We start from the raw sequence: 60,979 nt of genomic DNA on the forward strand, positions 1-60,979 counted from the left end.
CTGAAAGGACCGGCTTTTTCCTCCACTGGCCTTGCTTCAGGCCTTCCCTTGCGGGGCTTGGGCGGGTGGCAAGCTCACCTGACTGGGGTCTGGGGAGGGTGATATGGTCATGGGGTTTGGGGTGCATAAGAACAAAAGGCAGTTCCACGGAGACATCCCTGGGGAGAGAGAGAGGCACGGTGATGAGATGACACTGCAGCGCCAGAGGAAAGCCCTGCGCCACCGCCCCACCCCAGCACTCACCCGCCTCGAGACACCACCAGCTTCACCTTGACCCTGTAGGACACCAGGATTCCCAGCACCTCCTTGTTGGCACCCTCCTTAACGCTGCAAGTGGGAGGAGGAGTTGGACCAGAGCGCATTGCCCTGCGCCCTAGGCTGGTCTTGTGTAAGGTACCCGGCTGCATCCTTCCTCTCATCTTCTCAGTTCTCTCCAGTAAAAGCCCAAGTCCTTGTGACCCAGCAGCCCTGCACTGTCTTGCTCTCCATTAGCCCTCTGACCTCACTTCCTGCTCCCACGCTGGCCTCAAGGCCTGCTGTGTGTGGTCGTGTACAGAGGTGCCAGTGTGGGTGAAATCCAGCCCACCCTTGGCGGAGCTGTTCCGAGAGGCACGGGGCCCGCAGAAGCCAGCAGTGGCTCTGCAGCCCCTCCTGCCGCCTCAGACACACGGGGCCGTCTGCCTCCGCGTCTTTGTGCCTGTAGTACCCTCTGCCCGGAGCACTCTTCCCCTGCGCATCCACAGTACCTACTTCCTTTATATCTTTCCTCAGAATTCACCTCTGGATTACGTGCCCGCCCCCCCGCGCCCCCACCGCGGCTTTATATCTCCTTTCTCTGCCTTGCTTTTTCTCCTCAACACCTATGACTAAACATGCCTTATATTTTGCCATTTATCTGATCTGTCTGGCCTCCGTCTCCGAGAACGTAAGAGATGTTTGGGGTCTGTTCTGTTCATCGATAGAGCCTGGCACACACCTGGCGTGGAACGAGTGTCTGTCTCCTGTGCTGCAGGACTCCCCTCCCCCAGCCCCCCCTCACATGGTGCTGGATGCCAGGTTGGTGTCCTCGTGCTTGAGCTTCCCGTCCAGGGCGAGACCGCGCTTCTCCCGGTTGTTGCTGAGCAGGGGGGTTATGGTGTACACCTTACAGAACGTGGAACTGGGCGACACCTGGTCACTGGGGGATGGGGACAAGAGAGCGAGACTCTGGGGGCGCAGATGGGGTGAGGGGGCAGCTCCCACCCCCAGCAGCTTCTCCCCGGTCACTAGCCCCTGCCCTCTTTGGGCACACGTCACAGGGAGGAGGTTTTGGCTCGACCTGCTCAATAAAATGAGCAGCTCGGAGCCACTCAGCTGGAGGGAATGCCCTTGTAAGTGGACAGTTCGGGAAGAATTGCCCCCCAACTTCACGTTCCCTGGGCCTACTCTTCTCCCCTGAGGTTGGGACCCAGGGCTGTTGTGCTACTCACTCTTGTTCGATCTGAGCCACAGGACACTTGTACTGGGCGGTGCTGAAGAGGCAGATGTCGGCGTACTGTCTCACTGTGGGGTGGGGTAGGGCCAAGCAGCTCCACATGGAGTGCCGGCAGCCCCCGCCCCCCAACTCCAGACCCAGGCAAGGGCCCTGGCCCCAGCGCATCACCGCCCCTGCCCCTCTGATGACCCGCACCCTCCCCCTAGCAGTAAACCCCACCCCCATCTCATCCTGGGACAGACAGCCTGAGTCCTTTGAGCCCCTCGGGTCTCCCCACTGGGCTATGTCCTGGGGCTGAGCTGATGCCTGAGGCCACATTTGCAGCAACTCCCTCCCCTAAGACACTTTTCCAACCCCCATGTCCTACCAGAGACTTTGATCTTCTTGACAGTCTTGGTGGAGTTGTTGGTGACGTGGACATTGACATTGAGGGGCTCCCCATGGTAGTACAGCTTTTGAGTGGGGGGGTCAGGTTAATCGGATCTTTTTTCACTGGTCCCATTATTAGTGTGCCCCCTGACACACACACACACGCACACACACACACACACACACACACACACGTTGCTAGGCCTCCTCCCTCTAAACCCAAGCCCACCCCCAGCTAAGGTGGCCTCCTTTAAAAACACCATCCTGACATGTGGCTTCACCCCTCCCCCCCGGGTCTGCAGCAGCTGGGTCCCCACCCCACCTCCTTGTCCAGGGAAGCCTCAAGGTGGAGGGACCGGTCAGACATGAGGAAGTGGCGTGTGGTTTCAGCCGAAGGCTGGGGGCCGGGTTTCTCTGGGGCAAACTGCACCTTTCGGATCACCAGACGCACGGAGTTCCTGGGGGCAGAGATGAGGGGTGAGAGGGTCAGTCCTCAGATGCCCAGACACTGGCTCTCGCCTCCCACAGGGGCCTGGGGCTCCTGGGACCCAGAGGGAATGGTCAGACCTGAGGGGAGGTTGCTTCTCTCACCTTTTGTGGCTTTTCTCTTCTAGTGATTTGGCACAGAAGGCTCGAATCTCAAAGTCTACCCCACAGGCCTTGGGAGGGGGAGAAAAGGTCACATCTTACACAAGGCCTCTGCCACTGCCGCCACTCCCTTCCTTCCCACTTCCCTGTCTTGGCCATGGACTCTTGCCCATCATGGTCTGAGGAGCGTAGGGCCTGGGTCTTCCGCCTCTGCCTCCCCGAGGCCCGGCCCGGCAGAGGCTCGGTCCTCGCTGCACAAGGTGAGCCCCTCTACTCAGGGCCGTGCAGGTCAAGAGCAGGAGGCGTCGCAACTGAACAGTGACCATTCCATACACCCACTGCCATGGGGGACATTTCCCTATCCTTAGTCCCACCCTGATGCCTCCTCCCGCCCCCCGGTGTGTCCCCTGGCTCTTGCTGGACCCTGTTCCTCCCGTACCTTCCCTGTGTCCTCTGGGCCTGGTTGCAGGGTGACGGAGCAGGGCAGGTTCTGGGGTATCTGTGGCAGAAGAAAAGAGTTCAATTCTTCCAGAAAGCCCCAGAATCTTCCTCCCAATCTCAACTTAAGAGGTTGGAGGACTCCTGGAGAAGAGAAAGGAAAAAGGAAGGGGCCCCGGGGGGAGGCAAAGAGGCAAGGGCTTCCTGAGTGCAGGGTGACCCTGAAGCGGGGGTTCTAGGGTCCCTCCTCACTGTTTCTCCCAGACCTGCCCTTAACAGGTGCCTCACCGCCCCCCCCACACCACCCCCAACACAGTCCCAGACGCCTTGCTCTGCAGAGGGTGGGGGTGTCCTCACTGTGAAAAAAAAGGGGTGGGCATGCTTGCCCAGCTTCCTCAGCAGCCGGTCCTGCAGGCGGGTGGGGGGCCGGGGCGGGTTGGGCGTTGGGGGGAAGGCCTGGTAGTTGGCGATGAACAGGTCCTTGCGGAAGGACAGGCCCAGCACATCCAGGTCTTCGCGGCCATAGCGGAAGGCACAGGTGAGGGTCACAAACACTGGCAAAGGTGGGCAAGGTAGGGTGGTCAGGAGCCCCCCTCCCACAGTCCCCTCACCTCCTAGCAGCAGCTGCTCCTTCCTCAGCAGCATAAAACCTGCCTGAATCCTACTCCTGGCTTCCGCCTCGGCCCTCCATCTCCCCAGGGCCCCTCTCAATGCCAGCCCATTTCATTTCCCCACCTCCCTCTTTCCCTCCCTCCCCTGGGGCCCCTGGACTCAGGGCCAGTACCTTTGCGGTCCTTCAAGTAGTCAGGGTCCACTAGCACCACGCCATCTGGGAAGGGGACACATGAGCTCAGTTCCTGTCAGGGCCTCTCCTCCATTCCTGGGCCCAGGAACTTCCTCCCCTCTTGGGGCACACGGTGCCACTTTCTGGGCACACTTACCTACAGGATCCACTTTGTCCAGGTGATCTACAAAGTCCCGCTTGCCCAGGTACACGGTGAGCTGAGGATGCAGAGGGGTCACAGGGAAGATTGGGTAGGCGGGTGGCAGGGCTTCAGAGCCCTCAGAAGTGGCTGCCCTGACCCTGGTCTTCCCAGGCTGGGGTATCTGAAGGAGTTTCTCCTGGTTTCCTCCCAGTGGGGTTGGAAGAGGAGAGTGGTGGGCTTTGCCGGACTAGCCAATCTTGAGGCTTTTTAACTGCTCCCTAATATCTTTTCGCACTTCTGAACACCAGTCGGGTATATGTGTGTGCGTGGGTCCAGGAGGACCTGGCGCTCGGCAGGCAGTTAGAGAGCCTCACTGCATGTCCTCAAGGACTTCTGGGATAAACAGGCCATAGCCTGGGGGGATGTTCTCTGTTCCCAGCCCCAGGCACCCGTGGGTTGGCTCCTAAGTGAGCTTCCGGCCCCTCCCCCTTGGTCTCACTTAGGGACCCAAACTGAACTGAGCCTGTCCCCACCCAGCCCTGTTGCTGGCTCAGGCCTTTGCGGCAAGGGGCTTCAGGAGGGAAGGAAGTTGGCTCTTAGCTGTCACAGGAAGTGGGGAGCTTGGGGTTGAGGACTGTCTAGGGGCAGGCTGGGCCTTGTGAGGGCCCAGGGAGGGTTGGGAGAAGCACTGTGGGAGACTCACCTTGCAGTTGGGACTCGACTTCTTGAAGACCCTAACAAAACAGAAAGGGAAACCTCACTGCCTCCCTCAGACTCAGCAGGGACCCCAGTGCCAGGACCTTGTCCCTCCCAGCCTGAGAAGCAGAGGTCACCCGAGATTCCTGCCTGGAGGCTTTGGGGCCTTACCTAGCCCTACCTGTTCCCACTTCTTCCCAGAAGGAAAGGTAACCAGAGGTCCTTAATACTCCCAGCATGGCAGCCCCTCAAAGCTGGTTGCCATGTCAACGCCCCCCCCCACCCCCCCGTAGTTCCCCTCCTCCCAATGGTTGCCAGAGGAACCACTCAGGCTCTTCCTAGAGGACCTCCCCCAGGGGAACCTGAATGGACAGGTTGCAGTAGTGTCTGTGTAAGGCCTAACTCTCTTTCCATCTCTGGTCTCCACCTCCCACAAGAGCTGGAGTACTTGAAAGAGCAATGGCTCTAAAATGGTTTCTATTATGGGCAGTACCTAAGTGTGACCCTACTCTCCATTAACCTCCAACTGTCCCCGTCTCTGATCTCAGCAGCTTAAAAGCGTATTTGTCTTTCAAGGCCCAGCTCAGATATCACCTCCTTTAGAAAGCAGATCCAGCCCAGACTCTGGTCACTCCCTTTTTTGGGATTCCTGTCACACGTTGTTTATGCTTTACCTATGGTGTGATAGCGTGCAAGGGCAGTTAGCTGTGTATCATCTATCTCACCAGATAGACCGTGAACAGCAGAGGCCTTATTAATTTGGGTGTCCCCAGCACAGCACCAGCCATGAGACAAACACGGTGATGCTGGCTAACGTTTATTGGATGAATGGTCTATGCTCAGTACTGTTGCAAGTATTTCACGTGTGTTATCTCAGTTAACACTCTTAGCAACCCAATGATGGGAGATCCTAATGTTCCTATTTTACAGGTGAGGAGACTGAGGCACAGGAGAGGTCAAATATTTTACCTAAGGTCACAGAGAGTAAATGGTGGAATTTGGGTGCAAACAGGTATTCTGGCTCTTCATCACTAAACTATTGTACTATCCTGCCTCTGTTATTGGCATTAGGTTTGTTGGAGTGAAGGAGATTCACTTTCCAGTTGCTGAAACAATCGAAGCCTGGACTCCACCCATTGCTGGGAGGGTAGGGAGGTGTCTGGCAGCCCCTGTGTCCTGGCCACTGTGGGCCTATTCTTTGCTGCACCATCTTGCTCCTCCCAATCCACTCTGCCTCCGTAGTGATATCTGTGAAGGGTCCCCAGGTAGCAGAAATTGAAATCCTGCCAAGTGGCCCATCCCTCCCCTAACTCCACCACCCCAGTTTTTGCTATAACAACTTCACATGCCCCTTCTTCCCAGAAGGCCAAGCTATCCAAAGACTATAAGGCATAGGGTATGGAGGCCCCCAGGTATCCCCATCTGATAAAGAAGAGCAAACATTGGTAAGGTGGCAGCTAGGATAACCACCCTATCTCCTGTCCCCACTTGGGGGCTGACTGCTGTGGCATCCTCCAGCTCTCCCTCCCCTTTGCTTCTGGTTTTCCTCTTTGTCCTAGTGTTTCCTCCTATTAGGAGTACTGGCAGAGGGTTGGGACAGCCACAATCCGTTGGACAACTGGAGTGTGGCTCTGGGGTAATTGCCCTGAAGTAGCTGCAGGGCACCTGCCCTTTAGATTCTAACCCAGACAGCCTCCTGCGGGCTAGGGAGGAGCAGTGTGTATACTGAGGTTGGCATGACCAGAGAGGTACCCAGTGAGGGGGCAGGGGGCAGCAGAAGCAGATGCCCCTTCACACTTCCTGCTATTCTCTCCATTTCCTGTGGCCCAGAATTTGATGGGGGTGGGAGGAATTGTGCCAAGTCAGCAGTCCCCCTTTGGTCCATCCGTCCCCCTCCCTGAACCACATAACGGAAATCTGGGGCCTCCCTCAAGTCAGCAACTTCCCCTTTCTCTGTGTTTAACCCCTAATCCAGGACACCAATCCTCCCTCCGATCATCTCTCCAATATCAGTTGACTTGGTGCTCACAAACCTATGCTTTCCTACTCTACGGGTCGGGGGGTGGTAGGGCTGGTAAAATTTTTTTGCGGAACAAGTGACAAACCAGAACCAGGCCCCCATTCCTGATCCTCTCCGGAGAGAAGCAAATAGCCCCAGTTTTTTTCCTCTTTTGCTCCTGCTCTCCAGGGATTCAGGCGTTCACCCACTGCCCCCTTGGGGGTGTTGGGTCACAACAGGAAGTGGATTTTGCTAGAGACCAAAAAACAGAACTCGGGGTGTCAGTGGAAGGAAGGAGCCTCGATTGCACAGAAAACATCCGGGGAGTGGATGGCGTGCCCAGGGCAGATACAGCTTCCCCTCACCCCCGGGAAGAGGGGTAAGGCCCAGAATCGGGGAGGGTCGCCAAGCACTCTGCTCCACCAAGATGAAGCTGTTGCTCCTAGCAACCCGGGGGAAGGCAGAAGTTTGGAAGCGGAGCCACCCGGCCCTTGGGACAGGTTGGGGCAGCCCGACTGCCTGTGGGTTACTGGACAGGAGGCTTTCCAGTGGCTCGGAACGAGTCTAGGGGGGGGATCCCGTCCTGGCATCCAGCCTGCCCATACCCGTCCCCTCGGGGCCGGCCACCTGCTCCGCCCTCCTCCGCCCCTGCATCGTAGCCTGTACTGGAGTCGTCCGGCCCCCACATGTCTGCGAGAACCCAGATGCAGGTTTCCTGATCCCCTTCAGCCCTCGCTTTCTGCATGGGCTGTGGCATGCGTTCCCCTCATCATCCCCGATGACCTAGGCGTGCGGCCCCGGATGGCTGTCCCCTAGGGACCCAGGAGTCCGACCCCCGGATTCTCTCCCCCGGGTTCCTGTCTGGGGACCGTCCCGGCACCCGCCCCGAGCCGCCGCCCACGTCCCGCTGCGTGGCCCCACCTCTCTTACCTGGTCCCGGGTTTCTCCCCCATGGTGCGCGCGCCCGCCGCCCGCCCGGTTCGCGGCTAGCTCGCAGCCTCCTAGCCCGCTGCCAGGTCCCTGCTCCTCCCCGCGCCACTGCGCACGCGCGCCCCCGCTCTTTCTCCACTCCCCCCTCCCCTCCTTTCCCCCCCGCCTCGGATCCTGGGGAACTGGGGCCAGATGCGTCAGCCCGGATCGCGCGCGCCACGGCGCTGCCCGCCCTCTCTTCACAGACACGCGCGGTGATTGGCTCCACCCGCTCCCTCAGCACTCCAGCCCCACCCTTCCCGAAGGATCCCTAGCTGGCGCGCGCTGTCCCTACACCCTGCTCTTCCCGCCCATCTCTCCGCCCCTCCGCACCCGCTTAGGAACTGATTTGGCCTCCTCAAACGAAGGCGCCCGCCTTCCAAGAGATTAAAGCCCTCTGATTGGTTCCCTGCATCCAGGACCTTGCAGGGGTCCCCTCCCCTTTGTTTGCTTTCTCAGTGGCGGTGGAGGAGAAGGCGGTGGTGGGGGCGGTGCAGGAGCTCAAGCACAGTCTAGGAAGGAGGATGAGGGGAGGCACACGTGGGTGAACGGTTCCAGTTGCGTGATGCTCGCCTATGGCGCGCCTCTCACCCTCTCACCCCAGAGCTTGTAGCCGTCTTTGGCCCGCCCTCCCGCTTCTTTATTGTGGTGTGTCAGCTCCCCCTGGTGTCTGTCTTTGATCTTTGCAGGGTTACTTTTCCTAATTTCTCTTAACCACCCTTCTCCATCCGTTCATCAAAGCTAACATCCATTCATGCACGCCTGCATCCATCCATGCCTATTTTGTGCTAATCACTATGCTAGGAGATGGGGACCCAGACATGAAGTTACATGGCCCCTGCCTTCCTCGTATGGTTGAGGAGACATAGAAAGAGGTATTATGATTCTAGGAATGCTATAATAGAGGTATGACTCAGAAGACAAAGTGACTCCCAGCGCTTGACTGGGGGAGGGATGGAGGCAGTGCAGGCTGTCCAGAGGAGGGGACATTTGAGGACAATCTTTCTGAAGGGTGGGCAGAAGTTGAGAAAGGGTTTTCCAAAGAGAGAGAAAGGCAAGGGGCACATCCTGTTCTGAGGTGTCTGTGGGGTTAGAGGGCAGGAGAGATAAGGCTGAGGAGGATGGCTGGAACAGGAGTGTGAAGGATATTGTATAGCAGGTAAAGGAGTGAGACAGGGGCCTCTCGTGGAGGAGGACACATGGATCCAGTAGTGGTTTTTTTTAAGCCAAGGGGTGGCTTAAAATCTTCCTAAAGGATGAGATTTCTCCTTTAGGAAGATAATTCTGGGCAGTGTGGAGGGTGGAGGGTGGAGGGAGTGGGGCACGGCTGTTGTAGATGAAAACTAGTCAAGGAGAGATGATGAACAATAGAGTGGAAGGGAGAAAGGGGGCCAGGCTGAAGAGTCATTTTTAGGGCAAAATTGAGCGGACTGGGGGAGGATGATGGATGATGGACATTCCTAGACTTAAGGAGCTAACGTATTCTCTTTCTTCCATCTCTTTCCCCATACTCCCCTGTCTCCCCCAAATGAACTAATTTCACCCTTCTCCCTCCACTTTTCTGTGCAACAAAAAGTAATGTACACAACAAGTTTCTGAAATCATCTTTAAGGTTCAAATACAGGCTTACTAACCAGCTGCTACTTCCCCACCCCCAGTTCTCCCACCACCTTCTAAGCTCGCTCTTCACACCTTTCGAGCTTTAGCTCATGCATTTCTTTTAAACTCATGAATCACTTTTGTCAAAGGGTCATGACCAGTAGGTAATGAGATCTATATTGCTACATATCTAAAGTGATTTTGGAGCTGAAAGGTAGTGGTCTGCATGGCATTAAAGCTACTGTATTTAAAAAAAATACTAATATAAAGACAACTGTAGAATATTAAAGAAGGCTGGAAAGAATGAAAGAGATACACCATATAATCATAGTGGGAAAGACCATCATTATAAAGACATCATTTCTCATATTGCCTATACATTTAATGCTGTATCAAAATAATAATGAGACTTTATTGAGGGGGGAACCGGATTCTAAACATTATCAAAAGAATCAACTTTCACATATAGTCAGGAAAATTCTGAAAAATTGGAGTGAAGCAGGCATTTGTCTTACCAGATAATTTGTTATGTTATGATAATTAAAATAGTGTTATTGGGGCAATCATACTAAATGTGGCGATGAACAGAATAGGGTGTCCAGATACACACCCACATGGTAGTATTTCAAGTCCATGGAGAAATAATGGCAGATCCACTGGATAGGGTTGGGACAATTGGCTATCCATTTGGGGAAAAAAGTTGTATCTCTCACACCTTAAACAAAATGAATTCTAAATGGTTTAAGATCTAAATGCACAGAATAAAACTATAAAACGATTAGGAGAAAATACATGAGAATATTTTTATAACCTTGGAGGTTAGGGAAAGCCTCACAAGATATCAGACCCCAGGGCTTGAAATAATAACAGCTTACACTTTATGTACGGTATCTACCATGTGCCAAACATTGTTCCAAGCATTTTACAAATATCAACTCATTTAATCCTCACAAGCCTATGAGTGAATGTTCTACAATATCCCCACTTCATAGATAAAGAAGGGGAGGCACAGTTAAGTAACTTGCAGACTCACACAACTTGCAAGAAGCAAAGCTGGTGTTTAAACCCTGCAGTCTAGCTCCAGAGTCTGTGCCCTTAATCATAACACCTTACTTGAAAAAGGCTAAGAAATTTAAAAATAACAAAATAAAAAGGCAAATTGGAAAAAATCCCTTGCAACCTTGCAACACAGATAACAGTCAAGAATACGTTCCCTCATCTACAAAGAGTCCCTACAAATTAATAAGATAAACAACCCAATAGAAAAAGGGGTAAAAGTTATGGAAAGATAATTAATAAAGAAGGAACACAAGTGTCTACTAAACATATGAAGTTACTCCATTTCACTAATGAAACAAAAGAAATTGAAAGAAGGAGATATTCTTCTTCATTATTCAGTAGACAAAATTAAAAAATAAACCTAGTTTTGGGATGATGTATTAACTAGAGAACACTGTTCTACATGGTTGGCAGGGGCGTTAATCGATGCAAACTTTCTAGAGGGCATTTTGCTTAGTTCTTGCCAAAATTTAAAAAGGCATTTTCTTACATCCAAAACTCATTCATTTATTCACTCAACAAATATTTACTGAGCACTTTTTATGTGCCAGGTACTACTGTTCTAGGGGATGAGGATAAAATAGTGAAGATGACAAGACCCTTCTCATGGGGTCTGTATTTTAGACAGAAGAAACAGTCAGTGAGGACTTCCCTGGAGGTGCAGTGGTTAAGAATCCGCCTGCCAATGCAGGGGACATGGGTTCGAGCCCTGGTCTGGGAAGATCCCACATGCCACGGAGCAACTAGGCCTGTGCGTCACAACTTCTGAGCCTGCGCTCTAGAGCCCGCGAGCCAAAACTACTGAAGCCTGTGTGCCTAGAGCCCGTGCTCTGCAACAAGAGAAGCCACCGCAGTGAGAAGCACATGCACCACAACGAAGAGTAGGCCCCGCTCACCGCAATTAGAGAAAGCCCACGCGCAGCAATGAAGACCCAACGCAGCCAAAAAAACAAAAAAACACAACAGTCAGTGAATAAGTAAGAAAATAAATTTTGGATAGTGCGATGAGCTGTAAAAAAAATTAAATAGGGTAATGTGATAGAGGGTGATCGGGGTGAGAGTGGGAACTTCTTAAAAAGGAGCCCTTTCTGAGGATGGCCAGATGGCGTCAGTCATACAGAGTCAAAGGAACGTTTCTCCAGGCATGTGCCAAGGCACTGAGGTGGGAATGGGCTTGCCAGAGGACAGAAAGTAGGCTACTGTGGCTCAAGGATAGGGAAAGAGAGGGAGAGTGACTTATGTGGTATGTGTTGAGGTCACAGGTGGGTATGGGTCGGATCGTGGGGATTCTAGTAGGCCAAGGTGAAAAGATGGGATTTCATTCACATGATATTTGGAAGCCACTGAAGGGCTTTAAGCAGGGAGTGACAAGGACTGACTTCCATCTGAAAAGACAACTCTGGTTGCTGCGTGGAGAAGGGAGTACAAAGGGCCAAAAGGGGAGCAGGGAGAGCAATGAAGAGGCCACTGCAGGAGGCTAGCATAAGAGGCCAGGTGAGAGAGAATGGTTACTTGGCCCAGAGTGTCACTGGAGATGGAGAAATAGAGAAAAATGAACCCTACTGGGTAGTATATTTTGGAGGCAGAATGCCAGGACTTGAAGAAGGATTAGATAAAGTGCAATAAAAGAGGAAAAAAGATCACCCTTGCATTTGAATCTGGGATTTGAATTTTATTAGATTCAAATTATGAAGATTTTGTGTACAAAAAAATGCACAGAAGTATCAGGATGTTCATTAAAGTGTTTATATTAAAAAAAAAGTGTATTAGTGAAAAAACTGGAGCAGTTGGAAGTACTCAGCAAAAGAATTGTGAACTCGTGGTGCGCCCATTTCATTGTACCGCGCCGCTTAAAAAACGGCGTAAAGTTGCCCACAATATATATCGAGTGACAAAAGCCAAGTACAGGGCTTCCCTGGTGGCGCAGTGGTTGGGCGTCCGCCTGCCGATGTGGGGGAGGCGGGTTCTTACCCCGGTCCGGGAGGATCCCACGTGCCACGGAGCGGCTGGGCCCGTGGGCCGTGGCCGCTGAGCCTGGGTGTCCGGAGCCTGTGCTCCGCGGCGGGAGAGGCCACAGCAGTGAGAGGCCCACGTACCGCAAAAAAAAAAAAGCCAAGTACAGACCCCGCTCTTGTAAAATATACTCTGTATTTATGTGTTTGTGCATAGACTAATATTAGGAAAGTATACACATTACTGGGGGAAGGACTTGGGGGGGAGGGAAGTTTCTCTTTTTATTTTATGCCCTCTTTATTGTTTGAATTTGCATTTGCAAGGCACGTGTATTGTATCATTTCTGTCGTTGTAAATGTAGTTAACAATATCTATGATTTCAGACAACGAGGCCAGGCCGGTGATGCCTAGATCGAAAGTGTCCTGAGATTACGCTACGTTAAAGGCTAGCTTTTGGACTACGGCGCCTGTAGTCCTGACCACGTGTTCTTTAACCGCCACTGGTCCGGCCTCCCGCCCTCGACCCAGCCCACCGACCAGGCCTTGACACCCTGGGAACTACACACCCACAGCTGGGTCGCCCCGGCCCTTCCACGCCGCGCATGCTCCCTCCCAGCCGGCGAGCGGACTGCAAAGCGCAGGACCAAGGCCCCCTCCTCACGCCCCTCCCCTCGAGGCGTCCGTCGCGGGGTATTTGCGTCATCGCGCCACGCCACCTCTAGAGCCCGGGGGAAGATGGCGGCAGCTGTTCTTAGCGGGCCGTCTGCGGGCTCCGCGGCTGGGGTTCCCGGCGGGACCGGGGGTCTCTCGGCGGTGAACTCGGGCCCGCGTCTCCGCCTGCTTCTGCTGGAGAGCGTGTCGGGGTTGCTACAGCCGCGAGCTGGGTCCACCGTTTCTCCTGTGCACCACCCAACCCGCTCGGTCCCACATTTGCCGGGGCTCATGTGCCTATTGCGGCTACATGGGACGGTGGGCGGGGCCCAGGTGAGTCTGTAGCCCGCAGGCCCGCGGCCCTGTTGGAAGGTTGGCGCAGCTTTTGTGCACCGGGGTCTTGATGCACTGCAGCTGCAGTGGAGAGGTGGAGGGAAGGAAAGCTGGGGGCAGAAAGCGGATCCAGGTATCATTCTGGACGAGACTCACGCATTTCTCCTTTATCAGCCGTGAATCGAAGAAACTCGGAAGAGAAAGGGCCTCCTTTTCTCTACTGCTAGGCTATCGGTAGACACGCATGAATGGGTTCGATCCCAGGCCTCGTCATTCACTAGATGTATGATCTTTAGCTTCTTTTTCATCTGGAAGTATCTGTTTTGGGGATTGTTTCGACTGAGTGAATGGATGTATTCAACAAATATTTACTGAACTCTTACTGAGGGCTAAATGCTGGGCGCTCCAGTTATAGATGCGATGGCGATGAACAAAATGTTACAAAACACTACGAGAATTGTATAGTAGGGATCTCTAACCTAATCTGGAAAATTGCAGAAATTTTCTTGAGGTACTGGAGTTTAAGTTGAGATCCCCAAAGATAATCATAGGAGTTGGGTAGGGGAAGAAAATAGGAGGGGCGGTTCAGTCAGCGAAAAGCTCATGTGGGAAGGTCCTCTGGTAGGAACTGAAAAGAAGGGCATTGTGCTTGAGGTTCAGAGATGGAGGGGAAGAGCGTGGGCGCTATGAGGTGAGTAGGCAGTGAACAGATCATGCAGCGCTTTGTAGACTGGTTTAGAAGAGTCCTTTGGATTATACACAGAATAGAATCTAACTTCCATTCAGTCCTACAAGCTAGAAACCCAGATGTCATTCTGAACACTTTCTTTTTGCTCACACACCTCCATATACAGTCTGTTAAGTCCTTTTGATTTTATTCTCTAAGTAGCTTTCAGATCTGTCCACTTCTTTCCATATCTTTCCCATTGCCCCCATCCTGGCTTTAACCCCCATCATCTTACCCAGATTCTAAGAAGACATAACTGTCTAACCTACAGTAGGTTCACCTTTAATATTATCTCCCGTGCTCCATCTTCTCCCGCTAACCCTCCCCCAAATTCTATTCATCCTTCAAGACCCGTGTACATGAGTTCTTCCTTGTCCAACATTTGTTACCGGGATCTTCCTAGCTCTATGCTTCCTTCCAGGAAGAGGGTTATCACAACCTGCTGGGTGGTTCAGTAATCTTAGCCTCAAATTTATTAGAGATGACCTCATTTATTTATTAGTCCTCATTCAGGGTGACAAAACTGTGCCTCTGATATCTCAGCCCAGTTCCCCTCCTGTGATTCATGTGGTTCCTAAGTATTTCTGAAATATTATCTATTCTGTTTATAAATGTGTGATTTCCGTCATCATCTCTTTCAAGTCTTCCCCTCCTCCCTCAAGGCGAGCTACATGAACTTAATGTCTTGCTTAATTTCTCTTAAGTGTCTAAAAGCATTTTTTTAAAATTGAAGTATAATTGATTTACAGTGTTGTGTTAATTTCTGCTGTACAGCAAAGCGACTCAGTTATACACATATATACATTCTTTTTTATATTCTTTTCCATTATAGTTTATCCCAGGATATTCAGTGCAGTTCCCTGTGCTATACAGTAGGACCTTGTTTATCCATTCTATATGTTTTGATATAGTTTATATCTACTAACCCCAAACTCCCAGTTCATCCCTTGCCCACCCTCCCTTCCCTTAGAAGAATTTTGAGTAAAGAATCTAAGGGTGATGTGGGAAACACCTTTAAATTGCCTGTACTATATTTTTTGGGTATATCTTGCCTTGAGTTTTTTTCTACTTGTCTGTGTTGTATTGAGTTCTCAGAACGTGGACCTGTGTGGTGGGTTTCCTTCACTTCCTTGTAGATTTTCATTCAACAAAGATTTTTTGAGTATCTCTTATGTGTTACCTACTATTCCTCATCTCTAGGTAGATAAGTAAGACATCATCCTTTTCCTCGGAGAATTTCTAGCTTAGCTGAGTTGAGAAATGAAGGTAAGTAAATAGGCCTGGAGCTTGAGAGAAAAAGAGATCCATTGATTGGCCCATCCATCTACGCTTAATCACCAACTTTGTTTTCCCACAGGTACTGCAAACTCAGTAGTTCCAAAATGGAACTACCTGAGCACAGTTCACAGTTTCTGGCTTGCATTATGGCAGCTGGTCTCCTTGCTGTCAGTCTTGCTCTTTTTAATTCATTTCCCACATAACAGCTGATCCTGTTTGTAAAATCCTTAACCTGTTTGCTGCCTTTTAAAATCCTTAAGCACCTGAACTTTCCTGCCTCAGGGCCTTTGCACTTGTGCTTGGAATCTCTCCCTGTGCCGCCTCTCCATACCTGCCCCCCCCACTCCCCCCCCACAATCCCCCAAATCTTTTCAACTCAATGTTTGTCTGTCACTGCCTTTGGGAAACCTTTCCAAACCACCTATGATTAGCTGTTCTTTATTACACCATATGGAAATTATTTATTCATTGTACATATACACTCAACCTCCTTCCCCCATACCCACACAACTGGGCTTTGATTTGTTTTCATGTGTAGTTAAAAAAAAAAAAAAAAAACTTCTGGAAAATTTCAGATGACACAAAAGTAGAGAAAATAGTATTTTGAACCACCCCCACCCCGCCCCGTGCTGTCTCTATCACCCAGATTTAAGAGTGAACATTTTGCCAGTCTTGTTTCATTCCCACTTTCCCAACTTTGCCTCCAACCTCCCCTGCCCCCAGAGCACTTTATTTTTCTTTATTTATTTATGGCTGCATCGGGTCATAGTTGCGGCGCAGGGGATCTTTCGTTGTGGTACGCAGGCTTCTCTCTAGTTGTGGCACGTGGGCTCTCTGTTTGTGGCACGTGGGTTCCAGAGCGCATGGGCTCTGTAGTTGTGGCATGCGGGCTTAGTTGCCCCGCGGCGTGTGGGATCTTAGTTCCCCTACCAGGGATCGAATCTGCGTCCCCTGCATTGGAAGGTGGATTCTTAACCACTTGAACCAGGGAAGTCCCTCCCACCCCGGAGCATTTTAAAACAAATCCTGTATCTCATTTCCCTTATAATTGCACATACTTTGAAGGACAGAGTGTCTTGTTCTGCCTTGTGTCCCTAGGGCTTTGTACTGTCCCATTCTCTAGCCAGTACCCAGTGATCTTCTTAAAAATATCAGTAAGATTAGAGCATTGTCCTGCTTAAAACCGTACACTAACTTATTGCACCAGGCCTTACATAGTGTGGCCTATGCTGGCCTCTTGACCTCCCCTCACACAACTCCTGGCCTGTCTTCACTGTGCTCCAGCCACCCAGGCTGATCTCATTTCTGCAGCAGCTGAGGCCACTGCTCATCAGTTCTTTCACTCTTTGCTGGGAAACTCCTGGGGAGGTGAGCTGCTTGTTTAGATCCCAGCTTCCATGCCACCATTTCAGAGGAGCCTTTCCTGAGCACGCTGTTTTAAAATACAGTGGTCCTTCCCATTTCAGTCATTTTCTGTCAGATTATTCTGTTTTGGTTCTTTCCTAGCGTTTATTTGAAATAAATTAACTTATTTATCTGTCTTATATTATCTGTCATGTTCTCTCTTCTCACCTTGTTTAAATTCCATTATAATCACTTCCTCACCCTTCTGCCTTCATTGTACTTGCCCAGCAGCACCCCGTCTGTGCTAAATCCAACTCTTGTTTATTTGGTGCCTGTACCTGTTACAGCTCAGTATGGCTGGAGATACATGTATCCTGGCTGGCTGGTCTCACTTTAAATTCATGACTGTCATCTTCTCAAGTGGACTCTTAGTGTTGCCTAGCAATCCTGTTACATTTCCACTTTCCTAGACAACCTCTGATTCTCTCCATCCTCACTCTTAACTGATGACGTCACTTCCCATTTCAGTGAGAAAATAGAAACTGGGGGATGGGAATTCCCATAGGCTGCCGTCACCACATCTGCCAGCTCACCTGTGTCTGTGCTCGTATGCTCTGCCTTCCCTCCCATTACTAGGGGTGAGCTGGTCCATGCCCCTACTAAGGCCAGCCCTCTGCTTGTACATGACGTCTGTCCCCTCTGCATGTACACAAGTCCTTTGCTTCTCCACTTGTTCATCATCAGCTTTTCCCGCTTTGTTAGGTCATTTTCATCAGCATATAGCTCAAAACCACTTTTAAAAAAGTCCCCCTTCCAGCTCCTGCCCCATTTCTGTGCTTCTCTTTATGGCAAAACTCCTCAAAAGAGTTGTTTGCACTTTCTCCCGTTCTTCTTTTTAAAAAAATAATATTACTTTGAAATGATTTACAATTTATAGAAAATTTGAAAGAATATACCCTTCACCCAGATTCCCTGAATGTCAACATTTTAAATGCATATTTGTTTGATCATTCTCTGTGCATATTTTTTCTGGGTCCGTGAAGGAGGAAGTTGCAGACATGATGCCCTTTTGCCTGTAAATTCTTCAGCGTGCATTTCCTTAAAAACGACATTCTCTTACATAACTGCATTCCATCATCAAACTCAAAATCAATATCAGTACCATAAGTGATTTAATCTATAGATCTATTCCAATTTTGTCAGTTGTGCTAAAAGTGTCCTTGACGGCAAAAGAAAGATTTCTTACGATCTTGACATTTTTGAAGAGTGCAGGATAGTTATTTTATAGGATGTCCCTGAGCTTGGTTTGTCTGCCGTTTTCTGATGATTAGGTTCAGGATGTGCAGTTTTGGCAGGAACACTGCAGAAATGATGTGCGATGTTCTTGTCGCGTTGTATCAGGGGGCACATAATGTCTCTTTGTCCCATTACTGGTGATGTTAACTTTGATCATGGGTTAAAGTGATGTCTGCCGGTTTTCTTCATTATAAAGTTTTGGTTTTTTCCTGTGGGGAGATTATGTAATTTTGTGTCTTGTTACCCTTTCACCCGTTTTTTTTAGTGTCCATTAAAGATTCTTCCCTGAACGAATCATTACCCTGATGGTTGTCCCTTAGAACTCATCCCATTTAGGCTTTTAGCCTAACTACTTCACCAAAATACTGCTTTACCAGGTGACTTGGTAAGTCTTGAGGATCAGCAATGACCACTGAAGATATCAAGTTCAAAGGTCAAATTTTGGTCCGCCTATTACTTGACTTGTCTGTAGTATTTGTTACAGCTGATGACTCCTTTCTTGCAAAATTTTCTTCACTTGGCTTCTTGGATACCACTCTCTCTTGATTCTCCTCTTACCATACTGGTCACTCCTTCGCAGCCTTCTTTACTGGCTCCTCCTCTCTAACCTCTCAGTGTTTGAGTGCCCAAGAACCCAGTCCTTGTACTGCTTTCTTCCTCTATTTACACTCACTGCCACGGTGAGCTGATCCAGTCTGATGACTGACAACTTCCCAAATCCATACTCTGACCAGGATTTCTCCTAACTCTGGACTTAGCTACCCAGTGCCTATTTGGCATTAAATAGACATCCCAGACTTAACACCTGAAACTGAACTCCTGATTCTCACCCCCAAACCTGCTCCTCCTGCGGTATTCTGCTGCCTAGTAAGTGACAACTCCATCTTTCTAGTTGCTTAGGCAAAAAACTTTGGAATTAGCTTTGCCTCTTTTCTTTATCTCCCACCCATATCCAGTGTGTTATCAAATCCTGTGGGCTCTACCTTCAGAGTATAACCACAGCTTGAGGCTTGAATCCCCACTCTTACCATGCTCTTTACACTGCCTCGTCTCTCTCCTGGATCCTTAAAATAGCCTCCTACTTGCGTCTGCTTCTGCCTTCTGGACAAGGCAACTCAGGTGTTTTGGATGTGTTTTAAAAAATAAATTATGTCAAGTAATATCCCTTCTCTGCCTAATTCTCCTCTACCCAATGGCTTTTATCTTATTCAGAGTGAAAGTCAGCGGTTGCCTATATGACTCCAAAAGGTCCCACCCTGCTCCCGGGGCCTCGTCTCTCCCACTCAGTCTCCTCTAGTGACAGTTCACCTCCTTGCTGCTCCTCAGATACGCCTAGTGTGCTGTCATCTCACAACCTTTGCTCTTGTTCTCTGCTTTGCCTGGAACAACAAAAAGTTACCAGCATGCCTTTTTTTTTTAAACAGTTTTATTGAGATGTAATTCACATACTTACAATTCACCCATTTAAAGTGTACAATTCCATGGTTTTTAGTATTTGCAGAGCTGTGCAACCATCACCATGATCAATTTTAGAGCATTTTCATCACTCCCAAAGGAAACCCTATACCCATTGGTAGTCACTCCCCATTTCCCCCCAACCCCTCTCTGCTCTTCAGCCTGAGGCAACCACTAAGCTACTTTTTGTCTCCATAGGTTTGCCTGCTCTGACGATTTCATAGAAGTGAATCATACAATATGTGGCTTTTGGGGTCTGTCTTCCTTCCCTTAGCATAATGTTTTCAAGGTTCATCCATGTCTCAGAACTTCATTCCTTTTTATGGCCAAGTAATATTCCATTGTATAGATATACTACGTTTTGTTTATCCATTCATGGTTCATGGACATCTGGGTTGTTTCCAGTTTCTGGCTGTTATGAGTAATGCTGCTATGAATGTTCGTATACGATTTCTTACGAGAACGTGTGTTTTCATTTTTCTTGGGCATATACTTAGGAGTGGTGTTGCTAGGTCCTATGGTTAACTCTAACCTTTTGAGGAACTGCTGGGCTGTTTTCCCAAGTGGCCACACCGTTTTATATCCACAGTGCATGTGAGCGTATCAGGACGCGTCGCTCTCACTTTCCTCTGCTCGACTAGCTTCTTAGAGAGGGCCCTGTGTCCACTCCACATAGAGTGCTGTCTCCCTTCCCTACTCCAGCCTCTCCTTTCCTTCCTCAGTTTATTTTTCCCCTTAGCACCTAGCACCCTCCAACATGCTATTTCTTATTTGGTCATTTGTTTATTTTCTGTCTCCTCTAACTAGAATGTAAGCTCCCTAGCACCTCAAACAATGTCTCACGTAAAGTAGGTAAGTAAATGTTTATTAGGTGAATCAGCATTTCCCTTCATGAGGACAGGGACCTTACTTATTTTATTCAGCTCTGTATTCCTTCATCTGACTCAGTGCCTAAGATGTGTTTGTTGAAAGAATGAATGATCAGTACAGTTAGGGAGATACGGGGGCCACCAGAGGACTCTGGCCATTTAAGCATGGAGAGTTTACTCGTGGGAGGGCTGAGGAGGAGACCTCTTTCAGGGCTGCCAGAATGTTCAGGAAGGAAGCTCTGGTTGACTTGGTTTATGTTGGCATTAGCAGCTCGAAGGGAGCCAGGAACAGGAGGAGGGGGATTTGGGGTGAAGGAAGAAGGGGCCAGATGAGTTTAGTGTCCAGTCAGCAAGCATTTAGGGATGTCCCTCTGCGCTAGGTGCTGTCTAGGGAAACGGAAGGAGCCTGTCTTTGAAGTCTGGTAGCTGGGATGAGTCGGGCGGTCTAGCCTTCTGGGTAACACTAGTTCGTTGGGTGGGAAGTTGGGGAGGGGACAGGTGGGATGTAACTTGAGGAAAGCCCACGGGACAGGACAGGCTGCTGTGTGTGTCACCTACTGAAAATAGGGAAAAGGTTGTCGGCCTCTAGAGGAACGGCCTTTTGGCCTCAAAGGAGGTGTTACTTCAGAAAAGGCTTCGGAAACACTGGGGCAGGGAAGCGCTTGGAGAAATCCTGTGTGTTTAGCATCCTATTCCCAACTCACTTCCTTGTCTTCTTTCCTCCAGAACCTTTCAGCTGTTGGCGCGTTGGTGGGTCTCAGTAATGCACGTCTTGGTTCTATCAAAACTCGGTAAGTCTTTAACCCTGTTTTTTCTCCAGGGGGATGTTTCTTTAGGAAGAGGGCTGTATATCTGTCCATCCACTGTCACCACCACACGGATTCCTGAGATTTCTCCATTCCCCAAGAAGGCGGAGAGTTTGATTCTTTTCATGAGTTCACTTGGCTTTGAACCCCACCTATTCCAGCTTCCAGGTTTCTGTGCCCCACCGTCTGTTCCCTTCTTTCCTTGTTGCCCGCACCTCACTCCAAGTCCTCCAAGGATTTCAGGAGTTAGAAGCCGCCGTGGATCTGGAGGCGATGTGTTTCTCCAGCTAGTGAGCGTTAAAGGGCGATGAATTGCTTTCTCTGCAGTCCAGCCACCACCCACTTGTCACTCACCTTTCTTACAAGGTTTGAGGGCCTGTGTCTGCTGTCCCTGCTAGTGGGGGAGAGCCCCACAGAGATGTTCCAGCAGCACTGTGTGTCCTGGCTTCGGAGCATTCAGCAGGTCTTGCAGGTAAGGATTCAGCCGCCGCCCTGCCTCCCTCCCTCCCTCCCTCAGCCATGCCGTATTCTCCATTCTGGATGTGGTACATCTTTGTGGCTTAGACATTTAGTTCTGAGGACAGAATAATTAGAAGCAGTTTTTTTCTAGTAGGGAGGATGAGCTTCAAATAGAAACATCCTTTTAAACGTTTTGAATTTTTTTTTTTTTTTTTTTTTTGGATTGATATTTTTATCTACTGGGTTATTTTAATTCATCTGACCTTTCATACTCTGTAACAGCTGTTTCACATCCTTATTAGCTTTTCTAATGAGTGACATCTCTAAAGCTGCTTTTCCTAGATGTTTGATTTTTTTAAATAATTAGTTTACTAATTTTTTTTTTTTTTTTTGTCTGCATTGAGTCTTTGTTGCTGTGTGTGGGCTTTTCTCTAGTTGAGGCGAGCGGGGGCTACTCTTAGTTGCGGTGCACGTGCCTCTCACTGTGGTGGCTTCTCTTGTTGCGGAGCATGGGCCCCAGGGCCATGGGCATCAGTAGTTGCAGCATGCGGGCTCAGTAGTTGTGGCTGTCAGGCTCAGTAGTTGTGGTGCACGGGCCTAGTCGCTCCATGACATGTGGGATCTTTCCAGGCCAGGGTTTGAACCCGTGTCCCCTGCATTGGCAGGCGGATTCTTAACCACTCTGTGTCACCAGGGAAGTCCCCCCAAATTTTTTTTTAATTTTTTTTTTTTGGCCACGCCGTGTGGCTTGTGGGATCTTAGTTCCCCAACCCGGGATTGAACTCGTGCCTTCAGCAGTGAAAGCGCAGGATACTAACCACTGGACCGCCAGGGAATTCCCCAGGGGTTTTTTTTTTCCTACTTCTCTCTTCCTCTTTTAACATTTAAATTTTTTTCTGCTTTTACATCCTTTGATGACATCCCCACTTAGTTCTTCCACAAGCATGTTCTGGGCACACATGGCAGGTTGTGTGCTAAGCTCTGGTGGAGAGATGTACTTGGACCCTGCTTTCAGGTGTTTAGAGTCTCTTGCAGGGGTTGGGAAACTTTCTTGGTGTCTATAGATAGTAAAATGTTTTAGGTTTTACGAACCCCATATGGTTTCTGTTTTTTATTGGCTGTGCCTCACACGCATGGGATCTTAGTTCCCCAACCAGGGATCAAACTCGTGCCCCCTGCAGTGGAAGTGTGGAGTCCTAACCACTGGACCACCAGGGAATTCCCATGGTTTCTATTGCATAGTGTTTCTTTGTTGGTTTGTTTTCCAACCCTTTAAAAATTTAAAAACCATTCTTAGCTTGTGGGCTGTGCAAAAACAGGCACCAACAGACCATGCTTTGCTGATCTGTGTTCTAGTGGAAGAGAATAATATTTATTTTTTAAGTGCTTTTTATTTTATTTTAAAAATCTATTCATTTACTTTATTTATTTATTTATTTATTTGGTTGCGCCTGGTCTTAGTTGCAGCTCGCCAGCTCCTTAGTTGTGGCACGTGGGCTCCTTAGTCGCGGCATGTGAACTCTTCGTTGCGGCGTGCCCGTGGGATCTAGTTCCCTGACCAGGGATTGGACCCGGGCCCCCTTCATTGGGAGTGCAGAGTCTTAACCAAGGAAGTCCTGAAAGAGAATAATTATACAATGAGTGTGAAAAGATAAACTTCAGTAGGTGCTCTGGAGGTAAAGAATGTAGTTCTCTGAGAGCATGTAACGAGAGAACCTGACCCAGACTGGGGTGGTGATCAGGGTCAGTGGTTCAGGGAGGGCTGTTCTGATGAGTAGGAGTGAACTGGGCTGAGAGTTTTCTAAGTGTTCTAAGCCTGCAAAGGTCCTGAGAGAAAAGGAGTTTGACTCATTTGTGAAGAATTATAAGCAGGCTGGTGTGGCTGAGGTTAATGAGATGCGACCGGGGAGGTATGTGCATGGGGACCAGGCTGTGTGTGGTGTTGTAGGCATATTAGGGAGTTTGGTTTTTATTCTCAGAACAGTGGGAATTCATGGAAGGTTTTGAGTAGGGGGAAGGAGGTGGTGGTAGTGGTGACGTGATCAAACTTTCTTTTGGAAATACCACTCTGGCTGCTGTGTGGAGACAGGATTAGAAAGGAGCCAGAATGGCAGCAGAAGGACCACGAGGAAGGTACTAAGGGTAACCTAGGAGAGCATTCATGGTAGCCTGGACTAGGGCGGCAGCTGGAGACATGATGAGAAGTAGGTGAGAGATTTGGAGGCAAAGAGGGATTTCAAGAGAGATTTAGAGGCAAAATAGACAACAGGTCCTGATGATGGAATAGTGTCAGGGAAAGGATGTGTCCAGGATGACTCCCGGGTATCAGAACATTGGAAGACAGCCAGGTTCCAAGGGGAGTGGTGAAAATAACATGAGTATGGTCTTGGGTATTCAGTAGAGGCCCCCAGGAAGCATACCCTTGACCTAGTGTGCGTGGAAGTGACCAGATATCTCAGAGGGTAACCCTGAGGGTTCAGTGGTGGGGGCTTCAGTCAATATGTTTTACAAAGAGGAAGAGTCCTCAGCATTTAGATTGCAGCTGAGGATGAGGCTCAGATGATCAAGCTGAATACTTCTACAGACTGGATCTTGAGGCGCTCCACAGTCAGTGGTCAGGTAGAGGAGGATGAGCTTACAAAGCAGACAAGACAGGGCTTCCCTGGTGGCGCAGTGGTTGAGAGTCCGCCTGCCGATGCAGGGGACATGGGTTCGTGCCCTGGTCCGTGAAGATCACACATGCCGCGGAGCGGCTGGGCCCGTGAGCCTTGGCCGCTGAGCCTGCACGTCTGGAGCCTGTGCTCCGCAATGGGAGAGGCCCCAACAGTGAGAGGCCCGTGAACCGCAAAAAAAAAAAAAGCAGACAAGACAGAGCAGCAGAAAGGACATAACCAGGATGGTGGGTTGAATGGAATCCAAATACTTCAGGGAAGACGGAGGAGTCATTTCTCTTTATGCCCTTCTGAGCTGGAATAAGACAAGGACTGAAAATTTTTTATCAGATTTAGCAACTCAAGGGTAATGAGACTGTGAAAGTGTTTTTGGTGGAGCAGTGGACACGGAAGCCAAGTTGCCCTGGGATGAGCAGTGAGTGGGAGAAGGAGTGGAAGTGGAGAAGGTAGGCAGTCCTGTCAAGATGTCTGGCTCTGCTGGTAAGAGGGAGAAACTGGGCAACAGCTGAGATTGGGCAAGTGGAGTATGGGCTCAGGAGAAGGACTTTTAGGATGGGAGAGACTGGAGCATGCACAAATGTCAGTAGAAAGAATCCTTTTGAAAGGGATTGGAGAGAGGGGGCCAGTTAACAGGGTTAGGTTCTGAGAAGAAGGGAGGGGGGACTATCTAAAGCACCGAGGAGGGATTGTCCTCGGATGGGAGGAGCATCTCCTCTAGTGGGACAGGAGGAAGGAGAGTGGGGATGAGGATGGAGATGGAGTTTTCAGTTTGGTGGTGGGAAGCTGAGGGAGTGCCCATCTTTGGGCTTCAGCTTTCTCTGAAGTTGCAGGTTAGGTTATTCGGAGGTGACAGGTGACGGTGGTGGGAGAGGGGCTGAGTAGCAGAGGGAGTTAACGAGCGAGAGGTGCAGGAGGATTGCTAGACAGTGTTGAGGCCTGCTTGTGGTTGGTAGGCCCACTGAGTTGGACTTCCTAACAATCATTCTTGTTTGTTTCATTGACACGTGGCGTCTGGTCTAGCAGGGGGTAATGTGCTGAAGGCTTTTCCCTTAGATACATGTTAATTTTCTAGAGAAGTCCTTCTTTATAAATTTAAGCCATTTTTCCTCCGTGAATTCCACAGTAGGTCTGAGACAGCCAGAAGCAAGCTTGGCGAGATGGGGCGGTTTTGTTTTGGCTGAGACTTTTCTTGTGGTCTGAGAAGTGCTCCTCTCCGTTCCTAACAGGGAAATGTAGTATGGGAGCAGCAAGAAACTCTTGAGATGGTCTAGTCAGGCAGATCTTTAAAGTATGGCTTTGTTACCTTTTTTTTCCCCAAATTCCTCGGACCCCCAGACGCGCGTAGTACTAAAGTGTGAACACACGTCCTGTCTGTAGATGAATGTGTTACTTCGGATGCTCCATATCTCTAATACACTCTGTCCCTAGTGGATTTTTTTTTTTTTAATCTATTTATCTTTGGCTGCATTGGATCTTTGTTGCTGTGCACTGGCTTTCTCTAGTTGCGGCGAGCAGGGTCTGCTCTTCGTCGCAGTGCGCGGGCTTCTCACTGCGGTGGCTTCTCTTGCTGTGGAGCACTGGCTCTAGGTGCACGGGCTTCCGTAGTTGTGGTGCGCGGGCTCTAGAGCGCAGTCCTAGTAGTTGCGGCGCACAGGCTTAGTTGCTCCGCAGCATGTGGGATCATCCCGGACCAGGGCTTGAACCCACGTCCCCTGCATTGGCAGGCGGATTCTTAACCACTGCGCCACCAGGGAAGCCCCCGTCCCTAGTAGATTTGATGGTAATGTTGACGTTAACTGTGGTGTTTGTCGAAAGCCCCATGTTGTCATACCTCTCATTCCTCCTTTCGGTGACCGTGAAGGTGAGGTTGGGAGCATGGGGTGTTGTTGCTCTTTAGTCCCAGGACCCGCCCCCCACGATGGAGCTGGCCGTGGCTGTGCTGGGGGACCTGCTCCGCTACGCGGCCCAGCTCCCCACACTCTTCCGGGACATCTCCATGAACCACCTTCCTGGCCTTCTCACCTCCCTGCTGGGCCTCAGACCGGAGGTGAGACGCCTGCCCGGGTCCCCCTCCCCTGGGCCCCTTGCATTGCTTGCCCTCACTGATACCCATTGGGTTAAAGAATGTGATGGGAAGTGATTGGGGAATAGGACTGAAGAAGTGAGAAGGGGTCTGGGCCAAGAAAAAGTATAAGGAGAAGGGACCCTGAGGGGCGCGTGGTGGGGTGGAGACAGGGTCTGGGGCGTTGGGCCCTCGGCCTCTTCCTTACTTTCTGTTTCCCCACAGAGTGAGCTCTCAGCACTGGAAGGAATGAAGGCTTGTATGACCTATTTTCCTCGGGCGTGTGGGTCTCTCAAAGTAAGTGTTCATGGGAACTCCTCTTCCCGCAAACATACACCTTGATAGCCGTCTTACCTCAGATTCCCGTGCTGAGATTTCTAAGCTCCTGTCTCCACAGCTCTAATTGTGCCACCTCGTAGCTTTAAATGCATTCTCATTTAATCCTCACAGATAAAGAAATCGAAATTAAGTAACTTGCCTAAGAACTGATGCCAAAGCTCAGGCTCTTACCCCTGGACTCTTTCCTCTCTCTGCCCTGCTTTCTCTGTACCTCTAGAATGCCCTGCCCATTTTTCTACCATCTCGTTTTACTTTGTTCCTAAAGCTCTTATGATTTCCTCTGGGAAGCCTTCCTGACTTACTGCTTCCCTATATCAGCTTCCCCAGCGCTTCTCTCTCCTTATTTTCCTGACTCATCTCTCACCCTGTCCCCCGAACTGTCACGGCTGTACAAAGGTGGCTGCACAGCAGAGCCTTATTAGGGCAAACAGGCAGGGTGGACGTGGATCAGGTGAGGGAGGAAGGAGGTCAGTGGAAGAATTCGTTTTATTTTCAAGGAGATAAAATAACAAATATGAACGGTTATCAAATTCTGCCAAAGCAGTAACAGTTAAAGGGCCTTTGGAATTGGTACATTGGTTGTTTGCAGAATAATTCAATGCCAAGAAGTACCTAAGAACAAACAGGTGTTCTCCTGTCGATTAAATGTTCTCTCTTGTTTTGATACACTCATCATTGCTTGACAAACCGTTGGGCACCCCTTCTCAGATGGAAGCACAAACCTATGGAGAACTGGAATTAGCAGCAAATTAATATTTTTTTTTTGTATAACTCATGTGGTTAATCACAGTAATTGGTAATACTATACTCAGTATTACCAATTAAGGGGGAGTTTGCCATACAAGTTATCTTGAAAGTAAGCTCACATGGTTCTGTGACCAAGTTAAGAAAGTAAAAGGGAAAGGGAACTGGTACTTAGTAGAACTGCTACTCACTATGTGCCAGGCACTCCGCTGTGTGTCTTCTCAGTTCACAGTAGTTCTGTAGAGCTGGTGTCACCGAATTAAACAGGAGGAAGCGGGTCCAGAAGGGTTTGACTAACACAAGCCTGTGTATCTGGTAGTTGTAGAACCAGGGTGAGAGTGAGAACTATTTGTCCTTCATGCCCATGTTTTTTCCACCAAACCAAACTCCCCAGGCACTTTTAAGAACGTGGACAGGATTGACAGACAGGCTTCCACACTGATGCTGGCTCTGATCAGTTGTTAGTGGCTTGGGAAGGATCGTGAGCCTGACGCGGAGCTCTGGGGGCACGTGCGCTGTGGTCTGGGAGTGGTACTTACGGAGACTTTGGTAACTGGTTACGTGCAGTATTTGAAAAGCCCTGGAGCAGGTGATATTTCTCAGTGAACGTGGGTCCCGTCCTTGCTGATGCTTTGCTTTCATATGACTGCCACTAATGGCAGGTAGTAGAATCTTTGGGTAGCAGGGCAGGACTTTGTCAAGAAGGCATTTGGAGTAACTTGGGGATTTTATTAAAGTTTTTTTTTTTTTTTAACTAAAGTTTACTAAGTTTAGTTTATTAAGCTAAACTTTCTTCTAGAATGCTCTGTAAGTTAACTTCTCAGATTGCACAGGCTAGACCTTTGTCTCTGACCCCTCATTGGTCAAAGTATGTGAGGTTTTACTGCATACGCCTGCTTTGATTCAGCTTGGTTTGGGGTTATCTATACCTACCTGCATCCTCCCAGGAAAGTGCAGGGAGAATTGAGCGTTATCTATGGGGGTCAAGATTTGAGTAGTCAGACTAGCCTGCCCGTGAGTCCTCTGCTAGTGCTCCTTAATTTTCGTTGTGAGTGGTGGTCAGGAGAATTCATCTTTAACTCACAGCCTTTTGTCAGACGTGTAGTTTTTGAAGTTACGGCCTGCATTTTAAGTACCCTCTCCAAACCAAACAACAAAACTCTGATATGTTGTTACGGGGTGCATACGCCTTTATCTCTCTAAGAATACAGTGTCATCTGGAGAACTTCCCTCTGTTGAGGAGTCTGGCTTTGTCTCTTGCCTACATGGCAGATAAGACTGTCTTGTGTGGAGGCCCCCGGGGGCAGTTTGTACTTGAAATGTCTTGCAGACCAGTACTTAGGAACTGATCATTGGAGTGTTTATCTGTTCTCTATTCCATCCCCCAGAAGTTCCCAGGGCAATTGCAGTCTCCAAGCTCAGGATCACCCCTCCCAAATGAGGTATCTCAAGCATTCTGGGTCCATGACGTCAGTCCTGTCGAGGCTTTGCCTTTCCTCCTCGACAGATTATTTGTTCCCTGGAATGAGTGGGAAGACTCACCCCACTCGTAAGAGACACCCAGGACGTACTGTGTGTGCACGCGTGCTTGCGTTTCCAGTGAAATGCTCCAAGTGAGCCATTACTTTGGTTGGCTTTGCAGGTCACTTGGGGTAGACCTGTGGTCAGAGCCATGTCCCTGTACTTTGCTTGACTGCAGTCACGTAAGCAGACTTTTGGTGGCCTCAGCGTCTCAGGGAAAGCATGAGCAGTAAGTTGGCCAAAAGGGCTGAGTGCCGCTATAGATAAGGCTTTGGCGACTCTCTGTCATCCTTGGAGAAGCCGGTGTCAGGAGACCTGTGGGCAGTTGCTGGTTTTGGTTTGAAGTGTGCAGAACCCTAGCACACCGGACCTGAAAGTGCTTTCCTAGTCCCAAGGGAAACGGTTCTAGGCCTTCTGTAACAGTGCTTGTCTCATGGTGAGAATCCTGCAGTGGAACGTGGGAAACCAGATGTGGTTCCTGCCACAGGGCGATGGCAGGGAGCCCTTGGAGGGCTGCTTTCTGAACCACACGCTGCTAGACCTCCGTGCCTGCTTCCTCCCATAAGTCCCCTGCTGCGTGCCTGGTGCCACTGTTGATTTGTCTTGTCTTCTGGAAGTTTACCTTTGTGCATGTGATGCCCCCATCCCCTGATGAAGTCCATACACACTAGCCTAGGATTTAAGGCCCGGCCTGCTTCTCCGTGGGCCTCTTGTGAGCCTGGAGCTCTCCTCATGGTGTCCCTCCCTCTGTCTCCTTATCCGGGTCCTCCCTTTTCTCCCAAACCCAGCTCAGTCCTGCCTCTCAGCATCAGTCCCTCCTGACCCTCCCTCTTTGTTTTCCACGCATTTGTCTTCCGGACTGTTACACCCACTGAAGGTGGAAATCCTGTTAATACTTCAGTGTTCTCACCCTTTTTGTGCCATAGACCTCTTCGAATGTTTTTAAATCCATAAAGTACATGGAGTTGCAAGGGACACTGATTCTGTTGAAATGTATACTTTAAAAAATTGTGATAGAGTAGGATGTGCTTCTTTACTAACGTGTCAAATAACAGGATCCAGCAGCAGGTCTGGTAACTACCTGAGTTTCAAATTAGTGATGCACGTGAATGATAATTCAAGATCACTGTTTACAACTGTGTAACGTGAAAGGAAAGTGAGTGATTTCTGATGGTGACAGGGGCACTGCTGATACCACTGTGGCTTTTTGTCTACATCTGCAGTAAAAAAAAATTATACTTCATTTACAGGTTAGTGAAAATGATTTAAAAATTTCCCTTCCATGTTCACAGGCCCCTTTGATTCTACCTCCAGCTAAATGGGGCCCCAGTTAAACACTCCCGTGCCGGCGCCTTCACATAGCAGGCGGAGTGCTGTTGTTGGCTAACTGACAGGTCGCTGCTCTGAGATGTGCTACCTCAGTCCTGCTGGGCAGCCTTTCCTTCTCTCTCCACCTTGTCCTGCCCTCGCACCTCTGGTTAGTGCCGCAGCTCCCAGCTTGGACCCTTGCTTCTTGTCTGAGCTGGCAGGGAGTTGGGGCGTGGAGGTAGCTGCTTTTCAGTGCTGTGTCTTTGGCTTGAGGGAGATGACTGTCATTTTGCAAAGATTGGCAGGAGGGGGCCCAGTCGTCTGTGGGACACAGGCCTCAAACAGGGAGGCTAAGGACAAGAGGCGACATTCAGGGTGTCTTTCTACCACGAGAGCATGTCTGCACCCAGGCATGATGCCCCTTAGAGTGTGGTGCTTCCTTGTCTGCAGGAAAGAAAAAGGCCTTAGATCCTGGGCCTCGATTCTGCTGCTGGGAATGGGCGGGGTCTACGTCTCTGGCCCTTGGAGCTGACTCACCAGTGTCTCCCTTTCTTTCCCTCTAATCCAGGGCAAGCTGGCCTCATTTTTCCTGTCTCGGGTGGATGCCTTGAGCCCTCAGCTCCAGCAGGTAAAGGGAAAGGAGGGAGATGGAGAGCCTGGGGTCTGAGCTGGAGCTTCTTTTCTCTATTTTTCTGTCTGTTACTGCTTTTCGACCACAGTCTCACTCCCCTCCCTGGGAACATACGCAGTAAACACAAGTCGTGACTTCTGCCTCCGTCTGTCTCCATCTGTGTATTTCTGCCCCGTAGTCCCTTCCGTTTTCCCTCAGAGCTCTCTTTGATCTCCGTCTTCCTGGGCATTGGTGGGGTTGGGATTCCGTGGCTGGGCTGGATTCCCATCTGACCAGGGTTCCAACCTGTCTTCTGCAGTTGGCCTGTGAGTGTTACTCCCGGCTGCCCTCTCTAGGGGCTGGCTTCTCCCAGGGCCTGAAGCACACGGACAGCTGGGAGCAGGAGCTGCACAGCCTGCTGGCCTCTCTGCACAGCCTGCTTGGGGCCCTGTATGCGGGGGCAGACACGGGTAGGGACTGTGGCTGCTGTGGTCGGTGGCACGGTGGTGAGGGGAGCAGGGGGCTGGTCTGGAGAGGCGGGGCCTTTGAGTTCTAGGCAAAAGGGAGTAGAATATGGGTGGGTCCTCCACCAGAATGGAGGAGGAGGGGATGGAAGACAGACCTGGCGTGTGAAGGTGGTTGTGTTTCTGTCCAGCTCCTATGCAGTATGAAGGCCCTGGCGTGGAGACGCTGCTCTCCCCCTCAGAAGACGGCGATGCCCATGTCCTTCTCCGGCTTTGGCAGAGGTTTTCCGGGCTGGCCCGCTGCCTGGGGCTCATGCTCAGGTGTGTGAGTGTCGGAGGGAGCGAGGGCCTGGAGCAGGAGGGGCCAAGATGGGTGTCGTCTTCATCATGAGGAGGGAGGTTGAGGGTGGGTGTGGAGTCGCCCTGGGCCCCCGCGCTGAGGATCTCCCTGCTCTGATTCTCGTTAGCTCCGAGTTCGGGGCTCCCGTGTCCGTCCCTGTGCAGGAAATCCTGGATCTTATCTGCCGGACCCTCAGCGTCAGTGCCAAGAACATCGTAAGTGGAGTTTGTGCCCTGTTCACAGCGCTTGCCCAGGATGCAGGGCAGCCGGGCAAGCAGTGTGGGCTGTGGCTCCCGAAGTGATGTCGCCTGAGGGTGCCCTGGCCAGCTCCTTACCTTTCCAGATGCCGTTATTCCCGTGCTCCCGGCACACGCACATCAGTGCCGATTCGCTCCCGTGTTGCCGGGAGCACTTGTAGCAGATGCTTCCTCAGGGGAGGGTGAGCTGGGGGCCAGCTGCGTCACTGCCGCGAGGTTCCGCCGTCCCTCCCTCGTCCTCCTTCCAGGGTCTGCTGAGGAGGATGGCAGTTTGATCTTGTTGGGGGAGTTGGGTTCGGGTGTGGGTTCCTTACCTGCGTGCACATGTGTATTCAGTCACATGCATGTACCCTGCCCTCCATTTCTCTTTCTTTGCCTCACTTTCTTCCCCCACTCTTTACTCTGCTAATTTTTTCTGCAGAGTTTGCTTGGGGACGGTCCCCTGCGGTTGCTGCTGCTGCCCTCTCTCCACCTGGAAGCCTTGGACCTGCTCTCTGCACTCATCCTCGCGTGAGTGGGGTCGGGAGGATGCGGTGCAGGGGCTGGGATGTGCTGGGAGCGGGGGTCACTGTTCTGTCTTCACCCCCAGGTGTAGAGGCCGGCTCTTGCGCTTTGGGGCCCTGATCAGCCGCCTGCTTCCCCAGGTTCTCAATGCCTGGAGCATTGGGAGGGACAGCCTCTCTCCAGGCCAGGAGAGGCCTTACAGGTGACCATCTAGGAATAGAATAAAGAGGAGAGGGTGGGTGAGGGGGTGTCGGTAGACCGGGGGTGCCAGCGGCTGGGACATCGACCCCCTTTCACAAGCTGCCCTCTGCTCCTCCCACAGCACTATGCGGACCAAGGTGTACGCTGTCCTGGAGCTGTGGGTGCAGGTGTGTGGGGCCTCGGCAGGAGTGCTTCAGGGGGGAGCCTCGGGTGAGGCTCTGCTCACCCACCTGCTCAGTGACATCTCCCCACCGGCTGATGCCCTCAAAGTGAGTGAGGCCTCTGCCCCTGTCCCGGGACCCCATCCTGCACCCCTTGTCCTCACCAGCCTCGTCACCAGACACTGCCTTCTGACTGTCCTGCCTTCCTGTTGGCCGGTGTGTGTGATTTATGTTCCCCTCCCCCTCCAGCTGCGCAGTCCCCGGGGTAGCCCTGATGGGGGTTTGCAGACCGGGAAGCCCAGCGCCCCCAAGAAGCTAAAGCTGGATATGGGGGAGGCTCTGGCTCCGCCCAGCCACCGGAAAGGGGACAGCAATGCCAACAGTGACGTGTGTGCAGCTGCGCTGAGAGGTGGGTGAGGCCTGTGCCCTGCACCTCGGCACACTGGGATGGCCTGGGGTGATAGCCCCAAACCAGTCGTTGAGGTGGAGGGTGTAGAAAAAATGCAGACCCAGCTAAGAGCCTGTGGAGAAGCTATGCCACCCCCAGGGCTGCAGGTGGAATCTTGGGTCCTGCTGTTAGATGGAGTGCTGGTGTTGACACCGCCCCTCCAGGGTCTCAGCTATCTTTGTGCGTGCATCCTGTGTACGTGCCAAGTGCTGTTCTAGTACGAGAGGGCGGGGCCAGGAAGAGGACGAAATCCCTGGGCTGTGGAGCTCACACTCCCCAGGTGGGCTGCTCAGTGGGGCTTCCTGCTTCTGACACAGTTGCTAATCTGGACGCAGAAGTGACTTTCTTTTGGGTCCCGTGTATTTCACTGCCCTCCAACCCCCCTCCCCGCCCCCCCCGTGTGAAGGGAAGTGCCAGCTCTCCCCAAATACGTAAATGCACATTTATAATGTTGTACCTCCATCATCTATCTCATTTACATAATGTTGTCAACAGCCTTAGGTAGTAGGGATACGTTTAGGATCCCCATTTTATAGTTGAGAAAACAAACTTAAAGGAGTTACGTGACTTGCCTGAGGTGGGCCGCGGCAGAGTGGGGTGCTCAGCTGGGGCCATGTGCTTCAGAAGCCCTGGCTCGTCATCGTGTTAGCTGCCCGCCTCTGACATACTGGTCTCCTTGCCCAGGCCTCAGCCGGACTGTCCTCATGTGCGGGCCTCTCATCAAGGAGGAGACTCACAGGGTGAGTGGAGCCTGGTCCCCACAGAGGTGGGGAGGAGCCACTGCTCTGTACCTGTCGGGGGCTCATTCACACCAGGGAGTAGGCCCCGGAGAAGGGTTGGCTCATCGTGGTGTCATCTCAAGGTGTGCTCTCTGTCCTTTTCAGAGACTGCATGATCTGGTCCTCCCACTGGTCATGGGCGTCCAGCAGGGCGAGGTCCTAGGCAGCTCCCCGTATACCAGCTCGCGCTGCCGCCGGGAACTCTACCGCCTGCTGCTGGCTCTGCTGCTGGCGCCTTCTCCTCGCTGCCCGCCTCCTCTCGCCTGTGCCCTGCAGGCCTTCTCCCTGGGCCAGAGAGAAGACAGCCTTGAGGTAACTGCGGAGTGTGGCCAAATCTACCTCGTGGGTCCCTGGATTCTCTTGCTTCTGATGCTGGTTGGCATTCCCTCCCTGGTTTTGTGAAGGCCCATATCCCCGATGCTCGCTCTCACCCTTTTTTCCTTCCTCAGGTCTCCGCTTTCTGCTCAGAAGCACTGGTGACCTGTGCAGCTCTGACCCATCCCCGGGTTCCTCCCCTGCAGACCATGGGCCCTGCCTGCCCCACCCCTGCCCCAGTTCCCCCTCCTGAGGCTCCATCTCCGTTCAGGGCTCCAGCTTTTCATCCCCCAGGCCCCATGCCCTCTGTGGGTCCCATGCCCTCGGTGGGCCCCATGCCCTCAGCAGGTCCCATGTCTTCCCCAGGCCCTGTACCCCCAGCGGGCCCCATGCCCTCAGTGGGCCCCATACCCCCGGCACGCCCTGGACCTCCAGCCACAGCCAACCACTTAGGCCTCTCCGTCCCAGGCCTGGTGTCTGTATCCCCCCGGCTCCTTCCTGGCCCTGAGAACCACCGGGCAGGCTCAAATGAGGATGCTGTCCTTGCCCCTAGTGGCACTCCTCCACCTACTATACCCCAAGATGAGACTTTTGGGGGAAGGGTGCCCAGACCAGCCTTTGTCCACTATGATAAGGAGGAGGCGTCCGATGTGGAGATTTCCTTAGAAAGCGACTCTGATGACAGTGTGGTGATCGTGCCTGAGGGGCTGCCACCCTTGCCGCCCCCACCCCCCTCGGGTACCACACCCCCGCCTGCAGCCCCGGTCGGGCCCCCAACAGCCTCCCCTCCTGTGCCAGCCAAGGAGGAGCCAGAAGAGCTGCCTGCGGCCCCGGGGCCTCTCCCTCCGCCGCCTCCCCCTCCTGTTCCTGGCCCTGTGGCACTCCCACCACCCCAGCTGGTCCCTGAAGGGACTCCTAGTGGCGGAGGACCCCCAGCCCTGGAAGAAGATTTGACAGTTATTAACATCAACAGCAGTGAGGAGGAGGAGGAGGATGACGAGGAAGACGAGGACGAGGAGGATTTTGAGGAGGAGGAGGAGGAGGAGGAAGAGGAGGAGTATTTTGAGGAGGAGGAAGAAGAGGAAGAAGAGTTTGAGGAGGAGTTTGAGGAAGAGGAAGGTGAGTTAGAGGAGGAAGAAGAGGACGAGGACGAGGAGGAAGAGGTGGAAGAGGTGGAGTTCGGCCCAGCGGGCGGGGAGGTGGAAGAAGGAGGGCCTGCACCCCCAAGCCTGCCTCCAGCTCTGCCCCCCGCCGCATCCCCCAAGGTGCAGCCGCAGCCAGAACCGGAACCCGGGCTGCTGCTGGAAGTGGAGGAGCCGGGGGCTGAGGAGGGGCCTGGGGCCGAGACAGCCCCCACACTGGCCCCTGAGGTGCTCCCCTCCCAGGGGGAGGTGGAGAGGGAAGGGGGGAGCCCCCCTGCAGTGCCACCTCCTCAGGAGCTTGTTGAAGAGGAGCCCTCTGTGCCCCCAACCCTGCTGGAAGAGGGGGCTGAGGGTGGGGGTGACAAGGTACCACCCCCACCAGAGGCATCGGCAGCAGAAGAGATGGAGGCAGAGGCGGCAGCTCTCCAGGAAAAGGTGAGCGGGCCGGGCGGGGAGAAGTGGTGCTGGCTGCTTGTGCAGCCTGACCCACTCTTCAGTGTGTGTGTGTGTGTGTGTGTGTGTGTGTGTGTGTGTGTGTGACTGTTTTGGATTTGATGTCTTTGTCCCTCAAAGGAGCAGGATGACACAGCTGCCATGCTGGCTGACTTCATTGATTGCCCCCCTGATGATGAGAAGCCACCACCTGCCACAGAGCCTGATTCCTAGCCCTCTCCCACACCTCTCACTCTACGTTTCCAATAAAGTTATGTCCTTGGATAGCGACTGCTGCTTCTGCCTTTTGCCACCACAGTGTCCCCAGCCAAAAGCCCAAATGTCTGCTGGTCTTGTCCTGTACCCATAGTGTTTCCCAAACGTGTCCATGGCTGTCCTGTTAGCTCCACCGTCCAGAAGAGGAGCCATTGACTTACAGGGGTAACAGCCTGTCCTGTTGCTCAGCAAGTCAGCGTCAAAAGTGTTGGATTTTTGCCTGGTGCTCTTGCTGATGATAAGTGTGTGCTGGGTTGCCTGGAGAAGGAGAAGGAGAAGGAAGTAGCCCTGCTTCTGTGAGTAATCCAGGTGTGGGAGTATGTGGGAAATTTATGGGATTAAGTGTCCTAGTGAGTGAACCTGTGTATACACACAGCCCCTTGGTCTCAAAGAGCAGGCTAAGTGACTGTGATGGAACTTTAGAAAATTACGATAAAGTACAGAGGAGTTTAATCATTGACTTCTCTGAACTGGGAACTTGGGTGTCCTAAATTATAGGGGCATCCATCGTGGATATGGGGGATGAGCTCTATTCTGGGACTGGTCCTTCCAGTGACAACATCCCCACCCAGCACCTCCCTGGCAGGAATTTGACAAACTCACCTCCAGCCTTCCTACTCACTCTTGAGATTTGGACATTTCCCAGCCAGTGTCTGATCCCTTTAAGCATTTATAGACTATATATATTCTAGGACTTGTTAGGATGTACATGTGAGCATCACCCAGAGTTGCGTATGTGAGAGGGTATTGAGGTTTATGGGCTTGAGGTAGATGCCTCATGGTTTTTTTCAGTCTGTGAACATGAGTAAAGTGCCTTGGAAATGCAGAAAGGGTGGTGACTTCCCAACTGCCTGTATCCTGAAGGGCCTCTTTGAGAAGTGACATTTGTGCCAATTTTTGCAAGATTAGTAGGCGTTTAAAAAATTTTTCCACCCCCTTGGAAGGAGGAGACAAGATGGCGGAGTAGGAACTTGAGTTCACCCCCTCACAGGAAAACACCAAAATCACAACTAACAGCTATGAATAATCATCGACAAAAAAGACTGGAACCTACCAAAAAAGATAATCTACATCCAAAGACAAAGAAGAAGCCACAACAAGACAGTAGGAGGGGTGCTTTTGTGATACCAAATCCCATACCCACCAGGTGGGCAACCTACAAGCTGGAAAATAATTACATCGAAGAGGTTCTCTCACAGGAGTGAGCGTTCTGAGCCCCATGTCAAGCTACCCAGCCTGGGGGTCTGGCCTCGGGAGGAGGAGCCATTAGAGCATTTGGCTTTGAAGGCCAGTGGGCCTTGAGTGCAGGAGCTACACAGGACTGGGAGAAACAGAGACTCCATTCTTGGAGGGCACACACAGGGTTTCGCCTGCACTGGTACCCAGGGCAAGGCAGTGACCTCCTTAGGAGCCTGGGCCAGACCTACCTGTGGGTCTTGGAGGGTCTCCTGGGGAGGTGGGGGTTGGCTGTGGCTCACTGTGTGGGCAAGGACACTGGTGGCAGAGGCCCCAGGGAATATTCATTGATGTGAGCTCTCCCAGAGGTCGCCATTTTGGCATGGAGACCTGGCCCCACTCAACAGCCTGCAGGCTCCCAGGCCAAAGAACCAACAATGTCGGAAGCCAGCCCCAGCCATCAGCAGACAGGCTGCCTAAAGACGTCCTGAGCACACAGCTGCCTCTAAACACACCCCTTGAAATGGCCCTGTCCACCAGAGGGCCAAGATCCACCTCCACCCACTAGTGGGCAGGCACCAGTCCCTCCCCCCAGGAAGCCTACACAAGCCCCTGGACCAACCTCACCCATCAGGGGCAGACACCAGAAGGATGAGGAACTACAAGTCTGCAGCCTGAAATGGAGACCACAAACACAGAAAGTCAGACAAAATGAGACAGCAGAGAAATATGTTCCAGATGAAGGAACAAGGTAAAAACCCAGAAGAACACCTAAGTGAAGTGGAGATAGGCAATCTGCCTGAAAAATAATTCAGAGAATGGGAGTAAACATGATGCAAGATCTCAGAAAAAGAATGGAAGCACAGAACAAGAAGATACAAGAAATGTTTAACAAGGAGCTAGAAGATTGAAAGAACAGATGAACAATACAATAACTGAAATGAAAAATACACTAGAGGGAATCAATAGTAGAATAAATGAGGCAGAACAAATATGTGAGTTGGAAGACATTGGTGGAAATCACTGCTGCAGAACAGAATAAAGAAAAAAGAATGAAAAGAAACGAGGACAGTCTAAGAGGCCTCTGGGACAACATTAAACGCACCAACATTTACATTATAGGGGTGCCAGAAGGAGAAGAGAGGAAGGGCCTGAGAAAATATTTGAAGAGATAGCTGAAAACTTCCCTAACGTGGGAAAGGAAACACTCACGTCCAGGAAGCGCAGAGAGTCCCATACAGAATAAACCTAAGGAGGAACGTGCCAAGACACATATTAATCAAACTGACGAAAACTAAAGACAGAGAAAATATTAAAAGCAATAAAGAAAAAGCAGCAAATAACATACAAGGGAATCCCCATATGGTTATCAGCTGAATTTTCAGCACAAACCCTGCAGGCCATAAGGAAACAGCACAATATATTTAGCGATGAAAGGGAAAATCCTACAACCAGGAATACTTGACCCAGCAGGGCTCTCATTCAGATTCAACAGAGAAATCAAAAGCTTTACAGACAAGCAAACACTAAGAGAATTCAGCACCACCAAACCAGCTTTACAACAAATGCTAAAGGAACTTCTCTAGGTGGAGAAAGAAAGGTCATAATCAGAAACAAGAAAATTACAAATCGTAAAGTCAAGAGTATAGTAAGGGTAGGAAATCGTCCACACACAAATATGATATCAAAACCAGCAATTCTGAGAAGAGGAGAGCACAAATGCAGGATACTGGATATGCATTTGAAATTAAGAGACCGGTAACTTCAAACAATCCTGTATCTATACAGACTTCTGTATCAAAACCTCATAGTAACTGCAAATAAAAAATCTACAATAGATAACACACACAAAAAAGAAAAAGCAATCCAAACACAGCTCTAAAGATAGTCATCAAATCCCAAGAGAAGAGAATGAAAGAGGAAGGGAAGAAAAAAGACTTAGAAACCAAATCCTAACAATTAACAAAATGGCAATAAGAACATACATATCGATAATTACCTCAAATGTAAATGGATTAAATGCTCCAACCAAAGGACATAGGCTGGCTGAATGGATTAAGAAAAACAAGACCCATATATGCTGTCTACAAGAGACCTACTTCAGATCTAGGGACACATACAGACTGAAAGTGAGGGGATGGAAAAAGATATTTCATGCAAATGGAAATTGAAAGCTGGAGCAGCAATACTCATATGAGACAAAATAGACTTTAAAATAAAGACTGTTACAAGAGACAAAGAAGGACACTACATAATGATCAAGGGATCAATCCAAGAAGAAGATATAACAATCATATATGCACCCAGTATAGCAGAACCTCAATATATAAGGCAAATGCTAACATCCATAAAAGGAGAAATTGACAGTAACAGTAATAGTGGGGGACTTTAACACCCCACTTACATCAATGGACAGACCATCCAGACAAAAAATCAATAAGGAAACACAGGTCTTAAATGACACATTAGACCAGATGGACTTAGTTGATATTTATAGAACATTCCATCTGAAAGCAGCAGAATACGTATTCTTCTCAACTGCACATGGAACATTCTCCAGGATTGATCACATGCTGGCCACAGGGCAAACTGCAGTACATTTAAGAAAATTGAAATAGGACTTCCCTGGTGGCGTAGTGGTTAAGAATCCGCCTGCCAATGCAGGGGACACAGGTTTGAGCCCTAGTTGGGGAAGATCCCACATGCCACGGAGCAACTAAGCCCGTGCACCACAGCTACTGAGCCTGCACTCTGGAGCCCGCAAGCCACAACTACTGAGCCCGCGTGCCACAACTACTGAAGCCCACATGCCTAGAGCCCGTGCTCTGCAACAAGAGAAACCACCGCAGTGAGAAGCCTGTGCACCACAACGAAGAGTAGCCCCCACTCGCTGCAACTAGAGAAAGCCCGCATGCAGCAACGAAGACCCAGTGCAGCCAAAAATAAATAAATAAACTTATAAAAGAAAATTGAAATTATATCAGGCATCTTTTCTGACCACAACGCTATGAGATTAGAAATCAACTATAAGAAAAAAACTGCAAAAAAACACAAACACGTGGAGGCTGAACAATATGTTATTAAACAACCACTGGATCACCACAGAAGTCAAAGAGGAAATAAAAAAATACCTAGAGACAAATGAAAACGAAAACGCAATGATCCAAAACCTTTGGGATGTAGCAAAAGCAGTTCTAAGAAGGAAGTTTATAGCAATACAGTCTTACCTCAGGAAACAAGAAAAATCTCAAATAAACAACCTAACCTTACCCCTAAAGCAACTAGAGGAAGAAGAACAAACAAAACCCAAAATTAGTAGAAGGAAAGAAATCATAAAAATCAGAGAAGAAATAAATGAAATAGAGATGAAGAAAACAATAGAAAAGATCAATGGAACTACAAAATGTTCTTTGAAAAGATATACAGAATTGATAAACCTTCACCCAGACTCATCAAGAAAAAAAGGGAAAGGGCTCAAATCGGTAAAATTAGAAATGAAAAAGAAATTACAACTGACACCACAGAAATACAAAGGATCACAAGAGACTACTACTCTTGTGCAACTATATGGCAACTATATGGCAATAAAATGGACAATATGGCAATAAAATGGACAACCTAGAAGAAATGGACAAATTCTTAGAAAGGTACAATCTTCCAAGACTGAACCAAGAAGAAATAGAAAATATGAACAGACCAATCACAAGTACTGAAATTGAAACTGTGATTTTAAAACTTCCAACAAGCAAAAGTCCAGGACCAGATGACTTCACAGGCGAATTCTATCAAACATTTAGAGAAGAGTTAACACCTATCCTTCTGAAACTATTCCAAGAAGTTGCAGAGGAACACTCCCAAACTCATTTTCTGAGGCCACCATCACCCTGATACCAAAACCAAAGATAACCACAAAAAAAGAAAATTACAGGCCAATAACACTGATGAACATAGACGCAAAAATTCTCAACAAAATACTGGCAAACCGAATCCAACAATACATTAAAAGGATCATACACCACAATCAAGTGGCATTTACCCCAGGGATGCAATGATTTTTCAATATCCACACATCAATCAGTGTGATACACCACATTAACAAATTGAAGAATAAAAACCATACGAACATCTCAGTAGATGCAGAAAGAGCTTTTGACAAAATTCAGCACCCATTTATGATAAAAAAAAAAAACCTCTCCAGAAAGTGGACATAGAGGGAACCTACCTCAACATAATAAAGGCCATATATGACAAACTCACAGCTAACATCATACTCAATGGTGAAAAGCTGAAAGCATTTCCTCTAAGATCAGGAACAAGACAAGGATGTCCACTCTTGCCACTTTTATTCAGCATAGTTTTGGAAGTCCTAGCCATGGCAATCAGGGAGAAATAAAGGATAAAAGGAATCCAAATTGGAAAAAAAGAGGTAAGACTGTCACTGTCTGCAGATGACATGGTACTATCCATAGAAAATCCTAAAGATGCTACCAGAAAACGATTAGAGCTCATCAATGAATTTGGTAAGGTTACAGGATACAAAATTAATACACAGAAATCTGTTGCATTTCTATATACTAACAATGAAAGATCAGAAAGAGAAATTAAGGAAACAATCCCATTTACTATCACACCCAAAAGAATAAAATACCTAGGAATAAACCTACCTAAGGAGGCAAAATACCTGTACTCTGAAAACTATAAGATGCTGATGAAAGAAATCGAAGATGACACAAACAGATGGAAGGATATACGATGTTCCTGGATTGGAAGAATCAATATTATCAAAATGACTATACCACCCAAGGCAATCTACAGAGTCAATGCAATCCCTATCAAATTACCAATGGCATTTTCCACAGAACTAGAATAAAAATTTTTAAATTTGTATGGAAACACAAAAGACCTTGAATAGCCAAAGCAATTCTGAGAAAGAAAAACGGAGCTGGAGAAATCAGGCTCCCTGACTTCAAACTATACTACAAAACTACAGTAATCAAGACAGTATGATGCTGGCACAAAAACAGAAATATAGATCAATGGAACAGCGTAGAGAGCCCAGAAATAAACCCACACACCTATGGTCAATTAATCTATGACAAAGGAGGAAAGAATATACAATGGAGAAAAGATGGTCTCTTCAGTAAATGGTGCTGGGAAAACTGGACAAGTACATGTAAAAGAATGAAATTAGAACATTCTCTAACACCATACACAAAAATAAACTCAAAATGGATTAAAGACCTAAATGTAACACGAGATACTGTAAAACCCTTAGAGGAAAACAGAGGCAGAACACTCTTTGACATGAATCACAGCAAGATTTTTTTGGATCTGCCTCATAGAGTAATGAAAATAAAAACAAAAATGAACAAATGGGACCTAATGAAACTTAAAAGCTTTTGCTCAGCAAAGGAAACCATAAACAAAATGAAAAGACAACCCACAGAATGGGAGAAAATATTTGCAAACAAAGCAACCAACAAAGGATTAATCTCCACAATATTCAAACAGCTCATGCAGCTCAATATCAGAAAAAATAAAAAAAGAACAACAACAAAAACAACAAAACAAACAACCCAATCAAAAAATGGGCAGAGGGGGCTTCCCTGGTGGCGCAGTGGTTGAGAGTAGACATTTTTCCAAAGAAGACACAGATGGCCAAGAGGCACATGAAAAGATGCTCAACATCACTAATTATTAGAGAAATGCAAATCAAAACTACAGTGAGGTATCACCTCACACCAGTCAGAATGGCCATCATCAAAATATCTACAAACAGGTATTTCCCTGGTGGTCCAGTGGTTAAGAGTCCATGCTCCCAATGCAGGGGGCTTGGGTTTTGGGAACTAGATCCCACGTGATGCAACTAAGAGCCCGCATGCCACAACTAAGAGATCCCACATGCCACAACTAAAGATCTCACATGTCACAACTAAAAAGATCCCACATGCCGCAATGAAGATCCTGCATGCTGCAACTAAGACCTGGCGCAGCCAAATAAATAAATAAATTTTTAAAAATCTACAAACAATAAATGCTGGAGAGGGTACAGAGAAAAGGGAACCCTCCTACACTATTGGTGGGAATGTAAATTGGTACAACTACTATGGAGAACAGTATGGAGGGGTTCCTTAAAAAACTAAAAATAGAACTACAATATTATCCAGCATTCCCACTCTTGGGCATGTATCTGGAGAAAACTATAATTCAAAAAGATACATGTGGGACTTCCCTGGTGGTGCAGTGGCTAAGGATCCGCCTAACAATTCAGGAGACATGGGTTCAATCCCTGGTCTGGGAAGATCCCACATGCCGCGGAGCAACTAAACCCGTGCGCCACAACCACTGAGCCTGCACTCTAGAGACTGCAAGCCACAACTTCTAAGCCTGCATGCCACAACTACTGTAGCCCATGCACCTGGAGCCCATGCTCCACAAGAAGAGAAGCCACCACAATGAGAAGCCCGCACACCACAACGAAGAGTAGCCCCAGCTTGCTACACCCAGAGAAACTCCACGCACAAAAACGAAGACCCAATGCTGCCAAAAAATTGAAGAAAAAAAAAGATGCATGCACTCCAATGTTCACTGCAGCACTATTTACAATAGCCAGACATGGAAGCAACCTAAATGTCCATTGACAGAGGAATGGATAAAGAAGATGTAGTACATATATACAATGGAATATTACTCAGCCATAAAAAGAAATGAAATGCCATTTGCAGCAACATGGATGGACCTAGAGATTATCATTCTAAGTGAAGTCAGACCGAGAAAGACAAATATCGTATATCACTTACATGTGGAATTTAGGAAGATGATACAAATGAACTTATTTACAAAAGAGAAACAGACTCACAGACTTCGAAACCAAGATTTTGGTTACCAAAGGGGAAAGGTGGTGGCTGGGGGAAGAATAAATTAGGATGTTGGGATTAACAAACACACACTACTATATATAAAATAGATAACCAACAAGGACCTACTGTATAGCACAGAGAACTCTACTCAATATTCTGTAATAACCTATATGGGAACAGAATCTGAAAATGAATGGATATATATATATAACTGAACCACTGCTGTACACCTGAAACTAACACAACATTGTAAATCAACTACACCTCAGTATAAAATAAAAATTAAATTAAAAGAGATAATTATTATGGATGGTTATACCATTTATGCAAAGATAAAGTACAAATTTAAATTGTCAAAAAATTTTCCCCTCAACTTGTTATTTTGAAAAATTTTAAACCTGCAGAAAAGTTGAAAGAACAGTACAGTATGTAACCCTTCCATGAATTGACCAATTAACCTTTGCCATGTGAGTTTTTATCTCTAACTACGTCTGTATCTACGTGTAGACGTGTGTTTACACATGCACGTATGTCTCTATAATCAATACATTTATCTATACACACTTTTTTGTTGTTGGGTCACATAAAAGTTGCAGACAGCATGGCCCCTCACCTCTAAACTCTTCAGCATTATCTCCTAAGATGAAGGACATTTTCTACATAATCACAATACCACTAACAGACCTAAGAAAAGTAACAGTAATTGAATAGTACCGACTATATACAGTTGACCCTTGGACAACGTGGGGGGTTAGGGATGCCAACCCTCTAAGCAGTCAAAACAGAGTTGGCCCTCTGCCTCTGAGGTTCTGCATCTGAGGATTCAACCAACCTCAGATCACGTATTACTGTAGTACTTAGAACTGGAAAAAAAAGGTGTATAAGTGGACCCATGCAGTTGAAATCCTCATTGTTCAAGGGTCAGCTGCAGTGTGGTATTCAAATTTCTTTTTTAAAAAATGTCTTTTATAGCTGTTTGGTTTTTAGGTGGAGGGGGCTTAAGGATCACAAGGACAAAGGTGCATAGGTGTGAAAACTCCTGCTATAGTGATTTTTCAAAAATGCAAAGAACCTGAATCCTGTAGATAGGTAAAGTTGACATTGATCCTGAGGAAGATGCCAGAACAGAAAATTTTCTAATTTAAATTGTATTCTGAATGGATAATACATTCACTTGGTTCAAAACTCAAGAGGTACAAAAGGTTTGTTGAAAAGTCTTCTTGCCCCTGTTCTCTAGTCACCCAGACTTTTTTACCTGAGCAGCAAGTATTAGCAGTTTTATATTTTCTTCCAGAGATAATGTATGCATACACAAGCAAATATGAAAATCCTTCCCTTTTTCACACACGTAGTAGTGTTTTATCACTTAATATAAATCATATAATTTCACTAAGTCATGGGGTTGATTCATTTGACAAATACTGAATACCAATTATGTACTAGGTACTGCTCTCTCATTAGTACATATATTTTGAAATAACTATAGATTCACAGGAGGTTGCAAAGTCTAGAGGGGAGAGGAGTGACGAAGCCCCCTTCCCCATTTTTCCCAGCCTTACATGTTTATAGTACAATATTAAAACCAGGAATTTAATGTTGGTATAGCAATAGGCACCTGTTTTACAAACTGGAGATGGAGCAGTGAACAGCCCTTAAGCAGGGTGGGGTAGATAAATACATAAAATGTATGTCAGGTGGTGGTGACATGTCCAGTGGGAAAACAAGGAAAGAGGAATAGGTTTGTGTGGGTGTTTTTCAACATTTTATTATGAAAATTTTCAGACATTAAGAAAAGGTGAAAGAATTATACTGAGAATACCCATATATCTACATGTTACCGCGTGTGTGTATGTGTGTGTGCGCGCACGCGGGCACATGCGGATTTTAAGTACGGTGGTCAAGGGAGGTCTTGCTGAGAATGTGATAGTGAAATAGAGACCCAGAGGAGTCCAGTGGTTAGGACTTGGCACTTTCACTGCTGAGGGCATGGGTTTGATCCCTGGTTGGGGAACTAAGATCCCTCAAGTCTTGTGGCCAAAAACAGAAAAGAAAAACAAAAGACCCAAAGGAGTTGATGGGGGGAGAAAGACCATGGGGTTCTGGGGGAAGAGTTTTCCAGGCCAAGGGCACAGCAATTAGAAGGTCCTGAAGTGGGAGCATTCTTGGGGTGTTGAAGGAAAGCAGGGAGGCCAGGGAGCCTGAAGAAGAGGAGATGAGGTCAGAGGTAATAGGGTGTCTTTTGACTGCTTATAGTGGTTTTTGCCAAGTTGAACATTTTTATTTTTATTAATTGCATTTATCAATAAGTCTTTTAAAGCTCCTAGGTTTTTGAGTTAGACTTTTAAAAAGCCCTCACCATTCTGAGATTGTTAGAAGATTCTCACTTCTTTTCTAGTATTTTTAAGATCCCATCCTTTTATAATATTAATTCTTTTATGATTTTAGTTTTTATATTTAAATCTTTCATCCATTTGGGATTTATCATAGTGTAAGGCATGAGGTACAGATCTGGCTTTACTGTATTGTCCAAATGTCATTTATTAAACAACCCACCTTTCCCTGATTTGAAATGCCACCTTTGCTACATTCTAAATTCCTGTACGTGTGTGTTTGGGGCTATTTCTTGACCTTGTGTTCTACTCCATTGATCTGCCTGTGCACACTTGATTGTGGCTTTATGATACGTTCCAGTATCTGGTAGGAAGAGTAGGTTACTAAAGTGTGTTCGAGCTGGATCAAAATAACTGGTAGGAACCAGAATGGGTTCACAATTCAGAACAGGGCCTATCAGACTAGCCCTTCTGGGTTTCTGGATCGATAGCCCAGGAAATGGGGGGAGTGCTTGACTCCAGCAAGTTCTTCATCAGTCTCCCAATATGCTTGTGGCCAGTGTAGAGAATGGCGGCCACATATTAGGAGAGTTAAATTATTCAAGCAGTTAATAATCACGCCCAAAGGACAATCGATCAGGGTCATCCTGGAGATTTCTTGGGCTGTGTTCCAGACCTTGCTCAAAATTCCTCTAAGTAACGTGGATGGAGAGCTGGGTACTAAATTTTCATGGGACACAAAGTCGGAAGGCTAGCATGTATTTGGAATTGTCTGACAAGGAGTTTTTAAAAAGTTGCATGGTAGAATTTCATAGGGGTCGGAATATCGTTCTGTCTTTGGGGTTCTCAAGCAATTGCATAGTATAGGAAGTTGCGGCTTAGCAGAAAGAGGGGGATTCAGAGATGGGTGCAGGCTTAGGAGAGCCTGGAGCAGGTGATAAAAGGGGGCGTGGGGATGTGGGTGGATGGATTAGTGGGGGGCCTTGAAAGCTCTGCCCAGGAGTTTGGGCTTTTCTCTAGGTGGCAGGGATTCCTTTAACGTTTAACCTGGAGGAGGGAAGCGACAAGTTCTATTTTCCATCAGCTTTGGCAGCCCGTGGAGGAGAGCAGGAGCCTGAGGGGTCAGAGAGGAAATGAACACTGGTGTAGGTGGAGGATGTTGAAGCGTGACTTCGGGCAGTGGCCATGGGCAGGGATGCGCAGGTCGGGCTGTCCGGCTGTCTAAGAGTGCCCTTTGGCCTGCTCTCTGGTATCCGTGAATGCTTCAGTTCTGGGGACTCTTGACAAAGGCTGGCTGGGCCTTGCCTGGGGACAGTCTCGAAGTCTTTCCACTTTTTCCCAGGAAGATTAGTCTTCTGCCATCTCCCAGTACCATGTGTCAGTGTCATTGCTCACAATCCCCCAGAGATGGGGCTTTGAGAGGATAGCTAGCTAGAAACTATAGATAATCCCCCAAATGGCAGGGCCTATGGCCAAGACTGAAGTAATTTTGGGTTTCTTGAGTGCTTATGGGGTACAAGCAGGGTGGCAGGCATTGCAGAAATAAATAATACATTATTTGAGATCCTTCTCTAAAGGGATTCACAACCTGGCAATAATTAGAACACTTTGAGCAGTTCCTCTAGGATAGCAAGCAGCTGGATAGGTGGGGTTTGGAGCTCAGGAGAGGGATCGGGGCTGCAGAGAGATTTGGGAGGGGGTAAGTCACCCCAGGAATATGATTTGAGTGAAAAAACTAGGCTGTGTATGGAACTCAGAAAGCACTAACATTTTAAGGGCAAGAGGAGCCTTTAAAGAGGAGGGAAGGGAACTTGGAGAGGGTGATGTCCCAGAAAACGAGAGAAGAGCTTCAAACGGGAGGGGGAAAGCATCAGTGCTGCTGAGAAATGTCCATGGGATTTGTCAGTGATCAGTGGGTTTGGGCAGAGCAGTCTCAGAAGGGTGGTGGGGGCGGAACTCAGTGGGGGAGTTGGAAGGCGAGAAAAGGGGGAGAGCAAGATTCTGCACAGGAAGGAGAGGGGAGAAGATGGGTAGTGAGGGCATTGGCCACGGGCAGCCTCTGCTCCTGGCACGTTCTCTGCGCGCTGTCTGTCTGCTGCGGAGGGCCAGCTGCTCAGCCTTGCATATGGTTCCTGTCACAGCCTCCAGGGGTAGGCAGAGCTCCCCAGGCAGGTCTCAGGCTCTGGTCACCACTAACAGAAGCAGAGAGCTGACGTTTTCACAGGGGCTTTGGACATCCCATCTAAAATCACCTCTCCTGGGACTTCTCTGGCGGTCCAGTGGGTACGACTATGCACTTCCACTGCAGGGGGCAAGGGTTTGATCTGTGGTTGGGGAACTAAGATCCCACATGCTGCGTGGCACGGCCAAAAACTTAAAGGTAAAATAAAATCACCCCCTCCTGTCCCCACCTGCCATCATCAAGCCCTTCCCCTGCTTCCCCCCACGCTCCACTTTGCGGCACTTAGCACCACCTGACATATGCGATTTAGTATGAGTTTATTTGGAGCTGTCGCCTCCCAGCAGAATGTAAAGCATCATCAGAGCAGAGACCCTTTGGTTGTGGTCTGTCCACTGCAGTATTGCCAAGTCCCAAATTCCTGGTTTGAGGCAGGGGCTCAGTCACCACCAGGTGAATGAACAAGTGAATGAGTCACTGAGGAGGAATCCCTGCAGGGACCTGGGAGGTGTCACAAGCACAGATAACTGAGGTTCCCCTCAGTCCCTTCCGGAGCTGAAAGTGCGAAACAAGCAAGCCTCACCCACAACCTGATACGCTTTGCAGGAGCCAGCTCTCCAGCTGACGGGCGGGCGTGTTTGTAGAAGGTTCAGCAGAGTTTATCCTGTCAGGCTGAGGTCACCCAGCGTCCTTCTCACACAGCGCCTGTCCCAGCCCTCACCCTCTGAAAAGGCTGAAGGCAACAACAAAGCACGGGCTGGGGCTGTAGGGCCTCTGGGGCTGTGCTGCCCCTGCCCCCTGCAAGCCAAGGAGACCCTTCCAGGGGCGGCTCTCGGGGCACAGATCCTGTGGCGCCCACGGGGGCCACCTCCCGGGCCTCTGTCTCCTCAGGGTCACACTGATCTCCAGTCCACGTGCCTGGTTCACTCACCCCGTTTCGGGTCTCTACCTGCCCCGGGCCCAGGTGGAGAGCTGTTTTCAGATGCCAAGGATGCTGCAACCTGCCCAGGGGACTTCCCTAAACACTCTCTCATCTGTAGCACCTCCTGCATAGGGCTCGGGTGCTATGTATTCTTTTCTCCCTGTGATTCCTGGCAAGCGCTGGGCCTGGAGGAGTCATTAGTAAACGGTAAGTAAACGGACCGTGTGTGTGATCCAGAGTTCAAGAGGAAGCTTCCCGCCTTCAGTCCTGTGTGATTATACTTGGTCTCCCTAATCTCATGCTGCTCTGATGTTTCCCAATTTGATAACTCAGTCTTGCCCCAGATTTCTTCACCTCTCTGACCCCTCTCAGTCCACCCTCTTCATTGTTTCTCCAGCTCCCTGACCAGGGATCGAACCTGCGCCCCCTGCAGTGGAAGCACAGTCTTAACCACTGGACCCCCAGGGAAGTCCCTTAGGCCGCATTTTTGAGTCTTAAACACCAAGAATCTGCACCCATTTACATGTTGATCATTTCAGTCCCTGTCAACCAGCCTGGAGGTTACTTGCCTTCATTTGTCACAACTCCACGAACCATCTCTGTTTCTCTCTGCTTCCAGCGAGCCATTCACTCACTCACTACTTCCACAACATGCCCTACACCTGTAATGTACTTCCTGTAGGCCATGCATGATGCCGAATGCTAGAAGGAACACAAAGGAGAACTACCCAGCCACTGTCGCCAAGGACATCTCAGGCTCCTGGGGAAGAGGAAGCTAAATAGAAGAATGCCATGAAGTGAACTTGTTCTGTGATTATAGAGCACAGTGAGAGCCCTGGAGGAGAGCTGTTGGGTCCATGAGGGGGTAGGGATAGTGGGGAGATATAAGGGCATAAGGGCTTTCGAGAGCAGTGTCTGTTGTCTGGGGAACAGACATTCTGGATAAAAGGTTGGGAAACTCCACCAACCCCAAGTGACTGGGGCCAAGAAGAAGGACATTTCACATTAAAAATTTTTTTCATATCCATAGAAAAGTTAACAGAATAGCAGTACAACAGACACCCATGTACTTTTCACTTAATCAAATATTGGTATTTTGTCACAGATGCTTCTTCTATACCTTGAACCATTTGGGAGTAAGTTGTATCGTCATGATACTTTACACTTCAATACTCCCACATGCCTAAGTATTTATATGGTATTTCCTAAGATTAAGGACGTTCTCTTACACAGTCACGATATGATTATCAGTCAAGAAATTTAACAATTGAGAGGCTACTATTACCTAATACGTTGCCCATATTTGCAATTCCTCAATTGTCCCACTAGTTTCCATTACAGCTGTTTGTGAATTTCACCTTTTTATGTCACTACGTCATGGTACCTTTGACCCATCTGTGACCTGAACTCTATCCCTTGTCCCATTCCTGAGTCTCCTCCCTTCCCTGACCTACCTCCATATACATATAGGTCACCTATATCCATTCACGGCCCTTAGTTGGATCTCTGCAGCATGGGCCACCTCTGCTAACTCCTGCTTTGTTGTTAAAGCATTAGATTCTAGAATTCGTATTTACTTCTTCCTTTCTCTTTGATCAAAAGCAAAAATAATCCCAACTAACAAGAGGTTCATAACATTTTACTAAAAAGATACCTGTCAAACAACAATGCCATATATTTCAGACAAAGATAAGGTCCAGGTTGTGGGGAGGGCTGATAGACTATCAAGCTTCCACCAAGCATCTCTCTCTTCTCATCTGGTCCCACAGTCATGAAGGGTGGGGCCCTTGACCACTGGAATGAGACACACACACAAACACCTAACCTAGATTCATCACTTGCGTCCCTTCTTCAGTTTTCCCAGAACACTGAGGTTGGCACTCAAAAAGACCTCTGAACTTATGGGTCAGGCTGATTAGGTGACACAACTGCTCTTGTAACAACACAGTAGGCATTCACATTTTTGTGGAATGAATGAAACATATAAAGGAATGGTTGGAGAAGCCAGGAATCGACCGGACAGCAGGCAGTGGGAAAAGAAAGTTTGGGATTGGTTTGAGCCATTCGATTATTTTTTTCCTTCCAGTTTTATTGAGATAAAACTGACATATAGAACTGGATAAATTTAAGGGAGATAGCATAATGATTGGACTTACATACATCATGAAATGATTAACACAATAAGTTTAGTGAACATGCATCGTCTTGTATAGATACAAAATTAAAGAAATAAGAAGTATTTTTCCTCGTGATGAGAACTCAGGATTTACTTTCTTAACTTTCATATATAACTTACAGCAGTGTTATTTCTCATGTCGTACATCACATCCCTAGTACTTATTTATCTTACAAATGGAAGTTTGAGCCCTTTGACTGCCTTCATCCAATTCCCACCTGCCCCAGTAACCACACATCTGGTCTCTTTTTCTGTGAGTGAGTTTCTTTTTGAGGTGGTTGACCTACAACAATGCTGTGCTAGTTCCTGTTACACAACAACATACTTATTCGATATTTCTACACATTGCAAGATGATCACCATGGTAAGACTAGTTACGGTATCTCACCATACAAAGATATTACCTAGATACCGGGACTTCCCTCGTGGCACACTGGTTAAGAATCTGCCTGCCAGTGCAGGGGACATGGGTTCGAGCCCTGGCCCGAGAAGATCTCACATATGCCACAGAGCAACTAAGCCCAGTGCGCCACAACTGCTGAGCCCGCGCTCTAGAGCCCACAAGCCTTAATTACCGAAGCCCACACGCCTAGAGCCCGTGCTTCGCAGCAAGAGGAGCCACGGCAATGAGAAGCCAGTGCACCGCAACAAAGAGTAGCCCCCGCTCGCCTGCACGCAGCAACAAAGACCCAACGCAGCCATTAAATAAATAAATAAATAAAAACAGGACCAAAACAAAACAACAAAAAAAGAAGGCAGTGGGCATTCCAAGAAGACTGCCCAGATTGTCTACATTGCTAGACATGCCCAGCCCTAACCAACATATGGATGGAACATTAACTCAAGGGTGACCAGAAGGGACCATAAACGAAGCCCAGCTTCTTTCCCCCCCCGTGCAGACCCTCTCTTGGTCTCACCCGCTGCTCCCTTGCAGTGTATCCAATAAATCTCGCTTTCTACCCTCGTTTCTGACTCAATACATTCTTTTACCACCCTCGTTGCCGGCCCCTTCACTGCACTCTGTGGCATCCTGGTGGCCCCTATGGGGAGCGCCTCTCTCTCCTCTCTGTGCCTTTTCTGATCATCTTCCAACACGTAGTGATCGGCCTACTGGGCCTACGGAATTGGGGCAACTGAAGGTCCCCGGCAGGGGCTACTCCTCAGCGAGACCGGAAGCCCTCCGGGTCGGGACTCTGACTTGCTGTCACCCTAAGGGGTACGGTCTCTTCTTCTCTTCAACACCGCGGATGGTCTGAGGTCCCTGGAGACCCGGGATGGCACACCCTGGCCAAGGAGACTGTTCGGACGTAAAACCTGGCCCCATACGGATCAACAGTCCCTGCCCGATCAGGTGGCAGTGCCCTTTGGCCCTAGCCTTGGGACTGCTCGCTTCCGACGCCTGGTGCAGTTGGCAGTGGCAGCTCGTCTGGGGCGAATCCAGGCAGGCTCTGAGATCCCCTTTTCCTTTCCATTCTCCCTTGAGGACCACCCATCCTGATCCACCAACATCTCCAGGTACTTCAAACGAGTCGAGTCACCACAAAACCAGTGAGTTTCCCTTCCTGGCTGGCCCGAGACCACTTTCCACTCCCTCCTCTTGGGCTGTTCACCCAAGGCCCGACACCTGTTGGCTGGGTGTCAGGAGGCCTCTGTCAGACAGAGCACGCCTTCAGAGGTCCTCTATTCTGCGGGGGTGGGGGGGGTGCCCCAGTCTAGAGCACGACCTCAGGTCCCCTGCGGACACTACAGAGGCCCATCTCCCTCTAGGGACACCTTTTGGGCAGACGCTGTGCCTGGTTAAGATCCGATATGGGTCTAACATCCTTTATTCCTGCTGAGTCACCTTCGGGATGTATTCTTAAAAACTGGACTAAATTTGATCCCCAAACTCTCAAAAAGAAACGGCTAATATTCATTGCTGGATCAGGAGGTCTGGCCCCTCAATTGATCCCTAAACTATAACACCATCCTGCAGCTCTATCTCTTTTGTCGTAAACTTGGGAAGGACTCTGAGGTCCCCTACATTCAGGCCTTCGTGGCCCTGTCACAAAACCCCAAAATACGACAAAGTGGGCGCATGCGTCTCTCCAAATTCTGCTCTCTTAGGCCTGACACCGATATTGTCCACGGTCCCTCCTTCAATCCCTCCTGCACTCCTCTCACCGGCTCCCCTCCCACCACTGCTCGTCCCTAGTCCGACATCCTCTCGCTTCCCCACACCCATTCGGGACCATGTAAGCCCAGAGGGACTAGCTATACTGGCCATGCACTTTATCAGCCAGGCTTCACCTGATATCAGACAAAAACTCCAAAACCTTGAACGGGGACCCCAAACTCCCTTTGCTGTCTTATAGGATACGGCCTTTAAGGTCTTTAATAACCGGGAGGAGGCCTTGAGAGCCCAGAGGGCTAAACAGGAAGATGAAAGATAAAGATCAATACAGTTGACTACTCTTGAACAGGCCTCCCAAAATTTCTACTCACACACAATCCCATAGCCCCATGGCCAGTCAGCAAAGTCAACCGGGATCCCAAGTCGCCCCTTCTCAGCATGAAGTAGCCCGAGATGATGTCGTCGCCCAGATGTCAATGATTTGACTTTGCTGATCTGTCAGGGGGGAAATGTGGAGCTTAACAATAGAACAGTCATCTTGGGCAGGGGAGGTCACTTCAGGATAAGGCAATTACATCCTCCCCCAGTGGAAAATTACCAGCAGCCACAAGCAGTGGGCATTCCAGGATGACTGAGTTACGACACACCCAGCCCTAATCACCATATGGGTGGAACATTAACCCAAGGTTGACCAGAAGGGACCATAAAAGAAGCCCAGTTTCTCTCCCCCGCCCCATGCAGACCCTCTCTTGATCTTGCCTGCTGCTCCCTTGCAGTGTATCCAATAAATCTTGCTTCCTATCCTCGTTCTTTTTTTAAATTTTATTTATTTATTTATTTTTGGCTGCGTTGGGTCTTCGTTGCTGTGCGCGGGCTTTTCTCCAGTTGCGGCGAGCGGGGGCTACTCTTTGCTGTGGTGCACAGGCTTCTCATTGCGGTGGCTTCTCTTGTTGCAGAGCACGGGCTCTAGGCGTGGGCTTCAGTAGTTGTGGCGCGTGGCCTCAAGGGCTCTAGAGCACAGCCTCAGTAGTTGTGGCGCATGGGCTTAGTTGCTCCGCAGCATGTGGGATCTTCCTGGACCAGGGATCAAACCCATGTCCCCTGCATTGGCAGGCAGATTCTTAACCACTCTGAGACCAGGGAAGTCCAACCCTCGCTTTTTTTTTTTTTTGCGGTACGCGGGCCTCTCACTGTTGTGGCCTCTCCCGTTGCGGAGCACAGGCTCCGGACGCGCAGGCTCAGTGGCCATGGCTCACGGGCCCAGCCGCTCCGCAGCATGTGGGATCTTCCCGGACTGGGGCACGAACCCGTGTCCCCTGCATCGGCAGGCGGACTCTCAACCACTGCGCCACCAGGGAAGCCCCAACCCTCGCTTCTTTTACCACCCGTGTTGCTGGCCCCGTCACTGCACTCCATGGCAACGTCTTCAGCATTCATCTACTGCACATATATATTAAAATTCAACAGTGACTTCTGGTAAGCACAAAACAGCTTATCTTTCCCACTGATTACAACTAAGAACTCTGAATAAAATATAAGATGCAACTAACTACCTGAGTCTGTAAAGTGAAGGCTGGTATGCAGATTGGGAGGAGAGCCAAAACTTGAAGAATCACATGTAACTGGGGTGAGTTACCCTGTTTCTTTTATTCTTTTATCTCCTGACTTTGACCTGAGAGTGACCTCAGTGGGGGACTGCACAGCAGGGAGCAGCAGTGAAAACACAGAGAGAAACCCTGTCTTTCTGGCCAGAGAACTAAGAGAAGGGGCTCCTACAGCTTGGGGGTCTGGTGGTGACTCCCTCTTTTTCTGGCTCAAGGGTGGCCCAAGTCACAGAGTGTACAGCAGTGGGGGCAGCATATAAAACTGAGCGAAAACTCACCTTTATGGCCAGAGGAACCAGAAAAAGGAGACCCTGTGGTCTAAGACTGTAGGGGTGAATCTCCATTATTTTTTCCTCTTTTTCTCTCACCACTTTGCACTGGGGGTAGCCCCAGCCATGAGGAACTGTGTGGCAGCACTGGTGACAAAAACTTGAAGAGAAACCCCTTCTTTCAAGCAGGAGGACTGGAAAAAATAGATCCCTGGAGGTCCGAGAGAGAAGGGAAAGTACTGGAGAGGCTATAGAAAGCAAATCCTAATTCTGTGTATGAATTTACACAAATTCTGGGTTAATCTCGGAGCTGTGCATGCATGGAACAGCCCTAAAGGAGCATAGCCAAGGCTGAGAACTGAGTTATGATATAAACTACCACCCAAGTCCCAGACTAAGACACATTCATGTGTGGGACAGACCCAAGGTACCACAGCAAAGGTTTGGAAAACACTTAACACTGAAACCACAGCTCACAGAAGGTGAGACAGAGCTTGATGTCTGAATCTAACCAGGTCAATTATCAGCTAAATCAGAACAAACAAACATCAACATTTTCCAAAGGATTTTGACAGGACTTAGAGTCTCACAACATAAAATTAAAAATGTCCAGGATTCAGTCCGAACTTGCTGGACATAAAAAGAATCTAGCAAATAGGACCAATTCTCAAGTGAAAGACAATCAACAGAAGCCAGTTCTAAGATGACTCAGATACTAGAATTATCAGACAAAGACTTGAGAGCAGCTGTTATGACCATGCTTTATGAGGTAAAGGTGCTGAATGGAGAGGTTCTCAGAAGAATAGAGATATAAATAAATAAATATTTCCATTTAGTTCGTTTATTTATTTATTTATTGCGGCACTGCATGGCATGCAGGGTCTTAGTTCCCCGACCAGGGATCGAACCCATGCCTCCTGTAGTGGAAGCACAGAATCTTAATCACTGGACTGCCAGGGAAGTCCCCAAATGGAAATTTTAGAATGGAAAGATACAATATCTGAAATAAAAAATTCACTGGAGGAGTTCAACAGTGGAACGGAGGTGGCAGAAAAGAGTCAATGAACAGTCACACATTTTCCAATCTGATGAACATAAAGGAAAAAAGATTTAAAAGAAAACCCAATGAAGAGAGCCTTAGTGAACTGTGGGACAATAGCAGCAGTTCTAACGTTCATATCATTGAAGTCCCAGAGAGAGAGGAGAAAACATTTGATGCATAAAATATATTTCAAGAAATAATGGATGAAAACTCTCCAAATTTAGTGAAAGACATAAATTTATAGATTCAAACCGTTCAGCAAACCCCAAATAGAATGAACTCAATAAAACCATGCCCAGGCAACAAATTACTGAAAATCAAAGATTAAAAACCAAACCTTCTCTAAAGTAACCAGAGAACAAGGGCTCATTACATATAGAAGAGGAACAATATGCATGATTGTGAATTTCTTACTAGAAGCAAAGAAGCTAGAAGACAGCTGAATGATATCTTTTTTTTTTTCTTTCGGTACGCGGGCCTCTCACTGTTGTGGCCTCTCCCGTTGCGGAGCACAGGCTCCGGACGCACAGGCTGAGCGCCCATGACTCACAGGCCCAGCCACTCCGCAGCATGTGGGATCTTCCCGGACCGGGGCACGAACCCGTGTCCCCTGCATCGGCAGGCGGACTCTCAACCACTGTGCCACCAGGGAAGCCCTGAATGACATCTTTAAAGTGTTTAAAGAACTGTCTACCCAGAATTCTATTTCCAGTGAAAACATACGTCAGGAATGATGACAAAGTGAAGACATTTAGATGGAGGAAAACTATGAGAATTTGTTGCCATCAGACCTGTTCTATAAGAAATGGTAAAGGAAGTTTTAGGCTGAAGGAAAATGATACCAGAGGGAAACCTGTAACTTCAGGAATAAAGGAAGAGCAACAGAAATTGTATATATCTGGGTAATATATTTTTCTATTTTTCTCCTCTTAAGTTACTTAAAATACGTATTAACTGTTTATTTATTTTTAAATTTTCATTTATTTATTTTATTTATTTTGGCTGTGCCAGGTCTTAGTTGAGGCACATGGGATCTTTTTGTTGCAGCATGTGGGATCTTTTAGTTGTGGTACATGGACTTCGTAGTTGTAGCATGCATGTGGGATCTAGTTCCCTGACTAGGGGAGCATGGAGCCTTACCCACTGGACCAACAGGGAAGACCCTGTATTAACTGTATAAAGCAAAAATTAGTACATTGTCTACTGGGGTGTTCCATGTATGTAGATGTAATGTATATGAAAAGTATAACATAAAAGTGGATGAAGGGACCTAACCTATATGGTTGTAAGGCTTCTATATTTTACTTCGGGTGGTAACAATATTAACTCTGAGTCTACTGTGAGAGGTTAAGTATGTATATCATAATTCCCAGAGCACCTCCTGAAAAACAAAGTCATATAGCCCCAAAGCCAATAGGTAAATTAAGATGCAATAATAAATACTCAAATAACCCAAAAGTAAACAGAAAAGGGAGAAGAAAACATAAAACACAGAAAATAAAATGGTAGACTTGAATTCAACCATATTAATAATTATATCAGATGTAAATGGTTAGGGAATTCCCTGGCAGTCCAGTGGTTGAGACTTCAAGCTCTCACTGTGGAGGGCCTGGGTTCGATCCCTGGTCGGGGAGCTAAGATCCCACAAGCTGTGTGGTGGAAAAAAAAAAGTAAATGGTTAAACACTCCAATTAAAGATGGATGATCAGATTGGATGAATAAAGGTCCAAGTATATTCTGCTTATAACAAATCCACTTTAAATGTAATGATATAAATAGGTTAAAGATAAGAGTTGAAAAACATATGCAGTGAAAATACTAGTAGAAGAAAGACTAGCAAAAAAAAAAAACCAACACACACACACACACACACACACACACACACACACACATACCCAAAAAACTCAATCAAAAAGCGGGCTGAAAACCTAAGCAGACACCTCTCCAAAGAAGAGATACAGATGGCCAACAGGCACATGAAAAGATGCTCAATATCACTAATGATTAGAGAAATGCAAATAAAAACCACAATGAGGTATTACCTCATACTGGTCAGAATGGCCATCATCAAAAAGTCTACAAATACTAAATGCTGGAGAGGATGTGGAGAAAAGGGAACCCTCCTACACGGTTGGTGGGAATGTAAATTGGTGCAGCCACTATGGAGAACACTATGGAGGTTCCTTAAACTAAAAATAGAGCCACCATATGATCCAGCAATCCCATTCCTGGGTATATATCCAGAAAAGACAAAAACTCTTAATTTGAAAAGATACATGCACCTCAATGTTCACAGCAGCACTATTTACAATAGCCAAGACATGGACACAACCCAGGTGCCCAGATGATTGGCTTAAGAAGATGTGGTACATATACATACAATGGAATATTAGTCAGCCACAAAAAATGAATGAGATATTGCCATTAGCCGCAAAATGGATAGACCTAGGGAATGTTATACTTAGTGAAGTCAGACAGAGAAAGACAAATATTATATGATATCACTTATATGTGGAACCTAAAAATAATACAAGTGAATCTATATACAAAACAAACAGACTCACAACATAGAAAACAAACTTACGGCTACCAAAGGGTAAAGGGAGGTGGGGAGGGATAAGTTAGGAGTATGGGATTAACAGATCCAAACTACTATCCATAAAATAGATAAGCAACAAAAATTTACTGTATAGCACAGGGAATTATATTCAATATCTTGTAATACCCTATAATGGAAAATAATCTGAAAAAAAAACCTGAATCACTTTGTTGTACACCTGAAACTAACACAATACCATAAATCAACTATACTTCAATTGAAAAAAGAATGGAGTGGGTATATTAACATTAGACAATCTAGACTTCACATCAAGCAGTGTTATCAGGAATAAAAGAGAGACATTACAGAATGAAAAAAAAAGGTCATCCCAACAAGAATTCGTAACAATCCTAAATGTATATGCACCTAAGAACAAGGATGCAAAATACAGTGAAGAGAAAACTGATACAACTGAAAGGATAAATGGACAAATCGACAATTATACTTGGAGAGGGGAGTAGGTGACATTTCCATCATCAACAGAACACGCAAATCAGTAGAACACAGAAAGTCAGCAAGGATACAGAAGACCTGCACGACACCATTAACCAACTTGACCTAATTGACGTTTATAGAACACGCCACCCAAACAGCATCAGAACAACGCTTTCCATGTACACAGTGAAAATTCACCAAGACGGATTATATTTTGGGCCATGCAAGAAACCTTAAACAAATTTAAAATAATTGAAAATCATACAAAGCATGTCTCTGACCATAATGAAATTAAACTAGAAATCTGCAACAGAAAGATATCTGAAAAATCCCCCAAATATTTGGAAATTAAAACACACTTGTACATTGTTCCTGAGTCGGGAAAACTATCTCAATGGAAATTAGAAAATAAAAGAAACAAAAATACAACATATCAAAACCTCTGTGAGGCATTAGAGCAGTGCTTAGCGCCATTGGTTGCTAGTAATTGTTTAATAATAGGTTCTCTGGAAGGGGGAAGACTAGCCCTAGTGCATAGTATTTCTAACTTCTGTGGTGCAAATACTCCCACTCCAGCTGATTTCAAGGTGACATCACTGAACACAAGGTTGGGAAGAGGTGGGCACAATTGATTCTCACGGCTCCAGGTCACAAGTGCCTGAAGGGAAATTGTAGCATTAAATACTTATATTAGAAAAGATGAAAGCTCTCAAATTAAAAAAAGTCTAGCTTTGCATTTAGAAAATGAAAAAGAGCAAATTAAACCCAAACCAAGCAAAAGGAAGGAAATAAAGAGCAGAAATCAGTGAAATCAAAAATAGAAAAAAAAAAATCAGTGAAACCAAGAGCTGGTTCTTTGCAAAGATCAATAAATCAACAAACCTCTAGTCATGACCAAGAAAAAGAGACAAGTGACAAACTGCCAATATCAGAAATGGAAATGGAGAGATCACTATAGACTCTACTCACATTAAAAGGATAATAAAGGAATATTATGAACAATTATACCATGTATTTGACAACTCAGATGAAACGGACTAACTGCTTGAAAGACTCGAACTACCAAAACTCAAGAAGAAATAGATAACTTGAATAGTTCTATATTAAAGAGGGTTCTGGACCCAATTCCAGCATGGGGGTGGGAGAGTTTTTCCATATCAACAATTCTCCGACACTAGCTGGGTGTCCTAAAATTCAATACAATTCTGACACTATCTACCTGGAGATAGCATCAATCCCACATGTTAAGAGTTCAGTCTTGGGCTTCCCTGGTGGCGCAATGTTTGGGAGTCCGCCTGCCGATGCAGGGGACACGGGTTCGTGCCCCGTTCCAGGAAGATCCCACATGCAGCTGAGCGGCTGGGCCCATGAGCCATGGCCGCTGAGCCTGCGCGTCCGGAGCCTGTGCTCC

General features: G+C 48.2%; 2 protein-coding genes and 1 long non-coding RNA gene across 4 annotated transcripts in view; 1 reads left to right on the top strand and 2 right to left on the bottom strand.

Annotated features, from left to right (window-relative positions):
* ARRB2 (arrestin beta 2) overlaps nucleotides 1–7,546 on the bottom strand; it is an 8,574-nt gene extending 1,028 nt beyond the window's left edge. The window contains exons 1-13 of the mRNA XM_024735742.1: nucleotides 7,421–7,546; nucleotides 4,499–4,529; nucleotides 3,811–3,871; nucleotides 3,654–3,698; nucleotides 3,227–3,423; nucleotides 2,871–2,930; nucleotides 2,435–2,502; nucleotides 2,166–2,301; nucleotides 1,842–1,926; nucleotides 1,470–1,542; nucleotides 1,040–1,177; nucleotides 244–327; nucleotides 79–158 (exon numbers count right to left, since the gene is read on the bottom strand). Of these exons, the coding sequence (XP_024591510.1) occupies nucleotides 79–158; nucleotides 244–327; nucleotides 1,040–1,177; nucleotides 1,470–1,542; nucleotides 1,842–1,926; nucleotides 2,166–2,301; nucleotides 2,435–2,502; nucleotides 2,871–2,930; nucleotides 3,227–3,423; nucleotides 3,654–3,698; nucleotides 3,811–3,871; nucleotides 4,499–4,529; nucleotides 7,421–7,443 (1,081 nt within the window). The 5' untranslated portion in view covers nucleotides 7,444–7,546. The remainder of the gene's footprint in view (nucleotides 1–78; nucleotides 159–243; nucleotides 328–1,039; nucleotides 1,178–1,469; nucleotides 1,543–1,841; nucleotides 1,927–2,165; nucleotides 2,302–2,434; nucleotides 2,503–2,870; nucleotides 2,931–3,226; nucleotides 3,424–3,653; nucleotides 3,699–3,810; nucleotides 3,872–4,498; nucleotides 4,530–7,420) is intronic.
* Nucleotides 7,547–12,780: 5,234 nt separating this feature from the next.
* On the top strand, nucleotides 12,781–35,878 carry PELP1 (proline, glutamate and leucine rich protein 1). Of its 2 annotated transcripts, XM_024735153.1 has the most exons (17): nucleotides 12,781–13,054; nucleotides 20,750–20,814; nucleotides 21,196–21,301; nucleotides 25,858–26,007; nucleotides 26,248–26,319; nucleotides 30,503–30,562; nucleotides 30,864–31,014; nucleotides 31,200–31,329; nucleotides 31,476–31,563; nucleotides 32,027–32,115; nucleotides 32,195–32,311; nucleotides 32,432–32,579; nucleotides 32,721–32,880; nucleotides 33,604–33,659; nucleotides 33,804–34,010; nucleotides 34,148–35,590; nucleotides 35,729–35,878. In XM_024735153.1, exons 1-17 carry the CDS (start codon nucleotides 12,806–12,808, stop codon nucleotides 35,819–35,821), a joined length of 3,384 nt encoding a protein of 1,127 aa, XP_024590921.1. In that variant the 5' UTR covers nucleotides 12,781–12,805; the 3' UTR covers nucleotides 35,822–35,878. The 2 variants fall into 2 exon arrangements, with proteins under 2 accessions (XP_024590921.1, XP_024590929.1); XM_024735161.1 differs by lacking the exons at nucleotides 12,781–13,054; nucleotides 20,750–20,814; nucleotides 21,196–21,301; nucleotides 25,858–26,007 and adding an exon at nucleotides 29,919–30,103 and having other exon boundaries at nucleotides 26,264–26,319.
* On the bottom strand, nucleotides 26,830–29,908 carry LOC112393116 (uncharacterized). Its single transcript, XR_003001824.1, has 2 exons — nucleotides 27,297–29,908; nucleotides 26,830–27,093 (listed from the first exon to the last, which is right to left on the bottom strand). It is a non-coding gene; the product is annotated as an uncharacterized LOC112393116 (long non-coding RNA).
* Nucleotides 35,879–60,979: the final 25,101 nt, after the last annotated feature.

The sequence above is a fragment of the Neophocaena asiaeorientalis genome, unplaced genomic scaffold, assembly GCF_003031525.2.
Source record: "Neophocaena asiaeorientalis asiaeorientalis breed wild unplaced genomic scaffold, Neophocaena_asiaeorientalis_V1.1 scaffold129, whole genome shotgun sequence".
Classification (NCBI taxonomy): Eukaryota; Metazoa; Chordata; class Mammalia; order Artiodactyla; family Phocoenidae; genus Neophocaena; species Neophocaena asiaeorientalis.

Excerpts from the sequence above, each read along its gene's own strand:
- PELP1 (XM_024735153.1), top strand. The coding sequence starts at position 12,806 with ATGGCGGCAGCTGTTCTTAGCGGGCCGTCTGCGGGCTCCGCGGCTGGG. Across the intron at positions 30,563-30,863 it reads TGAGCCCTCAGCTCCAGCAG|TTGGCCTGTGAGTGTTACTC; the intron begins GTAAAGGGAAAG and ends TGTCTTCTGCAG. Across the intron at positions 35,591-35,728 it reads CGGCAGCTCTCCAGGAAAAG|GAGCAGGATGACACAGCTGC; the intron begins GTGAGCGGGCCG and ends TGTCCCTCAAAG.